Here is a 52,500-nt window from a genome sequence, read left to right on the forward strand (position 1 = left end):
AAATCAGTGACTCATATCATTGATTGATGTCTATCAATCACTTGATACCTTATATTTATATAAAAACAATTGTGCACCGTTCAGCAGCTGAGAGTTTGAGAAGCACCATGGAAGCTTGTGAAGCACCTTTTATATTAGTTTTATTTAAATTTAGTTTAGATATTTCTATCTAAGATTATTTATTAAATTGATTAGGATAAAAATAGGCCTAGGAACATCACACTAATTTTCATATGGTAAATATCTATGAATCCAACAACCGTACGAAGTAAGGTTTATAGATGTCCAGCCCATGGCTTCTATTGCCGTCCAAAGTAAAACTTTGGGCGCCAAGACAAAAGACACGTAACATTACACTTACTTGGGTGTTGGTGCTAATGGAATAAAGTTACCTCTGTTACGAAAAAGTATTTCTGTGAGCAGGCTTGACATTATAAATATTTCTTGTTATGGATATATTTGTGATTGCATACCTTAAGGGAAATTAAATCCATAGTGTGACGTTACAGATGGCTAAAAGTGGTAGGCTTGATCTTGCTCGTCGTACTAGGGACCAACGTTAAATGAACAAGCTTTGCAAGAAACAGAAGTTAGTAAACCAACCCTTGCCATTGATCATACTTCAATGTGAACTCATACATTAATAACACAATTTGATCTCTCTGTTGCAATTATTGTTTTCGTAGTAATTTGCCTCTGCACTATACTTTTGCTCTGGTTTATGCTTTTAGATGCTTGTTTAAGAAAGGAGATGCACTTATGACTTCTGGTGACTCGTAGTTCTGTTGAGTACACTTCCTGTAAGTCGCTTTGGATAAAAGCGTCTGCTAAATGACTGTAATGTAATCTCTGTTTACAGTTTTATCAATGACCAAGCATGTTATGGTTTGGGTTTTATTTTTTCTGTTTCTCTCTCTCTTATATAAATAATTGCAACTCTGATAAAGATAATCTTATACAAAAATTAGGAGCTAAAGTAGAAATAAGGAAATTACATCATAGACAAAAAATTAGTACCGTGTGGTACATCAGGTGTGTTCCAAAAGCAAGCTGAATGCAAGATAGGGAAATAATGCAAGAAAAGAGACTTCCAGGAAGACTGAAATTGAATGGCTTCATTTTATCAATAATGAATACCGTGAGTGAGGACCGAAAATGGCTGAGGAAAAAGACATGCAATGATTTTAAAAAGTACACTGTTGGATGACTTTACAGGAAACCAAACTGAAGCTAATTAGAATTTACATTTGCACAAAAGAAAAGGCACCTTCAACACATCAATTCTGATCTGAAATGAATCTATATATGCAGATGATTCAGTTATAGATCCACTTGAGTATGGACGGTCTGACAGTGACATTAGCGAACAGGTTTGAGGCAATAGGAAACATATTAGTTATAAATAATGACAGGAACAGGTGGAAAGAGCTGGGGCTTGAAGTTTTAACTTCAGGTAACAATTGAATCAAACAATAAGCCCATCTATTTCATAATACATCCATTGTCTGTCACCCTAGTGACAAAAACGTTTTATCTACATCTACATATATTCTCATTTCTGTCGGTTTGTCCTTAACCCAGCTTCAAGGATGAGCTTTATGTTGTGTTTTTGTTGCTAAGAAAGATCACAGAGCTTTCCATTGCTGGAAGAAGTGTTAATTAATTGTTAATGTTTAGGTTTTCAAGAGTCATACCTTTTTGACTTAAGGAAAACACAGTTTGAAAATAAATGTTCAAGATACCTCTGTGAGATCCTGTTTACAAAACTTACAAGTTGATGTAGATTGTTTCAAACACTAGCTTTTCAGGCAACATATATATAGGGCAATTATATGCCCCCATTTTCAGTTGGCCCTCAGAATGTATAGGCCATCAATAACTTCATGGCTTAGATACATTTTTTAAATAATGTGTGCATTTTGCCACTAAGTCACCTATAAATACTGTGCAATTTTTAATATTTAAATTTTCTCAATTAGTCTTAAATAAGTAGTTAAGTACCGTAAATTGTAATCACTTTTGCAGGTCAGGACTTCACAATGGATAACAATAGAGAATAACTATGAATACAAATATTTCCGCACTTGAAAAGTTTATGCTGTTATTTTCTACCCTCTGTTCCCTTACATGCTACCTAAGTTTGAAGTGCTTCGTCCTGAAAGTAGAAGACCTCCTATTAATGTTTTACTGAGACAATTCTTGTGTCACAGTTCTAAAAAGTGAGGAGTGAGGTGGACAATGATTATGGTGTCTACATTAAACTTTATACAACATTCAACAGCTTAAGTAAGTTAATTTTGAGATTCTAGGTCAGTTTCCGATTAATTCAGTTATTCAGAGCTTTAAATGGGACAGCAACTAAAAATTAGTTCCCAGAGCTCAACAGATACCATCCATTTTTATTTTTTTTGTCCGACCAACAGTTAAAAAAAACCAAAGATACTCATTACTACTTATTATTAAGATAAGACTTGGGGTAACTCTTGGGGTGACTCCATGTCTTATGACTCCACCTTTCTGGGTTTTATGAGCATTCACATTCCTGTGGACAAAGAAGAGCATCCAATTGTAATAAACAAGTTTAAGAAACCTTTACTTGATATTTTAGTTGCACCCGTCATTGCATCACGGCCTGGTTGGGAGCCAGAGGAAAAGAGAGAGAGAGAGAGCGCGCCGGCTTCTGAAGGTCCCATCTTAAAGCAGGTCGGATCAGTCCACAGTCCAATCACCTGCAACTCAACAGATAGACACACAGACCAAGGTAAACAGCACCACACTCAGGCAGGGGGGCAAATAGCATTCATGCATCATTCATGACACTCTGAGTCATAACAATCCCACAGGACACTAATGTGCTGGAATGTTGAGATTAATGTTATCCATTCATTTATTATGCATATAGTTACACATGCATGTATATCTACATAGCTCTGTCTGTGTCATGATAACAATGTCTATCTATGTTGTTTTATTCAGTGATTCACATCAACCTATTTGGTATCATTGTGCAGCTGAGATAGCACAGAGTTCAAATATGGAAGAGTTCAAATTACTAAGTAACTAGTATTCGATAAAGTAAGGTTAAAGGAAATAATCAAGATAGTTTTAAGATGGGAGGGGTGCAATGGAACTGCCCCCTTGCTCAAGAAGATAAAGCAAGGAGACGTCAGAGGAATCTTCTCTCTCTTGAGTCTTCCAAAACACACAACTCTGGACGTTGACGCTGAAGGGTGTCAACGTCCAGACAGCCTAATAATTCACAATTAGTTGGTTCATTATTCTGTTTACCCTTCATTCTATTCTTTCCCTTTATTCTCTTTATTTTATGTTTAGTAGTTTAGTAATGTAGTTTGTCTAATATCCATCCATCCATCTATCTTCCGTAACCGCTTATCCAGTTAAGGGTCGCGGGGGTGCTGGAGCCGATCCCAGCTGTCAATGGGCGAAGGCAGGGTACACCCTGGACAGGTCGCCAGCCTATCACGGGGCAGACATATATAGACAGACAACCACTCACGCTCACATTCACACCTATGGGCAATTTTCAGAGTCATCAATTAACCTAACCTGCATGTCTTTGGACTGTGGGAGGAAGCCGGAGAACCCGGAGAGAACCCACGCTGACACGGGGAGAACATGCAAACTCCACACAGAAGGTTGTCTGGCCCGGGAATTGAACCCGGGCTGTGAGGCGACAGTGCTAACCACTACACCACCGTGCAGCCCTTGTCTAATAAATATTTAATTTAAAAGGAACTTGATCATTTGATGTGTGTGTATAATAGGTCAATGTACACCTTGAGAAGAACTCCGTAGCAACCCTGAGATTAAGATGTAATTGATTAATATCACATTTTGAAGTTTTCCCTATTTTTCCAAAATAGGGTGGCGTCCAACTTAAGCTCTATGTCAAATTCTGTTAGGTAAACTAATGGTGGTAAGTTAGAGTACCATCGTTCTTTTATAGTAATTTAAGGATTTCTAAATCATAATTGAGTTATTTAAACTAGTTACATATCCTGATAATAATTACTTATTATTAATTAAATCTACTACCAGCAACAACACTACACTTACTATATACAGTAAGTAACAATACAACAAAAAGTAATGCTACTTTGGAGCATGAATTATACAAAGTGACACCCCATTATGAAACCGACTGGATGAAAGGTCACTGCTAGATGTAATGAGGATGCAAGTTTACGTGCAAAGCTACAGACTCTGGAGCTATATTCACGCATCACCAAGTACGCATCCTCTTCTCTGAGCAGATTTCTGCTTAACAGCTGCTGAGGTAGATGATAATGATGAGAAAGCAGAAACCAATTATGCAATGCATTGCAACTGAGAACAACATGTCTGTCATAAATATACCCTCCTTTAAACTTGCCATGATGTGGTGTTGTTGAAAAATATTAATTCAACTTTATGGCTGTGCTGAAAACAGCTGTGATGCTGTATTGGACAGCATAACAGCAACAGTAGTTTAAAATGTTCTGTCCAAGTCATATGCAGGGGGAAAGTACAAGAAAAAAACCTCATCAATACTTACTGTGTAATGTGTGCTTGCGCTGTATGACAAAAGAGGGCAGAAGAAGGAAAAAGGAGCAAAATTCCTTTCAAGGTTTTTAATTATGTCATTGTTTTTTTTTTTAGTTTTTGGCCAAGTCCTTTATTTAATGTGCCAAAATATAATGAATTAGTACACTGTTTATCCATGCCCTCTAGAATGAGACATAGAAGAGTTTTCTGATCTGATGAGACAGACATTTGTCTGTCCGATCAAAACTGACAAATAACTGGTTATAAGTTGGTTGGGTTTAGGCAGAAAAACAACTTGGTTAGGTTTGAGAAAAGATCTTGGTTTGACTTAAGGTAAGTTCTGGGTAGCCCATCTTCACAATACAAAAGGTTTAAGGTCAGTAAAGTGTTACGGCCACTGTCTTTACTCTGGCCTCTTTTTTGAAAGAGAGCTGTCTCTCTCTATGTCTCAGGTCTGCCATGCCCACTTACAGTGCCTGAAGCAGCCACACCTGAGAAGCATCAGTCCGTCAGTGGTGCTGGATATCAACCCCCATCCGGTGCTCCTGCTCTCATTCTCCTGGCCTTCAAGCTGTTTGTTGGCTGTTGCTGCTGCTGCTGCCGTAAGCATTACTACTGCTGAACCTCTGTTTTGATTGCTCCTTTCTACAGCTCTGTGTAGTTGTCCTCTGTCTTGGCTGACTAGTTGGTGTCGAGGTGTTTTGTGACCAGTCTGGGAAACTTTGGGGAAGCCATGAGGGTTCTTTGCAATTTACTTTACTTTACTTACTTCAAGGGAAACAAAAATCTTTCTTTTTAATGTATCCCTCTTGACCTCCTCCCAATGTGGACTTTGTCAGTCTACAATAACTTCACATGGTTTCCTCCTTTGCTCCTGTCATGTCAAATACTATTTGCTGAAACAACGCTGTTGTTCATCTTTGGAGGACAGCCTCTGTTTAGCTTGAGAAGAAATTACAAGACGCAGGTAAAGAAGAACAGTCGGTGTCAAGAAGCAAAATCACATGTAATTGTCCACATTTATGCATAAATCCAGGGGCCCTAGAATGACAGCTGTGATAGAAGTTTAAAGAAGGAGAATATGATCCTGGTAGTAGTAGAGCAGGGCCATCAGCTCTGGGGAACCTAGTCCAAGAACTGATTGAACTGTCACATTATATAAAGAAACCAAATCAACAACTACATGTCTCTGTTTGTCCACATTTATGTCTGAGCAGGTGAAGAACAGGGGCCCTGACATGACAGCTGTGATAGAAGTTTGTTAAATGCTGAGAAATGTCCTGTAGTATTGACTTGCCATCGACTATCTGCTGAAGTAACTGATTGAACTGCACACATATTGATCCAGTCCTCTCCAACTGTGACTGTGAAGGCTACCAATCTACGTCCCCACAGGGACTCGTGTCTTGGCCGGTTTGACATTCCTCAGTCTGTGCTATACTGACCAAGAAAGCAGAGTTCCCCTGCTAGTGGAGCTGTGCTCGCAATGCCTATATGTACCAGGATGCATTATGTGCAAGCTTCTAATGCTTCAAGGGCCCCCAGCTGCAGCCAAGGACACTGCATTTCTAAGGCCATATTCTATTTATAGGAAATATGTATCATCATCCCTAACAGCATCTGCATTTATGTTTTTGCCTTTTTGCTGCTTAAGACATAGCTTCATAACCATCAACACTGCTTGGACAGCCACATAAAGGGTGTTGAATTTTCCCCTTGAGTTACCTTTCAAAGGAATTAAATGGTCTTAAAGTGAATCCTGTGTATTTCTGTTGTGGTTGATGTTTAAGTATAGCTGAAGTTGTTCATAATTAAGCTTTTTTTCAGAAGGAAACATGTTTATCTACACGATAGTAATGCATGTTGTTTCAGCCAACTTTACTTTCTGCCTTTGTGTGTTTCCCTGCTGTTGCTATTATCTGCCCCGCCCCAGATTGAATCCACCTGTGTCTAATCACCCACACATCCCCAGTGTATTTAAACCCTCCGTTCTCCTGTCTCTGTGCCAGTTTGTTTTCGTCCTGTGTCAAACGTTTCAGCGATTTCATGTTCCTGGTGTTGACACCATGGCCTATTTTTCCTTGACCACGTTTGTTTTTGCCTCATCCCTGACTGATTCATTTGCCTGCACTTTGAACGAAACCTGATCTGATAAGTAGTTTTCTACACCTTCTCTCGCTGTCTGGGTTGTGCTATTGAATGCTGTTTTTCCTGTGTTTCTATGAGGCATAACAATATTCTTATCACTCAACCCTTTTGGCTTACTAGGGACATATTTCGGCTTTATTTATTTTTTATAATTTTGTCTGTTATTTGCATAACATATGGCAAGGTTCTAAGTTTTTGGGGAGGGGAAATTTTGGAAGTTCAACCTCATCTCCTATAGTAAGTCTATAATAAACTGTGTAGCCATTTAAGGACAACATTTTTCCCATTAATACCACTACATATTAACCCATTACAATGATACTATAACAGTATAATAATCTTCTAATCTAGAGCCCTGGCTTCAAAATTGTAGTTTTTATTATTTTCCACCACATTGAGCCAATTCATCTAACTCCTTGCACAGTGTTCAACGTATAAACTTTTCCGAACATAACGTTCAGCTCAATTAGAACATATGTTCCAATACTTTTCTTGTTCATACCTTTAAGAAATATTCAATGTTTTCTGCAACAATATCATGTATTTTCAACTGCTATCTACTCATTAAAGTAAATTACTAAACATAGAAACTTTGTTCCACATCTGCCACGCATTCTTGTTAATACTCAACATCAACTCACATTTATACTTTTTAAAATATTCAACCTTTTGAACTCAATAAAAATGGTAAATGGACTGTACTTGTATAGCTATTTTCTAGTCTTCACTCAAAGCGCTTTAATACCACATGCATTCAAACACTGATGGCAGAGGCCAGCATAGAAGGTGCCACCTGCCCATTAGGATCTTTCTAAGCATTCAGACCAATTTACAAGCCTGCGGGAGCAATTTGGGGTTAAGCGTCTTGCCCCACGGACACATCAACATGGACTAGAGGAGCCAGGGTTCGAACCACCGATTTTCTCATTGACGAAATACCCGCTCTACCTTCTGAGCCCCAGTCGGCCTTCGCAAATTTTCACATTGGTGTATATTGTAAGGAATGTTCAAAGCTAGAGTGGACGGGAGCTTAAGATCTTTCCAGCTTTCTGAGACAAGTTAATCAGTGCAGGTTGACACACACTCACATAATGGGGGAATGGTAAATGTAAAGCGCATTTCTAGTCTTCCAACCACTCAAAGCCATTCTATTCCTGGTAATCTTAATGTAGAAAGTCCATGATATGCCCAATTAAAAGGTACTGCATCAGGATAAATGGGGTCACTTTACCTTATGGCGTTCTTTGATACGATAAAATCGTACCTTTACCTTATGGTCTGTGCAACCTGTTTCTGTAAAAGGTCTTGGATCTCTGCTTGGAGGTGTCCATCTCCTTTTGAAAGAAGCCCAGGAACTGAGAAGGGACCTGGTAGAGCTGGAGAAAATAACCCAGTCTCAGTGTCCTGTCCATCCAACATTCAGTTGAGTCACCACTCCTCGTTAAACTGCGTTACAGGAAGAGTGACGGCTGGGGGCGAATGAATGAGTTTGAAGTTACTAGACCTAAATTAATTTAATGTCAGTTATTAAGTAATGTTTGTCAAAAAGTTAAAAACTTATTGAGGAAAAAATAAACGTTAGTCACTAAGCTTTAGACCTAAAGTAGGATCTCCCTTAAGTTAAAACTAGTAGGAAACTGGTTCACAAACTTCCCTGGTAGTGCTTCTCTCAACTGCTGAACGGTGCATTAATCTTTGAACAAAATTTAATAGATATAAGTCAAACAATGAATTAAATTGATAAACAAGCTTATGCTAACTGGTCATATGCAATTATTTTCATTCGTACATGATTAATTGTACTCATTGATTCATACTTTATTCTCGTTCCTACAAATTTTATTCATACTTTATTAATTTGTCTCTATAGTAGTCCATAAATATAACACATTAGTGAGAGGATTGGTGGGGGATGGAGGCATGAATGACAGCTGTGCAGAGTGCCGGCATCTCTAATGTTGAGTGTCACGCAGGGGCCTTCAGACTCTCACTCCTCCATGGCCTCCTATCTGTGTATGTGGCCTTTTAATATATCTGCGCCCCCTCTTCTTCATGCTGTACACCGATGACTGCAACCCCTAACATTGAGAGAACTCTCTTGTGAAGTTTGCGCGATATTGGCCAGATTACAAAGAACGATTAGACTTCATATAGAGGAAATCAACAATATTACAAAGTGGGGCTTAGAGAACAACCCACTGCTCAACATCAGCAAAATTAATTAGCTAATCATTGATTTTAGAAAAAATAAGCCAACATCAATGGAGCTTATGTGGAGCAAATTAACAGTTTTAGGCTCCTGGGAATCAGCATCATAAAGAACCTGACATGGTCATGGTCACATCTCAGGCTGTTCTCATATCCTGTTTGTGGACATAGACAGTAAAACATATGGACTTGGTCTCTGTGACGTCACCCACAGATGGAGAGCAGACAGGTAGTGTCAGTGAGCTCACCTGCGACCTGACCTGAGGAGACGCCCACCTGTCACTTAATGCAGCTACGCCCTTCATTTTCACATTAAGCTTCATTATAATTTAAACAGGTGAGTTAAATAAAAAAATATTCACGACCACACAGTTGTAATGAATGATTAAATTAGCTACAGAGTCTGAAAACTTTTTTTTGTTACCAAATTCCCTGCTGTGGACTAATAAGGGATTATGTTATCTAGATTTATTTGTAACATGAGTGTCTGTGGGGATTGTCATTTGGAGCATTTCCATTTTAGGAATTGCAATTTTTAAAAAACTTCCACGTCAGCCTAATTCTTTTATCATTGGAGGTTGCCACTTGTTTGTAGCTATGACTACAAAAAGTGATTGATTTTTTTTATGAACCTCATGAAATCAATCTGTATGTAGGCTACATATCGTGACCAAGGAAGTATAAAGAGTGACAAACACCACGTAGGGAGGAGGTTGACTTGAATTAAAAAGAAGGCAAGTTGGCTTTACTTTTAAGAAGTGGAGGTTGCCGCCTAATAAATTAACACTATTATCTCTCAAAGGTAAGTTCTGCCAATATAGCAAAAAACCTTGAACAATGAAAGCAACAATGTTGCAGGAATCACAAATAGGAATTGTCTAAAAATGTCAATTCATGCAACTGATGAATTATAGCAGGCTTGTGTGGAATGTTTGGACCGGGTGTAAGCCCATTTCAAAATTAGGGCATGTAAATTAAATAGCTGAGAATAGATTGTCACACGTTCTAAAATTTTTGCAGAGGCGAACGAGACTCCTCAGAGTGCGCTTTTGGCGCTTCAACCAATAGCAACACGCCGTATCTCATGGATACACCGTGTGGTCTCAACGGGATACATCGGTACATGATATATAGCAGAAATATAAAAGACATGGTATCAAAAATACACATTTTGCCTAGCGTAGGTAAATCTCTGTTTCTTCAATATATGTACTCTTGGGTCAATTTCTGAGTAAACTTCAATATATGTACTCTTTGGCAAAGCAAAACTTATAATGGTAAAATATAAAAACAAGATGACATGCTAATCTTAGCAGAGTCCCGTGTCTGTGAACCGAGACCTGTGCGAAGATGTGGAATATGTGTGTGAGTAGGGGTTCATCCGAAGGTCTTTGATAAAATTGATCATGCTTCGGGCCCATTAATCAGGCGTACGTGCAAAACATCTTGTACATCGTCCGGGTGGAAACCCCCTAAAACTGTGTGTGTGTGTGTATGTATGCGTGGGAGTGTGTGTGTGTCTAACTGCAGCCGGTTCATTCGTATCAGAGCCTCACCGGCCTTGGTTACATTTATTATTTGTTTTTGGTCTTTAAGTTCATTGTTTTCTCAATAAGGTGCCTATCGCACCTGATGACCAGGGCATTGCGTCATGGGATATTCGCATATCATACGGCCCTTCCAACAAGATCAATGAGCATATATACACAGGCATATAAAGATATAACAAAATATGTTGTTGAGCATACTTGACACAGCACTGTAGGTATTCAGACAGTTTTGTGTTAGTGCTGCGCTCCAGTTAATTGTATCTGAAATGTAACAATGACTAAGAAGGTAAAGAGCTGCCTATCAGCTTTAATTTGAGTGTTTGCATCCACATCTGGTAAACCTTCTAGCAATTGTAGCCTTTTTATTTTTATTCTCCCAAAGGGATAAAAAAGCACAACGAATATCAAACTGTTTGACCAATATGAACACCCTTACAGATAAAAGTGACCACTTTGTGTATCTAAAGATTCATAGTGCTGGGAAGAAGACACAATGTAACAAAACATCTCCAAGTATTTACAGACTACAGTTATGACTGTACCCACTATTGAGGACACCGAGGTCTGGACTGGTATTTTCTGACTAAAAATAAGTTGAATATGGTGCAGAAAAGATATTGAACATCGCCAAGAGTTCAACTTTTCTTGAGTGCTTTTTTGTGTGTGTGGTAGCATTGATGTGGTGAAGTGGGTGATCTTTTTGTGGTCACAGAATATTTACAAGAGCTTGAGAGAACTGGACATGCAGTAGAATCCATGCGAAGCCTGATTCAAATATTTAGATTGTCTGTACTTCTTGTAGTTCAATACTATTCATGCCCAGACAGACATCATCTCAGACATTATCGGACATATAGCTTCTGTGTGGCCACTCTATATAAGGCAGTGGCTACTGATGTCCAGTTATTAGTTTTACTTTCAGGAAGCAGAGAAAGCAAAGGTACTGAACATTGTGCCCAATACAGGATTAGCATTATTACCCTGTGCTGTTCAACACAAATAAAAGCTCACCTGATCCATCTCAAACTGTTATTGCCACAGACATATATATGTTCTTTGTGTTATACAGTGCAACCAAAAGGCTCAATTTAACAACACAAACACCTGGCATAATTTTAGTGAAATAACATACCATTATTGCATAGGCATAATTTTGTAAAAAAACACATTTTGCTTATGTTTATGTGCTGTTTGACACACACAAAAAATTGAATTAAATTAGGTGTTTTGTAAATTATTTTAATACACTTTGGCAAAAGAGAAAATTGAGGAGTCACAGAGAAACGGACAGGCAGTGGGTTAAGAGGGGGGAGACAGAACAGTAGTGTAGATTTACTTTTACTTTAACACTTGAAAGTAACACTATCAACATTCATTTGCAAATGTTTTGTGATGATTTTAGCCTTTTCTGCATGCAAAAATAAAATTCAATGGATATGCCCTGAAATCCCCCTAGTTAGTTCAGTTATTTGACCCATTGTATATCTAAAATCCTGCGTGCGCCCATGAATACTACTTCTCCATTCTTGCCTCAGGGTGCTCTTGATCTAAATCTGAACTTTAATGAGCCCTCTACACGCTTACTTTGGCCACATATGGCAAACTGTCATCAACATAGGCTACTTTTCAGCCAGGAATCACAAACACATGTGACTCTGCGATCCTGCCTAACAGAGCAGAATAACAGATGGAGAAAGAAACCGAAAAAATGAGAAGAATAAAGAAAAGAAAATGAGAAGGTTGACAGGATGCTGAGATACAGGGTCAAACACACAGAGAGAGCGGAGAATGCGTAATAATGCATGGGTGGGTGTTAAATTATATCCAGCTCGCTTGGCTTCTAATTTCAGATGGATTCAACTGGAAACATTAACAACATTGCAGATGATTGGCTGAGCTGTCTGCCAGTCTTGCCCATCCAGAGTGGCAGGCGGGTCTTTCTCCCCCCCATGCTTCATGAGGGCACTGGCCGAGCTCAGAGCTAGTCTGAACAGCTGTCGCACGCTTTTGTTTTTTCACTTTAACTGATTTTTCTGTAGCTCTCATGTTGTTTTTCGTTCTACTTCTGGAAATGAACCAAACGCACTGAGTTTTTCTGGAGTTCCTGTCACTACGGTATGCTTGTGATTTGCCCTTCTTTGGCTGGAGCTTGAGCGCTATTTGCGGTGCTGAAAGCCTGAAGAGCCGCGAGGAGAGCAGAGGTTCCTACAGAGGAGCTACTGGAGAGAGATGAGGAGGGAGAGGCTCTCTGTCGCGGGCTTTCTTCTCGCCTGGAAACTGATGCTGTTCCACGGGTAAGTGTGCGCTCCGCTTATACCACAACAGACCTAAGGCAGAAGGGAGCTCCTTGATAAAGCGGTTTTTTTTTTTTGGTCAAAACTGAGCAATTGCAATGACCTGCTCGGGCCAGTTGTATCAGGGAAAGGGCTCAGTAGCCTGACCGGTAGTGTCTTTGTAATGTGCCAAAATCAGTATTAGCAGAAATTTAGTTAAATATACAAAATCAAAATTCCTTGTATATATTGTTTTTAAAAAAAAATGCATTTTAATTTTAGTTTAAAACAAACATATTGATTCATCTGTAGGCCTATTCAATTACAAGGGAAATAACCATTCAATGTACTTTATCTTTTTTATCTTTTATCTTGTATGTTCTTATGATATTTTGTTTTTGAACTGTAAAACACTGTAATTATACTCCATATAAACATATATGGTTGTCAAATCATCCCTGCCAAAAACGCATATGTATGTATGTATGTATGTATGTGTGTGTGTGTGTGTGTGTGTGTGTGTGTGTGTGTGTGTGTGTGTGTGTGTTCATTTTGAAAATTTCAATATTTTGTGAAGCTCTAAAATTCCAAATGGCCGTACTCAAACGATGAGCAAGCAGGACGAGGTGAATCGTACAAATGGGGATAAGAGCTCACCCTCTCTCAATGCAGGCATTCATGTCCGAAACAGGGAACACCAGCTGCCTGCCAAACCCACATCCAACACCCCTTTACAGTCTCATCTCAACAAATACACACAGCTGCTTACATTAGGTCAACAACAACAGTTGTCTAATTACCAAGATGGTTATGTTTTTGGCTCTGTTTGTTTTTTGTTATACACCAGTATTTTTCACTTTTATTAACATTGTGTTAGAGGCTATTTGTGATGCATTAATGATGAAAAATTTGAGTTTGAGATTCGAAGTCGGAAGACTTCCAAACTTCTAGTTTTCTTATGATTTGCATCAAAGTTGTTCTGCTGTCAGTGTGTTTGTTCCCAGCACAGACCTGTGGGTTTTTTTTATCCGTGCAAGTATGTGAGGAGAACAATATGAAGCTGTAAAGGTTGGCGGAATAATACCGGCAATAACCCCCACTCAGATTATTTTTGTTGTTTTGTTTTATTATAGCAGCTGGTATTAGGGATGGGTATGGTTAGGATTTTATCAATTCTAGTTCTCCTATCGATTCTGGTTATCGGTTTGGTTCCTTAATGACACTCTTATCAGATATTTGTGATTATATTGTGAGAAAAAAGAAAATCATTAAGAAAATAATCGACAATGCTTAATTAATCTTGTATGTAGTCTTTCTTGAGCGGCAATACAATAAGTTCCAAAATCTTTAAAATACATTAGCAGCTCAACAATTAGCTAAGTGAGTAGATATTATTTATTTACCTTTTTTATTAGCAAACTCCCTATGGCATTGCTAACGTTACCTGCAGTGGACAAGACAGTAGAAAACTTAAAAAAAAAAAATCAGATAAATTGCAGGTATTACCTCCCTTACGTAAGGGTTTTCCTGCATTGTGACAACGAGAGCTAACAGCATCTACTCGAGTAAAATGTAACCACACTTTCTGTCTTTTTTTTTCTGTTATGACTTGTGAATGGATGGTAAAGATCCATTCGTTACTCTGCTTAATACTGTGAATGTCATATACATTGAATGTGTTGTATCTCTGTTATGCTGTTCATTCTGTACACATGACATCTATTGCATTCTGTCCATCCTGGGAGAAGGATCCCTCCTCTGTCGTTCTCCCATAGGTTTCTTCCTTTTTTCTCCCTGTTAAAGGGGTTTTTTTAGGGGAGTTTTTCCTGTGCCGATGTGAGGGAAGGACAGAGGATGTCTCATGTGTACAGATTGTAAAGCCCTCTGAGGCACATTTGTAATTTGTGATTTTGGTCTATACAAAATATACTGAATTGAATAGAATTGAAAGAGACTTGTACTTGTAGAGTCCTTTTCTAGTCTTCCGACTACTCAAAGTGTTTTGACACTTCAGGTTCCAGGCAGATCTTACTCTGTAACTTTAAAGTAAGGTGGTTTGTTTGTAGAGTAAAACATGGTAAAGCAAAACTCTGTCTCTCGTGGAAAGATAGGCACAGAGAGGATTGAGACGCTGCTATTTTCCGCGGAGATATCACTCCATAACTTCTAAAGAACCGATAACAGAACCATTAACTCCAGACCTCATCAATATTCCGGGTTTTTACTCATTTGGAAGCGAGTCCCTTTTTCGAACCAAGTTTCGGGGGGCATCCTTAGCTGGTATACAAGGTTCCAGACTAGTTAACCACTATCCGTAAAAAATATTTCAACCAACCTAAAGTCAGTACAAACCGTCAAAAATTCGAAATGTGGCTGTGGCTCAGTGGAGAGCAGGGTCGTCCTCCAATCAGAGGATCGGCGGTTCGATCCCTGGCTCCGGCAGTCCATGTCGATGTGTCCTTGGGCAAGACACTTAACCCTGAGTTGCTCCCGAAGGCTGTGCCATCGGTGTATGAATGGGTGTGAATGATTAGAGAGACCCTGATGGGCAGGTGGCACCTTGCATGGTAGCCCCTGTCATCAGTGTATGAATGGGTGTGAATGGGTGAATGATTAGTAATGTAAAAGCGCTTTGAGTGGTCAGAAGACTAGAAAAGTGCTATACAAGTACAGTCCATTTACCATTTACCATTTACTTATACTGCTGTTCTGTAAACCGACAAAAAAAACATGAAACAACAGAAATGAGCGTGTGTCGTATAATCTTTGATATGAAGTAGGCTGGTTGCCATTTGATTTTTGTATTGCAACCCTCAGGTTGCATAACATTACATAACAGCCTGGCTCCCAAAGTAACTAAAATGTTTAACAACTAATTTTACTGTTATCGAAAAGTCCATGTGCAAATGCCTTTGTTAAAAGTCCTTATGTAGAGAGAGAGACATAGACGGACAGACAGATAGACAGTAGATGGCAGAGAGATGAAAGAAAGGAACTGCAGCTGTGTGTGTGTGTGTGTGTGTGTGTGTGTGTGTGTGTGTGTGTGTGTGTGTGTGTGTGTGTGTGTGTGTGTGTGTGTGTGTGTGTGTGTGTGTGTGTGTGTGTGTGTGTGTGTGTGTGTGTGTGTGTGTGTGTGTGTGTGTGTGTGAAAGAAAACAATTTTAATAATTCAATAAACTAACTTTCACATACAGTGGTGAAAGAAGTACTCTGATCTCTACTTAGGGAAAAGTAGTAGAAGTACAGAGTGGAATGCTCTCTACCAAGTAAAAGTCCTGCATTCAAAATCTTACTCAAGGAAAAGTACAAAAGTGTTATCATCCCCCAACTGCTCCAACATCAAACAACCACCTACACCCCCTGCCATCTCCTCACCTCTCCAAACTAACCCCCCACCTGCACTGAGGATCTGCGAAGAGGATGTAGGTCTGCTCTTTCACAGACAGAAAATCAGTAAGGCACCCCAGGCCCAGACATATATATATATATATGCATTAATATTTATGTCTACATATTAGGAAAATGTTTCTGCTTGCATTTCATCTTCTTTGTTGTCCTTGTTTTATTTGTTTATTTGTCTATTTCTGTTTGTGTACATTGACAGCAACCAAAAAAGTCAAATTCCTTGTATGCATTATGGTTGCAAAACATAATGCATACATTATGATTATGATTCTGATCATTTATTATTTTTGTAACTAAATCAGATAAATGTGGTACAGTAAAAAGTGCAATATACTTGTTTGTATATACATAATATACAATGTTGTTTAATGGCGACCGCTTCACACTTGGCTGTGAACCGCCCCAGTGCGTGCTGAAGGTCACGTTCTGAAGAAGCCAACAGAACCACATCATCTGCAAAAAGCAGGGATGTGATTCTGAGGTCCCCAAACCGGAAACTCTCCTCCCCCCGGCTGCGCCTTGAGATCCTGTCCATGAAAATCACAAACAGGATTGGTGACAATGGGCAGCCCTGGCGGAGGCCAACACGCACTGGGAACAAGCTCCACTTTGTGCCGAGTATCCGGACACAGCTCTCACTTTGGTCATACAAGGACCGAATGGCTCGTAGTAACGAACCAGGTACCCCATATTCCCGCAGTACCCCCCACAGGACTCCCCGAGGGACTCGGTTGAAGGCCTTCTCCAAGTCCACAAAACACATGTAGACTGGATGAGCAAACTCCCATGCCCCCTCCAACAGACCTGCAAGGGTAAAGAGTTGGTCCGCTGTTCCACGTCCAGGACGGAATCCGCATTGCTCCTCCTGAATCCGAGGTTCGACAATCGGACGGAGCCTCCTTTCCAGCACCCTGGAGTAAACTTTCTCGGGGAGGCTGAGCCGTGTGATACCCCTATAATTAGAGCACACTCTCCGGTCCCCCTTTTGTGATGCCCGGGGTCAGCACGCCCAGGTTCCTGTCCCAGCCTGCCGCCCAGCTCACACCCGACCCCAATGCCTATCCCTGCGGGTGGTGGGCCCACAGGGTGGCGGCACGATGTACCCCCCCTCCCAGGTCTGGCTCCAGGAGGGTGCCCCGGTTTCCCTTTTCCGGGCGAGGTGCCACAACCTTGCATCGTCCGATTCATTGAGATTTTGTGAATCGCTCTTAGTCTGACCCCTCCCCCGAGACCACTTTGCCTTGGGAGGCCCTACCAGGAGCTATTGCCCCCGACAACACAGCTCTCAGGATCACTGGGGCACACAAACCCCTCCACCACGATAAGGTGGCGATTCGTTGGAGGAGTCTTTAGATAGTACTGACCTAATTTGGTGTTGATGAAATCTGTTGGAGGAGTTCTTTAAAGTAGGTCTGTGAAAACTGGAAATAGGTCTAAATGCCTTAAAATTGCACAAATTGGCTGACTACCTGTTTTTCCCCAAGAGGTCAATTCGAATGAAACTTGCAGTCTATGTGTCAATTCTTATTGTGAATAAATCTGCAAATTTACTGATGGTTGGCACAATAGGTGTGGGTTTAGGTCCATCGATGTGCTGAGCCACGTCACTTTTGAAGTTCAATATCTTCAAAACTCAAAGAGATATCAAAGAATCACGCCTAACTTGGCCAGAGCTACGGTTCAGGAAGAGATGTCGTTAACCTGCTCTCATCTGTGAAAAGAACAGGGCGACTGTGATGAGCCTGCCAATTGTGAAGTTCTCAGGCAAATGGGCGCCATCCTGTAGGATCTGGACTACCTGTGCAGCCTGAATGGACTGCAGGCATCACCTCATGCCAACAGGAGCGACAAGGGCACTAGCAGATGCAAAACTAGAAAGAAAATCATCCAGGAAGGATAAGGAGAGAGAAACAGTCTGTGGCCACCAACTAAAAAAACATTCCACTTTTTGGGGTTGTCTTGCTTTTGCCTCTCATGTCCTCCTGTTGCTGCTTTCATTTGCACAAAGCAGGTGATATCGATTCACAATCGCTTACGCCTCCTTACTGGACCGATCAATATCCCAGAAGTTGAATTGACTTGGTGTTAGACTGTGGTGATGATGAAACTGCGAAGTGTTCCCTTAATTTTTTTGAGCAGTGCATGTTCAGATGAATGCGTATGCTGAATCCTCTAGGATATAGGAGTCTGATAATATTGTGTCACCTTATCACAATATAGCTTGGAATTTATTTTGTGGTGTTCCCTAGAAGGGAAAGATCTACATACTTTGCTCACTCAACCCTATAGAGCCAGTTAGAGGGCAAAGGCTGTGCAAAATACAATAAAACTAAATGTAACAGCTGTGGTCCAATGAACATATAGAATCCACGAAGTTAGTAACTTTAGATGCCACCTTCACACCTAAAGTTACTTACTTTGTCAATGCTGTACAGGGCCACTGCCACCCTTAAAGGAAACTGGCGAAATGTGTCCCCATTGGACAAGGGGACTGCACAATCCCAATTATTTATTTTATTCAGATCAATATTATTATCTCCGCCAAGCATGAGATTGAAAGGAGATTATATTGTGTGTTAATGTGTGTGTGTCTGTGCGTCCGCCACGACTTATCTCACATACTACATTACATTACATTACATTACAGTCATTTAGCAGACGCCTTTATCCAAAGCGACTTACAGGAAGTGTATTCAACATAGGTATTCAAGAGAACTACTAGTCACCAGAAGTCATAAGTGCATCTCCTTTCTTAAACAAGCATCTAAGAGCATAAACCAGAGCAAAAGTATAGTGCAGAAGCAAATTACTACGAAAACAATAATTGCAACAGACTAATAAGAATATAATAAGTGCTACAAACTACTACGAATAGGATAAGTGCAGTAAACAAATACGAATTCAATAAGTGCAGCGAACTGATACGAATACAGTAAGTGCAACAACTAATACGAATGCAATAAGTGCTACGAGGAAGGCTCCGGGTAGTACTTCTTGAAGAGGTGAGGTTAAAGATGGGCAGTGACTCTGCTGTCCTGACGTCAGTGGGGAGTTCATTCCACCACTGAGGGGCCAGGACAGAAAAAAGCTGTGACCGGGTGGATCGGCCGCAGGGACCTCTGAGCGACGGGGCCACCAATCGCCCCGAGGCAGCAGAGCGAATGGGAGATTAGTGAGACACTGCGACCAAGTTGCAGAATAGAGTCACCGCAACTTGATTGTTACTTTTTAGTTATAAGGTTTTTATCTTCTTATCACTGGCGTCTGCCTATGATGACCCAGATTATGTCAAACCTAAAATAAATAACAAACTCAGATAATGTAAACTTTTAAACTTGACCGTATATTTATTACCTATTCATTTATTCTCTGTTGCAGATGTTATTTAGCATGTTTCTTTCTGAATTCATGGCCACAACCAGCCACATTTTTGACATTAAGAGGCATTACTTGGCCTTCAAAATTGCAATGTCATTTAAACTATTTTACTATTATTGTTATCATGAGATCTTGATGACACCTGTATCATTTCTTTGTGAGAGAGACAGCAGTTCTAGGTCAAAAGCTCATCCATTATTGATCAGATGTTATGCTGCGTCTCCCTACATTACTTGACAATTGCTCGCTGATGTGTTAGAGGAGGAGAGCACAGAAGAGGAAAGGGGGCAGGAAGAAGAGAAGGAGAAGAAATTGCAGGGGAGGAGAGAGAGCATAAGAAGTCATGGGGAGAGGTAGCGCAGCAAGATTAGCAACGTAGCAGCTGAATTCAAGATGCTCTAAGCTGACAATTATGTATGAGTGTGACTGTTAACTGTGCTCTCCAAAGAAACTGTTCAAGGGAGAGGCGAAACAAAATGAATAGCATGGAAAGACCCGACATATTAACCAGTGAGAGTAAGGCCTCTAGTTTGATGGAGGTGTTTCTGAGTGTTTTCAGTAGGCATAAACAACAGCACCAGTAAGGGTCAAGCCAGCAGTAACTGAAAATGTGGGGCTAATTAATTGTAATATGTTGCATGGTTGTCTATGTGCTGTTTGTATACACTATTGATATTGTAATGTATACCATTCACAGTTGCATCCACGGCTCGACCATGCACTGGCCTCTTTCGTTGAGCAAGACATTAAGCCCGCAAAGGTTTTATAGGAAATGGTGTTTGTTAAAGGCCACTAAAAACTGAGAGATTATTTAAACAATGATATTAAACACCACTGTTGACAAAGGCTCTGTTCCTGTTATTATGGGATTTTGAGTGAGGATTTCTTACTTCTGGAACAGAACTTGGACATCAGGTTTCTCTTTGGCTCTGTATAATAAGAACTTTTAGCTGAAACTCCTCATATTTTGTATAGAGAAAGGTATCTCTTTGTTTTGATATTTTTGACTGAAGGAACCAGGGTTTATATGTTGTTTCAGGATCACAACTTCCGGCCCCACAAAAGTTACTACTTACATGCTTATGTCACTGCCAGAAATAAGCGTTGGTCAAACACAAGTCTTCATTCTGTACACATTACATCTATTGCAACCCTGGACACAACCAGCTTCTTTCCCATGGCCATCACTCTAATGAACAATTAATCATTCATCCTCTGTCAGGAACAAATCCATGTGCAATAACCCGGTAACTTTAAATTCAGATTTTTAATTCTAAATTATATTCATACATCTCACCTTCCTCATGTACATAAAATATCCTGTTACAACATTCCCATATTATTTTACGCAGCATTGCACTTTCAATCTACATTTTACATTAATTTCCTTTTATGTTCATATGTATACTTTTGCATTTTATATTTAATTTGTACAAAATAGTTAAATGTCCATCCTTTGTTCTTCTTGGATCTCCTTGTTATTTGTTTATTTGCCTGTTTCTGTGTACTACTGAGCAGAAGAAACCAGAGTCAAATTCCTTGTATGCATACTCATACATGGCCATTAAATCAGATTCTGATTCTGTCCATCTTGGGACAGGGATCCCTCCTCTGTTGCTCTCCCTAGGGTTTCTTCCTTTATCTCCTCATTAAAGGGGTGTTTTTGGGGAACTTTTTCCTGTACCGATGTGAGGGTCCGGGGACACAGGATGTTGCATGGGTATCGATTGTAAAGCCCTCGTAGGCAAATTTGTGATTTTTGGGTAGACAAAATGAAATTGAATTGAATTAAATTAAATTGGCTGCTACAACATTTGTACAGCTTCATTCACATAGTAAACAAGCACTGGTTCAGACTAGTTATTTTGTAATTTGTATTGATTTCAAAAAACAAAGTTGTGTAGTCGTCTTCTCAACAAGTCTCGGAATTTTGAAAAAAACAACTCTGTCTCAAACTCAGTCAAAACACAAAAAGGAATGCACAAAATGTTTTTTTTAATCACAAATGTTTTAGAATATGACAATAGGCAATAGATTATTTAAAAAAATATATGGTGTTAATTGGCTGTAATGAGCATGACGTGTGGCAGAGACACATTAAAGGAGTTGTGAGAAGGGTCAACAAAATCATTAAGAATCGAATCAATTGGATTTTTTTCATTTATTGGGTAGTTGTCACAGAGAGACAATACATACACACCTGGGCACATATGTTTAATCAGCATTTGAGCACCTGGCAAATCCTGGCTCTTGAATGCTGCACTGGTCTTGCCAAGAGGAGCAGTGGGATTCATTATAAAGGTTCACACATACACTCCTCGCACACGCATCCAAGTCCATGGAGAGTAGACAACAAGTGAGCGTGGTGATGCATCAACCAGGAAGCAGCTCTGAACTCTGCTCCCAGTTGCTTGACTCTGGGTTAGAGCTATGAGTTTATATTTGATTATCCCCCCCCCCTCATTGTCTAATATTTTTTTCTTGGTTTTATGAACAGCAGTGCCAGTGTCCTGAGATTTAAGGGCATATGAGATATCAAGTTTGACTTTTGTATTTGATGGGAACTGACCAAGTAAAAGTGGCTAAAGTGAAAGGGCATTTTTTTAAGCAGAACTCATTTAACTCTTTATTTTTCATAGATTGTATATAAACTCTGCTTGACTTATCCTGTCTTCAAGTCACTAGATCCCTCCTCCAGCTGCGTCTCTGCCCTCTGTTACTCATCTTCTCCCAAAGCTCAATGCATATTAATGAGAACCGGTGCACTTGTCTGTTGTTGTCACCCCCAGTGTATGTTTAGAAAGGGTTAAATGAAAAGGGGTGTGTGTCTCTGCATGCTTGTTTATGTGTGTTCCTGTTAAGCAGTATGATCTTTGCAGAGAGAAGAGCTATTTTGGGACGTTTTATTCAAACTGACGCACGCACGCACAGCACTTTCAAGATAATATAATATTGGTCAGAGTGGAAATTATGTGTGGTCAAATTTACCAAAGGCCCTTTTTTTTTTTTTTTTTTTTTTAAATGTTAATTCAATTGAAATTGAATTTTGCCGATTCCAATTTTATTTCGAAGAACTACAATTGACAGCAGGGCTCCAGACTTTTTTCCACCAAAGTCCCCGTGCCGTGCCAAAAAATTATTTCAGCCATCCCAAAGTCAGTGTAAACCCTCAAAAGTTCTAAATGTTATCCTTTTACTTTGTTATTGTAATCTACAAGTGATGGTTTAAGAAAAACAACAAATTCAAATTATTAGGAAATTCATTTTTATTAAACTATTTGCTTTGATAAAAGAAAATTGACATTCACATTTGAATTATATTATAAGCCGCTTAGAGCTAATGTCATTGTGAGGAAGATTATAATTCCCTCTCTCTTATTTATTTTATATTGGTGTGAAAATCTCTCCTTATCTCTGCTATGTTGTAGCATCTATTCAGTTACTGAATTCAGTTACTGAATAGATGCTATGCACATCAATGCAACCTCTGTTAACGTAAGTTGTTTAGCTCTGTGCTGGGAAAATATTGCTGATAATTACTCGCATTATCTGTGTTTTGTTTCTATCACAGTGTCGGTCAGTGTAAGGAGGTGGACAATGTTGCAAGGACAAGGCAGGCCCCAATGTCTCCTTCGGATTTTCTGGACAAATTGATGGGCAGGACGTCAGGATATGATGCCAGGATACGACCGAACTTCAAAGGTATCTAGCTATCTATGACTGTCTGTATTTTTCCAATGAAGAAGAACAAAGATGAAATTAAGAAGGAAGAACCTTTTTTTCATACAAGGAATTTTATTAAAATGTATGCCTGTGAATCTTGACATAAAACCTTTGTCAATGTGCATTGTTATCTTAATACAAGAGCCTGTCAAAGTCATCCTCCATGTTCCTGCAACAAAACAGAAGCCATACATCCTTGTCTCTCGTAAACAGTCTGTGTGAATAATTTAGTCGGGTCCAGTACGCCTAAAATCGGAGTTAACTGTAAAGCTATCAGCTGGTTAAATTACTATTCTGCCTCTTCTGTCCAAGTCACTTTACTGTGTGTGATTTGCCGACAAGCACAGCGTAGTTAGGAACGAATGAACTGCAGTAAGATCGCATTCCTAACAATGACATCACTGGCAACAGGTTTTGGAATATTTTGAATAGCCTCAATACGTTTGTTTGAGAGGGATTTTCCCTCTGCAGGGATCACATGACCCATAAATGTGACTAAACTGTAATTTAGACACATTAGTTTTATGGTCATTTTCTGCTAGGTGTTAAATCTTGGAATGCAAATGAGAAGATCGTCCACATTGAGAAAGTGTAAAAGTGCACTTCCTGGTGTTTTATTTACGAATTGTAGATTTTTCAGAGGCACCTGTTGAGCGTATGTATATCTGCCACTCATTTTTGGAGGTGTTTGGAACTCTAATGGTGTAATAACTGACTGTGTTGCCCTTGAGTCTGCTAAGCAAGTGAGGAATTGTGTGTGTGTGTGTGGGCATTCGTAGACACACTTCTGTGGTGTATTTAAAATATGGGCCTGTTTCGAGTTTGTCATCTTATTCCTGTTTTTATTCTAACTGCTCTATTGCTTAACTCAATAGTGTGTGTTTGTGAGGGTGTAGAATGTGGTGCAATTACCACCTTGATGTGTTGTCTCATCAAACAGACTTCGTTTGTCATCTGCTGCTGGCATCCTCCCTCTCGCCGACTCCTCCTGGCTTCAATCAGCCTTATGTTTCTTTTCTGGACAGTCTTTCGCCCAATGTCCATTTATGTCATATACATTGGATGTGTTGTATCTCTGTTATGCTGTTCATTCTGTACACATGACATCTATTGCATTCTGTCCATCCTGGGAGAAGGATCCCTCCTCTGTCGTTCTCCCAGAGGTTTCTTCCTTTTTTCTCCCTGTTAAAGGGTTTTTTAGGGGAGTTTTTCCTGTGCCGATGTGAGGGAAGGACAGAGGATGTCGCATGTGCACAGATTGTAAAGCCCTCTGAGGCAAATTTGTAATTCTGGGCTATACAAAATAAACTGAATTTAATTTAATTTAATTCTCCAAAGACAAAGCATGCGTTGGATTGTTCTCCATGGCCCCACCTCCTCTGCATAGTCCCTGCCAACGACCTCGTTCTCTTTACTGCCCCTTGGTGCATGGTCAGCTGTGCCATCTGGACCTCGGAGTTAATTTTCTCCTTTCTCTTTCTTTTGTTATCAGCTTGTGATTTGATCACGTGCAATTTGTATCCCAAGCGATGCATTTGTGCTTGATCTCATCAGCAATGTCCTGTTTTATGATAATGGTCTGGGGTCTCAGGCCTCACCTCTCAACCCGTCTTTGTGGGGAGGTTAAGCCAGAAGAGTCACTGACGCCTCCGAATCCAGAACCCTTCACTTGATTTATCCTGCCAACAAGAACGTAGTGGAAATCTGAAAATAAGATTGAGAACCAAGTTGATTTTCAAGCATTTATTGTAGCATTTGCAATTGGGCTCAGATCATACAGCGACCAATGGTCTCCTCAGAACAAGAGTGCAGTATTAAAGTTACATCTGGCTTTTATACCTTTGCTCTAAAGAATGTATGCGTCATCTGAATTGGCATCATCTGCTCAGCAACAGACAGTTAGGAAGGGAAGTGAATGGTTTGTGAAAAGTTAAAGATAAGTGAGAGTTGCAGGGGAAGTGAGAGTTAAGAAAAGCAAATTTATATTAATATATCCTTAAGTTAGCAGACTCGCAGACTTGCAAAAGGCCACGGGTAATGGTGTAAGAGTGCATAGGGTATACAGAGAGAAAAAAACAATTACCATTTCCTTCACATCTCATTAGAGAAACGATGAGCTGTACACTACCTATAGTAGAGGGTACAGTTTAAATCAATGAAAACAAACTTCCCCAAAGATTAATGAAAACAACAAATTTGCCTCCAGGCCTGCTGTTTTCTGTTCAGAACATTATAACTGCAGTTGGTAAAGTCATACGGCCTCGAGTATCCAACAATAGCCTCCAGACCTGCTGTTTTCTGTAAAGGTCATGGTAGCTAAGGTTGATATAGTCATATAGTTCCAGGTATCAAGTAAAAGTCACCACAATATTATAATAATGTTTTAGTCCATATTATTTTTAAATTCCTGCATTTAATATCTTTAATTGATTCAATATATTCCAGTACACCAGTACCACTAAGTGTGGCCTGAATAAATTGTGTTTCAAGACACCTGAGGTTTATGTAGAATTTATCTGTGCAGAATGGTTTACTTGTCACAGAAGTTGATGCAGTTTCTTTGGCCAGAGCCAAGTGGTGTGATTTAAGATCAGAGGCAAAACATGTACTGTATGTAAATGTGCTGTTCATCCCCAAATATGTCACAGCCCAGGATGTGCAAGAAAACTATGAGAGATGGCCCTGTTAACCCAGGAAACCAATAACAAAGGGACCTACAGTGGATATAAAAAGATATAAAAAATGAGACAAAAATAAATCATGTCCAAACTTTTTCCACCTTTAATGTGACCTGTAACGTGAACAATTCAATTGAAAAACAAACAAATAAAATTGACTGGTATTTGGAACTGTTCATAATTCCCTCCACCTTGACTAAGGCCCCGGTTCCAGCTGAAGAAAAACCGCCCCAAAGCATGATGCTGCCACCACCATGCTTCACTGTGGGTATGGTGTTCTTTGGGTGATGTGCAGTGTTGTTTTAGCGCCAAACATACCTTTAGGAATTATGGCCAAAAAGTTCAACCTTAGTTTCATCAGACCATAACACATATTCCCACATGCTTTTGGGAGACTTCATGTATGTTTTTGCAAAATTTAGCCGGGCTTGGATGTTTTTCTTGGTAAGAAAAGGCTTCCGTCTTGCCACCCTACCACATAGCCCAAACATATGAAGAATACGGGAGATTGTTGTCACATGTAGTACACAGCCAGTACTTGCCAGAAACTCCTGCAGCTCCTTTAATGTTGCTGTAGGCGTCTTGGAAGCCTCCCTGACCAGTTTTCTTCTCGTCTTTTCATCAGTTTTGGAGGGACGTCCAGTTCTTGGTAATGTCACTATTGTGCCATATTTTCTCCACTTGATGATGACTTTCTTCACTGTGTTCCATGGTATATCTAATGCCTTGGAAATTATTTTGTACCCTTCTCCTGACTGATACCTTTCAACAATGAGGTACCTCTGATGCTTTGGAAGCTCTCTGTGGACCATGGCTTTTGCTGTAAGATGCAACTAAGAAAATGTCAGGAAAATCCTACTAGAACAGCTGAACTTTATTTGGGATTAATCAGAGTCACTTTAAATGATGGCAGGTGTGTACTGACTACTATTTAACATGAGTTTGAATGTGATTGGTTAATTCTGAACACACCCACATCCCCAGTTATAAGAGGGTGTGCACACTTATGCAACCACATTATTTTAATTTTTAATTTTTCCCCCTAAAAGATTTCAGTTTGTTTTTCAATTGAATTGTTCATGTTATAGGTCACATTAATGGTGGAAAAAGTTGTGACATGATTTATCTTGGTCTCATGTTTTTTACATCACAAAAACCTGGCATTTTAACAGGGGTGTGTAGACCATTTATATCCACTGTACTTAAATGCAGAATGCAGAAATGAATGTACACTTATGGATATGTTATGTTTAGTTAACAATATAGGTAAATAGGAAATATTGATTCAACCTGCTTATTTGGTGCACGACCAATAGACACTGAACTTTCAGTAATGGTCTACACATATTCACGAATCCCGAAAATGAAAGATAGAATGTCATTTAATAGATAAAAGCAGGATAAATGTGAATGGCGCCGGTAGCTCCCTCAAACTTCACAATATTATTATTTGTCAGAAGGCGGGTCTTCCAGTTCCGGCATTTTCATTTGTGCCCCCATTCTCCATACTTGGCGATATTTCGAGAAAATTATTATATGAAAGTTAAACGTTTTTAGAAGAAGTTTTAGGGCTCCCGCCCTCTTGTGAAACTTTCAGTGCCACATACCTCTCCCACTGTGCTGCATGCTTTCGTGACTCAGGGAAGCAGTGGCGGTTTCGTATTGTAAATGACCCAAGTTAAAATGAGAATTGATTTACATTTTTAAGCTTTGTCCTAAACTATGAATTAAAATGATTAATAACATTGATTTTGGCCCAGCTATAGTTATTGAATTTGATGAGTAAGTATCCAGTGAGTCTTGGGGAGGCGGTCGCTGTGTTTACATTAATGATGCTTGGGGATCAAACATCATTTATTGTTGATGGACATGTTTCTGTGAAGTTGTTTTAATGTTAAAATGTCAACCAGATTATCGGGCCAGGGATTTCAATCAAGTTCAATTTTGTTGCAGCTGTTTAAATCCTTCTTGATGCAAGTTCAAATATTGCACTACAGGAATTGTATGAGGACATTAGTACTTTTAGCACCGCCCCACCAGGGGAAATAATATTCACATACTTGCTCCACCATTGGAGCCCCCGAGGGCTGTGTGATTAGCCCTCTCTTGTTCACGCTGTACACCCACGACTGCAATCCCCCACATAAAGAGAACTTTGTTATGAAGTTTGCACATGACAATGGATTACAAACAACCATGAGACTTTATATAGAGAGGAAATCAACAGTCTTGCTTAGTGGTGCTCAGAGAACAACCTACTGCTCAATGTCAGCAAAATGAAGGAGCTGATTGCTGATTTTAGGAAAAAGAAAGAAATTACACACACCTGTCTACATCAGTGGAGCTGAGGTGGATCAAGTGAACAGTTTTAAGTTCCTGGGAATCAGCATCACGGAGAACTTGACATGGTCATCACACATCTACAGCCTGGGGAAAAGAGCTCAGAAACATTGTTGGGTCACTGTTTACAAGTCAAGAACTTAATATAAACCTCCCGAACTAAGAATAAATTAATTAGTTGACTTAAATTGTCCCTTTTCGAAGGGTGGTTTCCTGAGGTAAACTTAATACAAGTTAAATTATGTTCCTTAGTATTAATATTGTGTGTTTCTGATAGCCCAAAAGTTGAGTGAAATCACTTTTCAAACACTACTTCATTTTTCTGTACCAATTAATGTGTTTACAAAGCATATTCTTCCCCCTCGTGGGGCCCAGTACTGTACCTCATATTCACTACAAATATTTAGAGAGGCCAATCGTGCTACAATTGTATTATTTATATTATATCCATCTACTGTAATCATGTATCTATCACTCACTCTGCAGGTCCTCCGGTCAACGTTTCCTGTAACATTTTCATCAACAGCTTTGGTTCCATTGCTGAAACCACCATGGTAAGTAAAATAGATTCTGCATGAAACTAAATTCAATTAGCATAAAGGTTCAATTTGCATGAAGTCACAGACAAAGTTTACACAAATGTTTTACAAATTGTCCCCTTTATATGTATGTCCAATCAGTGCTGATGGAAAATGTAGTCCGGCAATGAATTCCTTGTGCATGATAAATTGGCCGAGAAAGCTGAGTTGTCCTGCTCCTGATGCATTGCGTGCAAGCTACCGACGCCCGGCCAAATCATAGTGTATCAGAGTTGCACCTATACTCAGGTGTTAGGTAACAAAATAATCATCACTCAACAGTCATCTGTCCTCTCAACCCTGCAGGACTTGGTTGTCTTTTTCAGTTTATTTTCATGATCCTGAAGGAGGTCTTCAGCACACCACTGTCCATGTGAGGAATAAAGCGTTCATGCATAGTAACGCACACACAACTCTCTCTCATGGGTTATTGATGACAGCATCCATTGAAAACTGCTTACATTGACATTCATTACAGCAGAATGAATCTGTTTCTGCTGGCATCAGAGAGCAACTTATTTATACTCTGGCCTTCCTGGGTGGAGCATCAGTCACGATATCTCTTGAGCAGTTACCATGGTAGTATCTATACTTACAACCTGTATCCTATGATCTGACAATGATCAGGCCAAGATTATCTTATTTAACTATCTTTACCATTCAGTGAGTAAAGAAGCACATAGGGTTACACATTGATAAATGAAGAAAAATCACTAAATCATCATTAAATGAACACACTGTAATGATGAAATTTAAAGAATGATAAATAACATTCTGTCAGATTCCAAATTGCTCTTAGCTCAATTAACAAGTTAAGAAATCATTTGTCCCTTATTAATCAGAATCAAAATTAAATGCAGACTAAATTAGTCTAAAATAGATTCAAAGTAAATACTTTGAAATACTGCTTATTAGGCTCTGTGGCCAATCCCAAGGTTTGGGTATTTATTTATTTATTATTATATCAATTTGAGTTCCTTAATAATCCAGAACTGGTTGACACGATCGATTGAAAGGAAGATAGAACTATTCAGTCTATAAGTTTCTGTGTGTCTGAAATGACAGACAGAAACTTTTGCGACACACTTGCAACTGCAGAGTAGCTTCACTACTCTCAAACACCACTTCACTTTCTGTCGTAGTCTGTCTGTTGCATAATTAGCTAGCAGAGCAGAACTGGTTGTGATCAGTGAAGCCTTCTCTAAAGATGGTTGGATGGACAAGTGGATGGATGATTGAAGCGACAAGGTCTAAGTGCTGTCTGCACCACTGAGAGTTGTTCAGATGGATATGTCCTTTGTATTTGTGTGTGTGTTTGCCTGCCAAGCAGGAACTGTCATGGCACATTTCAGAATGTACAATATTTCAGTAGGCCTATTTGTTTGTTAGAGCCAACTTTATGCGATTATTATTTTTTATTATTTTTTTGGGGGGCTGTTTGTATGATATAACTTGGGGAATTATGCTTTCTCAATTTTATTTGTTATTTATTTTATTTTTTTGTATCTTAAACATTCCCATATGTGCTGTCTTTTACACTGTATTTAGGTTTGATAGCATATGATAGGCGGAGGTTCGGGTTGTAGTGGAAAACTTTATCCAAATAGTTTGTGACTTGTAACTCGCAACTTGACTCTTAACCCCAAATTGCTCGAGTAGGCTGGGCCTGCAGTGTTTGTATGGGTATGATGTTAGATAGTTCTGATGGATAGGTAGCCCCTGCCATCAGTGTATGAATGGGTGTGAACTGGCGCTTTGAGTGGTCGGAAGACTAGAAGCACTATATAAGCACTATATAAGTATAAGTCTATTACCAATCGTTACTTGTTTATCCTATTGAGTAAAGTGCGCGTAGATATCAAGCATTCAGTTTCCTCACTTGTGTCAGGCTGTTCAAGAAGACCAAAGACGATTAGGCTGCTTGTGCACAGTTCTTATTCCTGGCCCAGGGAACAGCTAACAGCTTGTGTTGGAGTAAGGGAAGGCTCTGTCATACCTTACAAGCATATCAGGCGTGTGATAATGGTCCTATTCTGAGAGCTGTAGAGAGCGTAGAGCACTTAGAGATGTGTCTATACGCAGCCATATGTCACATAAGGATTAAGACCTTTCTCTCTTCTCACCATCTGTCTTTTCATCTACACACTCCTCACTTCCTTTTAAGAGACAATAGACTGCCATGAATTAAACCTAAACATAAACAACACATTTCAAATATAATATTTAAGTGCATTGACAGGAAGTATAACTGTATCTGGATATAATTTCACACATATTATTAATAAGTAGGATAAAGATAATGGATCGATAGAAAGACTGATAAAAGGTGTCTTTTATTTCCTAGACAGTTTGAATTGTTGCTGTCAGTATGGATAATTATAATAACTACATTACATTTACATTACATTACAGTCATTTAGCAGACGCTTTTATCCAAAGCGACTTACAGGAAGTGTATTCAACATAGGTATTCAAGAGAACTACTAGTCACCAGAAGTCATAAGTGCATCTCCTTTCTTAAACAAGCATCTAAAAGCATAAACCAGAGCAAAAGTATAGTGCAGAAGCAAATTACTACGAAAACAATAATTGCAACAGACTAATACGAATATAATAAGTGCTACAAACTACTACGAATAGGATAAGTGCAGTAAACGAATACGAATTCAGTAAGTGCAGCGAACTGATACGAATACAGTAAGTGCAACAACTAATACGAATACAATAAGTGCTACGAGGAAGGCTCAGGGTAGTACTTCTTGAAGAGGTGAGTTTAAAGATGGGCAGTGACTCTGCTGTCCTGACGTCAGTGGGGAGTTCATTCCACCACTGAGGGGCCAGGACAGAAAAAAGCTGTGACCGGGTGGATCGGCCGCAGGGACCTCTGAGCGACGGGGCAACTAATCGCCCCGAGGCAGCAGAGAGGAGTGGTCGGGCGGGGGTGTAGGGCTTGACCAAGGCCTGGAGATAGGAAGGAGCTGTTCCTCTCACTGCCCTATAGGCTAGCACCAGAGTCTTAAACTGGATGCTCTTACAGGGAGCCAGTGTAGAGAACGGAGAAGGGAAGTTGTGTGAGAGAACTTGGGGCGATTGAACACCAGACGTGCTGCAGCTTTCTGGACAAGCTCCAGAGGTCTGATGGCCGACGCCGGGGCTCCGGCAAGTAGTGAGTTGCAGTAGTCCAGGCGGGAGATGACCAGAGCCTGTAGAGCACCTGCGCCGTCTCCTCAGTGAGGAAGGGGAGAACTACAAGGGTGGAGTCAGTAGAGGACAGTGTCTCTTGGTCAGAAGCACTCACTACCTTGTTGGAAACTAAGTTATGTTTAGTTAGGTTGTGCTTAGGCTCAAGAGCAGTTATGCTGAGTTTATTAACTTATTCTAATTTGTCACTTTTGATGATTTTGTTACCCATCTTATTTTTTTTAATACTTTGGGTAAGTAAAATCCCTATTTAATCCACATATACCTGCTCTCTCGGTCCTTTACACTTGGTTATACTCCTTCTACACTTGCGCTACGCTTCTGCTTGTAGAGCAGCAAAGCGGTCACAACAAACTGTAGATACACAAATGTAGGCACAGAACATACGCGTACACCCTCAGGCTGCTTTTTCAAGTACAGAAACAAAACAGTGGAATGTTAACATTAGAATTGTTGGAGTGTATTAGTTTTAGTCAGTACATTTTTTTTAAATGCTCATGTTGTCTCAACAAGTATATCCCTGCCCTGTCAGAGAGGCGGGTCTTTCCCTTGCCACTATCTGTTTTTCACTAGCCTGTCTATGAGCATGACTGGCTGGCTGGCAAGTGAGCTACGCCCACGGAAACTAGGGAAGCTTTTCAGCGGCAAAAAGGTAGATAACCACAGGTTCCTATTCATTTTGGATATGATCATTCGTGTTGTGATAATTAAACAAACCATCTGTCATTTGGGAAATAAAAGCTTCTTGTCTATGAAAATGGTCTCTTGAGAGAGCTCCGCTAGCTAGCGAACGCCGGCAGGCACTAGCTTGCAGTCATACCAGTTTCTGGAGCTTCTGAACTCCAGAAAATGCTGCCGCTGATTTTCCATTCACCAGTTGATTTCTAGCCTCAAGAATTCTCAGAATTACCTAACTGAAAATTGTGAAAAAATAACTTTTTGGGCCACAGTTGTTATGAATGTTCATAACAACTGTGGCCCAAAAAGTTATTTTTTCACAAAAAAACTGGATGTCATACTAATTTGGACATCCAGTTTTTTTGACATACAGCAGATTTTGCTTATGGTTGTGTAATACATACTACATGCCACGTTTTGGCCAAATCAGTAAGTACTACTTTTGTGTTGGCTAAGGCGAACCCTGATTAACTGAACCCTGTTTGACTTCTCGAATTCTGATTTCTGCCTTGTTAGTTTAACTTTCTCTGTTTGGCTCTTGTTGATTGACCTCCTGCCTGTATTTGGAATTAAACTTTGGGTATTTGACCATACTTGTTTGTCCCGAGTTGTGGAATCATTCCTGTTCTGTGCCCAGATATCATTACACAGGTGGTAATGGGAGAGATGGGGGTCTCTGAAGCTGTATTTGTAGGAAATAACATTGGGTGAATGGATGTTGGGATGTCATGCAGTTTAGTCAAATAGATTCACTCTAATCCCTCTTGTTTTCAGAGCTTATCTCAACCATACATACGTAGGCACATTTATTATTTATTATTTAAATATTTAATATGTATAAAGATATTAAAGATTATTGGAGGAAATCATGCCCAGTGTCACACGTACAGTTCACATGCACAAACTCTAACACAGACATGCACAAATACAGGGCTTTAAGCCAGGTCGGTTTATTCTGGTCTGTACACGCTTTCTATGTTAAACAGATTAAATACTGTAAAACCTTTTTTTTCATTTGTTCACTCAATCTCTCCATTGCTCTTAATCCATTCTCCATCTGTGCTAACTAAATCCTGCCAGCAGGGTTTAGTTTATATGGCTGCACAGGGAGACATGACAATGCCTAAGGTTTGTCCTCATAAAAACTGTTCAAATGTGTGCTATAACAATTTAGCTGTTTTCTTGTTAGCAGAGCACTTGTATCCTTTTGGTTGTGATGGTTCGTTAAAGTTGCATTCTTTTTTCTTTTTTTTTGACTTTGTGGTAATGGGCCAGGCTTTGAATACAACATTGACATATTGGCATCTTATAAAGTTTGTATTTCCCATTTACAATTTTCAGCAGGAACGGAGCAAAAAGGCATTCATTATTTTTTACCTCTACTTCAGTCTCACCTAACTCCTAAATAATAAAACTTTATTCACTCTCCTTTTACTAAAATAAGTGACTTAATGTCTTCTATAAGGTGCAAATCCATTTGACTGACATTCACTACCTCCAAATATTCTCTTGTCTACTTGTCCAGATGTTAATGTATCACAACATATATTTGAAAACATGGATGAAATTTATCATCGTATGACGTTTTATTAGGAATTAGGATAGTTCTCCGCTGGAATGGAGGTTAAAGACACCAGAAAAAAAAGGATTGTGTATTTAATGCTTGGTACCTGGACACTATGGTCATTCAGAAAGCACCAGAAATGACTGATGGCTGAGTTGTATATCCTCATACAACGGTTCGTATGACATCCTATGTAAATGTACTCCTCATTGTGCGTATTCCTATGAAAAGCCAGCAACAAGTTCAAAATAAACTTTCAGGGAACTCAGTTAAAGTTTAGTAAAACCAAACTGCTTGGTTAGGTTTGGGCAGCAGAACTACGTAGTGATGTTTAGGAATAGATTGTGAAATAAGTAGGTTTAGGCACAAAACCACTTAGTTAGGTTTAGGAATAGATGGTGGGTTAAAATTACCACGGTAATGCCGTTAATGAAGTACGCAAGTTACGTGACAAAAACATCAGCAATGACTTATTGTTTCACATGGGGAATTGCAGTCTCCTGGCTGAAAGATTGCCATTTGTTGGACCAATCCAGCTCAACTCCCACCCGCCAAGTGTTCGATTTAGCGATCTTTATACATCCTTGTTCAACATTAAATAGATAACATTTACATGGCATTATTTTTCTAGGTAATGCTACGAATGCTGGATGAGAAAAAATGAAATGAAGGCCTCTTTTCCTGCCAACAGAAATCATATCTTTAAGTATAGACATTCAGGGTAACCCCAGGCAGGCAGTGAATCACTGTGCAATGAATTGCATTTCCAGCTCAGATAAGGTTTCAAGTTGTTAGGAAAATCAGTTCATTCCTTTCAACTGCAGACCTGGAGAGAGTCATTCATGCTTTTATCTACTCCGGACTCGACTACTGCAATGCACTTTATTCTGGTATCAGCAGGCGAAACATTAAAAGACTACAATTGATACAGAGCGCTGCCACCAGGCTTTTAACTTGTATGAAGAGAAGTGACCACATCACACCAATCCTTGCTTCCCTTTATTGGTTACCTGTGTGTTTTAGAATTGATTTTAAGATTTCACTGCTTGTTTTTAAAGCCTTGAACAGCATGGCTCCTTCCTATATCTATGATCTGCTGATTCCTTATGAGCCTGACTGCTGCCTGAGATCTTTGAGCAGGGCCAATCTAACAGTTCCAAATTCACGACTGGTGAACGTTGTGTGGCTTATCATTACATCTAACAGATTCTACTCTATTCTTACCTGTTTGATTGTGTTTCTTATTTGCTTTTATGTTTTATTGTAAAGCAATTTGTGACTTTGCTTTGAAAGGTGTTTCAAAGCAAAGAATAAATAAAGTTATTCTGTGTGGCTGTGTAGCAACAAGGCTGTTGGCGCGTATCTCCTCCTACAGCGTTGCCAACACATGCGTCAAAATACATGAAATCGTGCGGCCTGATGGGGAATCGTGTGCTATGACTTTTCTCTGAGATTTGTCTAGCGGTTTCCATGGAAACCACGAAAAGCGGAGAGCAATTTCCCCATAGAGATGAATGCATTTTGGGAGTGAAGAGAGTTAAAAAACACTCAACTTTGGGCCCAGACTGACTCACCATACTTTAACATAGAAAAATTATTCGAAGTTTAAAACTTTAACAAAACTCTGGACTATATTGGTCCAAATGGGCATTTTGATAACTTGCACAGATTTCATGACATCAGAGTTTAAGTTTCAGGAAAATGTAAGCCTTTTTCAGATTTTATAATGGGTGTGTATTGGATGGAATGTTCAGACCTAGAGTGCGTGATGTCATCGCCAGAGTGGAGATGACTTGTAAAATCTTCTGTTCTTCTCTTCATAAACCATTTGGTGGTTTAAAAAAAAGTAGGAAATAATGTGCTGGTCGTAGACATGTGTCTATGAAATCAATCAGACTTACACATTTGACTCCATCTGCCTGAAAGCAAAATGAACTCCAACCAACTGCTCCATTAGACTCAATGTTAAATCTGACGTCAATTTCTCAAAGAAAGCATATAGTAACAATTTTTCTAATCTGCTCTGAAGCTCACATTTTTTTAAACAACAAACATAAAAAGTACATCTCTGAGTCTTATCTCTGTGGTGATATCAATATGTTGTCTATTGGAATCATGGTTTTACGATTAGGGGAAGGAGTTTGACAGCTAGTTTTGTGCTAAATCAATGTCTACTCTCTTAATTACTCTGCTTCTCCACCCAGGTGCTCCAATCACCATGGCAACCAGTGACACACACGCACAGAAGCATGTGTGCACGCATGCAGGGTGTGTGTGTGTGTGTGTGTGTGTGTGTGTGTGTGTGTGTGTGTGTGTGTGTGTGTGTGTGTGTGTGTGTGTGTGTGTGTGTGTGTGTGTGTGTGTGTGTGTGTGTGTGTGTGTGTGTGTGTGTGTGTGTGTGTGTGTGTGTGTGTGTGTGTGTGTGTGTGTGTGTGTGTGTGTGAACTATGAATCTCAAATACAGAGATGAGAGGAGTGATAGCTCTTCATTCTCAAGTGCCCTAATGGTCACATTAAAACACAACAAACATAAAAATTACATCAACGCGTTTGGCAGAGTCTTTTCTCTCTGTTGATAATATTATTAATGCAATTGGACTCACTTTTCAAATGAACCTCAAATGTACCTCAAATGAACCCCAATCAACTCTAAATGAACATCATTGATACAGCTGTCTCAGAACTGTTAATATATGCAACGTCTTCGGGCAGTAGCAGCCACACTGTCAAAATTTCTTGCGAAATTTTCTAGTTATTATTATAACCGAACAGCAGTATTTGGTGAAACACAATATTATCTTGTTGTTTCAAAGCCACTGCAACTTGAAAGTATGCACCTTTAAGTCAATAGTGGTGAAACGTCCAGCTGAACCCGTTTCTGCAACCGTTTGATAGTTAACACACAGAACATCTGGCTGGCAACGCACTAGCTTAGGATGTTAAGAAGTCAGGCTGGTATTTATTTGGACCTGTTAACCTTACAACCTGTATCACTTGAATTTATTGATTTCATAAAGCTTAAAGCTTCCATTTTTAAAGAATTTAATTTTGACTGTTTTGAGTTTTTTTGTTTTAATCTCAAGTGTTATTTTAGTTTGTATTGAAGTTCCAAATAGAAGAATTAATCAAATGTGATGAAGTATGGTATGGTTATTTCAAACGATTATTTCTTAATTAAATTTACAGAACAATTTCTGTATCGTGATATCTATTGTTAGATAAAATGTTCCCTTATAGAAGATTATGGCCGTGAGTATAGATCTCTGCTTCTCCGTTGAAAAATGCAAAGCTAAATTTCTCAAATTCACCCATATATTTGGAATTGATCGTTTAACCTTCATTTGATACAGAATACAATGGGGGGGAAAAATGAAGCACTGTAACTACACACAATTATCAAAAAGTGTGGTTTGGATTTTTCTCTGTAATTTTTTTTTTTTAAAGAGCATTAATTCTCATCTCTTTTCCTCATGTAATGAACTGCACATGTATATGTGTTTATATTTAATGTTACATACAACATGGTATATATTTACAGTCGTTGTCATCCATATATAGAAAATCTTCCATGATACCTGCAAGGAGCTGCTCGTAATGCAAATTTTGCTTGGGGGTGTCAACCAGTTACTGCAGGTTCCTCTAAATGTCCCTGTGAGTAATGCATGCATGTTATTCTCTGTGTTTGTAGGACTACCGTGTAAATATCTTCCTCCGTCAGCAGTGGAACGACCCAAGACTCGCCTATGCTGAATACCCAGATGATTCTTTGGACTTGGACCCCTCAATGTTAGACTCCATATGGAAACCAGACCTGTTCTTTGCCAATGAGAAGGGGGCCCACTTTCACGAAGTCACTACAGATAACAAACTGCTCAGGATATTTAAGAATGGGAATGTTTTGTACTCTATAAGGTAGGTGTGGGAAATACCCTGTTTAGGAAAATACTTTTTCATGCAACACAGTGCACCCAAAGTACAGTTGGAAATAAGATGTAATTTGGAAGAGTACTCTATTTCTCTATGATAGTGCAACATTCAGTTTTTTCATTTTACAATTAAGAATGCATTTGTTTTGTAATATTATGCATCTTCTGATATTATTATATTTTGATTTCCAGTGCCTGAACCAACAGAATGCTTACATACAATATTAATGCACACTGATCAATACAACCCAAAATAATGTAGAGTGAACTAATAAAATAAAATAAAATATAATTAACAAATAAAAAGTAATTTAATTAAAGCGCAGAGCAAAAAATGTTTTATGAAAATCCTCCATTTAAGTTCTGTCACTTTCAACATGAGATGCTAATAAAAGTTCTGTATTGCTGCATGCAAGTTTCTATGTATGTCTAATAAATTTGCCAACCTTTTATTTGTACAGTGGATGTGATAGACAGCAAGATAAATAATGGTAGTGGTGTATCCTTGATATTGCGGAGAGGTCATGCTATTTTGGAGCCATAAAGATATCCGACTTAGTGCCGCATTAATATTGCATAAGCAAAGATAAAAGTGCTTTGATACTGTACATATGTACGACATTAATGGATGACATCAAACCATGTCACTCTCTTTGACTCCCTAGTCAATTGTTCTCTCTCTTTGCTTTCAGATTAACATTAACTCTCTCATGTCCCATGGATCTTAAAAACTTCCCTATGGATGTTCAGACCTGCATCATGCAGCTGGAGAGCTGTAAGTACAGTATAAACAAACATGCACATACACACATAACAGTTTGTAGTTCTATACTTGTGAGGACTCTTGTTGACATTATACATTCCCTAACCCCTTGCTCAACCTTAACATCAAAGATAAATTCCCAACCTTTTCACTCAACAGAACCTAAACCTAGTTCTGATCATAAGCTTGAAACCAACTAAATGCTATAGTTTGAAATCAAGGAAATGCTTTCCTAATTTGCTCACATTGGTGTAGCTGAACACAATGTAATGGCAGGGGGATTTATTGTATACCTACCTAAAATATCTATGGATACATATCAGTGCACATCTTGCTGAGTACTATTTATGGGCCTCTTTCAACAAAAGTTCTTAAGAAAGAATTTCTTCTTGCGTAGTTTCCACAAAGATTCTGACATTCACCAATGTTTTCTGAGTTGACAGAATTATATCTTCACAATGCTCCGGGCTAGGAGGCTGAAACTTTTGAATGGGAATACCTGGGGAGAGCCATCTCAAATTGCCAAGTTTGAAGAAAATTCACCCCCCCTACTCGGTCCAAACACCGAACCCTGGGGGGGAAGGGCCTTCTCCATTGCTGCCCCCTCACTCTGGAACTCTCTCCCCCAGCACCTCAGACATTTCCCATCACTCGCCACTTTCAAAACTGCACTTAAAAGTTATCTATTTAAATCTGCTTTCAACCTGTGTTGTTTTGTTTATTGCTGTTATAACGTCCTCTCTTTGCCTTGATTCCATTGTTATTTATTTTATTGTTTCTGTCTTTACCATGTAAAGTGTCGTATAGTACCTCTTAAAGCGCTATACAAATAAAATGTATTATTATTATCTAAATATCAGCTTCTTAGCTGAAGGTATTGTGGGGATATGGCACTGGATAATTCTGTAGCAACATATGCAGCAAGGAATCAGAAATTTGGAATACTTTAGAATAGGGTGAAATGTAAGTAAAATGTCTTATCCCCTGTGGCAGAAGTTTTTCGCTTTTGTCCCCCAAATGTCAGAAAGTACCCCTGTTGGTCCTGGGACATTTGGGACTATATCTGCCATTTTAGGGGTTGTCCCGAATGTCAGAAAAAGTTTGGAGTTCTGTTGCGTTTTCAAACTCCTTCTTTTAGGTGCTCTAAAACTCTGGAGTAGTGTTGACGCTAGGCATGAACTTACAAAAGATATGCATTTCAAAATGTAAACTCAGTAGTGTGGATGTAGCCTAAGGCTGAGTCCAGCTACTTTACGAAGGAAGTTCATTTTGGACGCCTGATCCGTGATATCGATCTTTCAATCACTACCCAAAGCTCATGACCATAGGTAAGGCTCAGCTTTGTCTTCACTACAACGGCCCGTTGCAATGCCCACATCAGTACCGACGCCACACCGGACCGCCTTTCTGTCTCACACTCCATTTTAATCTCACCTGTGAAGAAGACCCCAAGATACTTGAACCTCACTTTAGACAGTGACTTACTCCCAACCCAGAGTGAGCAATCCTCTGGTCTTGGTCACAGAACCGTGGCCTCAGACTTGGAGGTACGGACTCTCATCTTGACCACTTCCCCCTCGGCTGCAAATCTTCCCAGTGTGTGCTGATGGTCACAGTCTGATGTAACAAAAAGAACCACAGCGTCTGCAAAGAGCAGGGACAAAATGCTGTTGCCCCCAAACCACACACTCTCCTCCACCCCAGCTGCGTCTTTAGTTCCTGTCCATGTAAATCACAAAGAGAATAGATTATTTTTAAGGGACAACCCTGGCAGGGAATTGAGGAACACCCACTGGAAACATGTTTGATACAACATGTAAATGAGAATATTATTGAATGATCGGATAATATTGTTCTTCTAAAAAAAAAAATCCATGATGGAATTATTATTATTATCATAGTAAGCATAATAGTAAAGATAGTTTGTGTCAAGGTTAACGCATCCAGCTTCCTGGCCCATCCAGCTGTAACTGCATTGACTGTGTATCAGTCTGTGAGCCCTGTCGAAATGGTTCTCAGTGCAGCAGTACGGTCAGAGGACTCTACATTTACTCAAGTGCTGTACTTGAATACATTGTTATTGTACTTGTACTTATCTTGAGCTTTTCCATTTGTTGGTACTTTATACTGTAGTTATCTCATCTGTTCTCCATAACCTTTATTTTGCAAAATGTTTTATTAATTGAGATTATCAAATTATCCTGTGGTTTGTTTTTTTCAGTTGGCTACACCATGAATGACCTGATCTTTGAGTGGCAAGAAAATGGATCAGTCCAAGTGGCCGAAGGCCTCACGCTGCCACAGTTTATCCTAAAAGATGAATCAGATCTCAGATACTGCACCAAGCACTACAACACAGGTAACACAAACCGTAAGCATCGTGACACAGGCACTGTAACATGCACGCTGGTTGAAACGGTTGCCCTATTCATCAATCATGTGCTGCTGGAATCAAGTCAAGTAAAAAAAAAAGCTGGAAGATGGGAGAAACAAACAATAACAATTAACACTAGAAAATTTCACTAGAAATTTTGACTGTATGGCTGCTACTGCCCAAAGACATCGCATATATTAACAGTTCGGAGACAGCTGTATCAATGAGGTTCATTTAGGGTTAGTTTGGGGTTCATTTGAGGTACATTTGAGGTTCATTTGAAAAAAAAGTAATCGCATAAATAATATTATCAACAGAGAGAAAAGACTCTGCCGAACGTGTTGATGTAATTTTTATATTTGTTGTGTTTTAATGTGACCATTAGGGCACTTGAGAATGAGGAGCTATTGCTCCTCTCATCTCTGTATTTGAGATTCATTGGTCACACGCACACTGCGTGCGTGTGCTTGTGCTTGTGCTTCTGTACGTGTGTGTCACTGGTTGCCATGGTGATTGGAGAACCTGGGTGGAGAGGCAGACTAATTACTAAAGGATTTTGACCAAAACTAGCTGTCAAACTTCTTCCCCCAATCGTAAAACCATGATTCCAATTGACAACATATTGATATCATCAGAGAGATAAGACTCTGACGAACGCAGAGATGTACTTTTTATGTTTGTTGTTTAAATAAATGAGAGTGAAAATTGTTTGGAAAAATTACAGAAGATTTTAGAGCTCATCTGCACTCTGGCGATGACCATGTGTGCTTTAAGTGCATTTTCGTACATGTAAGCATGCTCCACTGGCTAGCTTGAAGCCTGGGTGAATCGGGGTTGAAGCACAGGTAAATACAGCCAACAGTGCCTTTTAAAATCAGAACTGTGACCCCCCCTCCCTTTGTTGCTGATTACCGCGCTTCAGAAATGTACCTTGTAATTATAAATATGCAAATATTATTTTAAGCGTGTCTCTGCTTTGTTGCAGGTAAATTTACTTGTATTGAAGTGCGGTTCCACCTGGAGCGTCAGATGGGCTACTACCTGATCCAGATGTACATCCCTTCTCTGCTCATTGTCATTCTGTCCTGGGTCTCCTTCTGGATCAACATGGATGCTGCCCCAGCCAGAGTGGCACTGGGCATCACCACTGTCCTCACAATGACAACACAGAGTTCAGGTTCCCGCACTTCACTGCCTAAGGTCTTTTTTTATTATTTTTAATATTTGTATCTTTTAAATGTAACATATATTTAATCAGGAAGTCTTTTGATATAGAAAACTCTTTTCCGAGGGAGACCTGTCCAAGATAGCACACCAGTTACAATTTAAATAGTAACTGGTATAATAATAATAAACAGTCCGTGTTGACTGTAACATAGTGGGTTTTATTTTCCATCTGACTCAGTGTACTGTTATCTTTTAGGTGCCCCAATCCACACACAAGTTGCAAGTTAGTTGAACTAGAGGTTCTAACTTGCAATGTGAATGTGGCAATGAATGGTTGTCTGTCTGTATTTGTCAGTCCTGTGATAGCAATTTTTTTCAGCAAACTTGTACAGGGTTGCTCTACCTCTAGCACAGGATAAGATAAGATGGATATTATTTGGCATTGGATGGTATAAACATGTTCAAGGGACAATGGAACGTATTGTTATAGAACGTATTGGATTTTTTTTTTTAAAACGCTAGTTTATCGTTTTCACAGTGTCTTTGCCCTCTCTACAGAGGGGGAGAGGAGAAGGACAAGGTGACAAAACGTCAGCTGCTGCTTTCAAATGCGAGCCGGTGATTCCTTCACAGACCTCATCTCTGGCACAACCATTTCCATGTTCTCCCTCCACATAGGAAATGGGAAGGATTGGAGCAAATTTGGCCAGCTTTCCATTTATGGAAGGTCTGGCAGCCTCGAGGTCTGAGACATGATACCACGGCTTTTTCGTTGCCAACCTACAGCACTTCCCTCGTCCTCTTCTGCAGTTTTATGACGGGTGGCGCATGACAACTCCCATGCCTTTGGGGCAGCACATATATACCTAAAAAATGTTTTCGAGTTGGTGGATTTTTTGTTCCAGACCAACTTCTTGTTCTTTTTTTCCTTTTTTTTATAAACGACATATTGATTATGCCTCTTAAAACTGCCTTCCCTGTTTCCCACAAAAGGGTTGGTGATGACTTTGGGAATAATTTATTTCATATTTGTGTGCGTGTGTGTGTGTGTGTGTGTGTGTGTGTGTATCAGAATTGCTTAATTCCCTCGCCTGAGACCTGAAATCTTTCTCTATTTTTATTGGTGCATGTTTTCAGTGGCAAGCACAAGTATGTGTTGATTACAGACATCATGTATCTGCTACTGTAAGTGTAAGAAAGAGTCCCTTAGCCATGTACTGATATGTTGTATGCATGAGAAAAATATCACAGATGGAGCACTAATTTACATAACCCTTATTAGCTCATCCACCTCGATCACACATACTGTGTTTGTGTGTGCATGTGCGTGTGTTTAGATGTTAGGAGGTTTCTCATGTTTACTGCGCTGAACAGAACATTGCACTCCAGTATGTAGCACATGTTTAAATAAATCATTATTTCATAAAGAAATGTTGCATCATTTCGACACCGCAAGCCTCAGTGTCACAGCGAGTGTTTGTCTGTTTGTCTGTGTGTGTGTGTGTGTGTGTGTGTGTGTGTGTGTGTGTGTGTGTGTGTGTGTGTGTGTGTGTGTGTGTGTGTGTGTGTGTGTGTGTGTGTGTGTGTGTGTGTGTGTGTGTGTGTGTGTGCATGCGCATGTTTTTCCAGTCATGTGGTGACATAAATCTGATTACACAGTCACATTGTGGGGACTTGCCTACCTTTTGGGAAAAAAATAGGGACGATTGCACTACCCCATAATGTAAACCAATACATGTGTGTGTTTGTGTGTGTATGTGTGTGCGCATGTTTGTATGTGTGTGCCTGTGTGTGTGCAAAGAGCAGCAGCTACAACCCTAAAACAATGTCAGTAATGATGAAAAGGATGAGGGATATATGAATACACACATATACATTAAGAGTTGTGAAATTAACTTTTTTGATCAAAAATGTAAAAAAGATAAAACTAGGCTTGAGACTTGGTTGAATAAATTCCCACATAAAACAAAAATGTAGAAGTGGTCTGACTAACAGAATGAGCAACATTACCATCCCTAAAGCTCTATTCTAGCACAGCTAAATCCTAAAATGTACGAGTGGTCAACAAACACATGTACCTTGAACCAAATATAATTTGCATTGCAGGATCAACCATACCAAGTCTACAAGAAGCCTCTGATAGGTGAATGTCCGCTGATTGACACTTTACCTATTGTGTTTGCGTGTTTAAAGGTCTCTTACGTCAAGGCCATAGACATCTGGATGGCAGTGTGTCTTCTCTTCGTCTTCTCTGCACTGTTGGAGTATGCTGCCGTCAACTTTGTGTCGAGGCAACATAAAGACCTGCTGCGTTTCAGACGGCATCCCAAGAGCAAAAGCAAGGTACTCAAAATTCCTTAACATGCTACTATCCTATACCTGCACAAAGATACTACTGTTTGTTGTTCTCTCAACACTAGTTTGAGGCTTCCACCTCGTGATGGCATGCTTTACGAGTAATAGCATTAGATGAGAGAGAGGGTGGAGGGGGTGAAAAAGAAAATCATGATGCCATTCCCAATGTGCGACAGTAGATACAAAATGGCAGTGCATCCTACTGTGCATGTTTGAGACTCCCAAAACACCGAATCTCCCTAACTGTATTAGTGCATGATACAGAGTGGCCGTAACTTAATCTATGTGGTTCACAGTTATGTTATTTCTGACAGAAGGCCATCCGAACAGAGTATAAGTCTGATGTAAATGCATGATTAGAATCTCTGTGGCAGAGGAAAGGAATCAACTCGGCATTCATTCAACTCACAAACACAAACAGCATTTACTTGTAAGGAAGCCAGAAATCAGAAATAATATGTCTCATCAAATCAGTAAAATTTTCAATTAGTGGACAGTATTTTTATCTGGCCGAAAACTGTGTATTTCCTCAGTTTAAATGGTTTTGAAACAAATTACCAATAGAATATCGCAGTTATCAAAAACGTTATAAAAACATGAGAAAACTGTTATTCTTTTGATGAAAGAAAAAGCTAAAATAATGAATATTTGAGGTATGAATGAATAGTAGAATGGAACACCTGGGGATGCGACATAGCAACACATAAAAGGCCATTTTTATCTTATAACATTTTCACTTGAGAAAGTTTCAATATTGAAGTTTGTGCTTTCAAATTTCATATTATTTGGTGTTCTCAGAAGGTAACTGCTCAGGCAATTATTCAGAAGTTAAAGGAAAACCCCCAATTTGGAAGCTTTAAACAGTTAACACTTTTAACATTTAGATTGACTGAATGAATGTGTGTCCAAACCCTTGTTTTCAGACGCTATTTATTTTTTTTGTTGTTGATTACTGGTGTGCATGCTGTCAACGTGTGGTAGATCAGTGGAGGTGCTGTTGATCCAGAGGAGCTAGCTTGTTCCCTCCGCCGTGTTAATGTTGACAACGGCCTCAACCCAACAGACCCTCCTTACGGATCTATGACCAACATCTACACCAGCAACCACAGGGTAATGGCACAGTACATGCGTGTGTGTGTGTGGGTGCATGTTTGCATGTATTTGTGCATGTTTCACTTGCATGTTCCAACCACCTCCCCATCAGTCTGTTGGTTTAACAAAGACATGGACAGGAATACAGGGTGGGAGCCACTGGAATATAGGTCATATTGATACCCCAAACTAGCATCATATGCTTGATTTTTAGATTGAGAAAATATTTCATGAGAACAATGTCTCTTAGAAACCTTTAACATCTTGAGCAAGCATAGGAAATGTTCCATAATGGCCATTTATTAACCTATTTAATTTGCAGAGATGCACAGGAAATAAGTGTTCAAATCTATTAAGGCAAATTGAAACTTCTGAGTATGCTTTGGTATGAAATCAAGACATCAGGTGTGAAATTAATCTTTTCTGCACCAACCAATACATTTCAAAGCCAATAAAATATATACAGCGGGTAAAATAAGTATTGAACACGTCACCATTTTTCTCAGTAAATATATTTCTAAAGGTGCTATTGACATGATATTTTCATCAGATGTCGGTAACAACCCAAGTAATCCATACATACAAAGAAAACCAAACAAATAAGAAATGAGAAATGAAGTTATGTGAAATAAAACAGAATTGAAAAGTATTGAACACATGAAGAAAGGGTGGTGCAAAAAGGCATGGAAAGCCAAGACACCAGCTGAAATCTATCAGTAATTAGAAAGCAATCCTGCCCCTTGTCAGTGCAAATGAATATCAGCTGGTTCAGTCCCAACTGATGGCCTATAAAAAGGTGTCTCATTACCAAGGTGTCACACAAGAAACATCTCATGATGGGTAAAAGCAAAGAGCTCTCTCAAGACCTTCGCAACCTTATTGTTGCAAAACATACTAATGGCATTGGTTACAGAAGGATTTCTAAACTTCTGAATGTTCCAGTGAGCACTGTTGGGGCCATAATCCGGAAGTGGAAAGAACATCATTTCACCATAAACCGGCCACGACCAGGTGCTCCTCGCAAGATTTCTGACAGAGGAGTGAAAAGAATTATCAGAAGAGTTGTCCAAGAGCCAAGGAGCACTTGTGGAGAGCTTTGTATGTATGCATTACTTGGGTTGTTACCGACATCTGGTGAAAATTTCATGTCAATAGCACCTTTAGAAATATATTTACTGAGAATAATGGTGACGTGTTCAATACTTATTTTACCCGCTGTGTATATATATATATATATATATATATATATATATATATATATAAAAAAAAGCAGTCAATCCATTAAACCCTCATTCAGTGCCATGCTCAAGGGCCCATCAGCGACATGTGCAGTCGTGAAATAATAAATTAGCACTTTCATCTGATCTGTGAGCCCTTCCTCTCCTTCATTGTCTCTCCAACAGGAAGGAGAAGTACATGAGAACAGACAGACCTCAACAGCTGCTGTAGCCTCCACTCCAAGCAACAGCAAGGACATGAAGGGCAGCGCCAACAATACCGTTACTGTTGTGAACACCCCAGGAGCCACAGCAAACACTACCCAGAAACCATCTGGGGTGGCAGCAGCAGCAGGTGGAGGGGTTAAAAGCGTGGAAGAAATGAGGAAGTTATTTATTGAGAGAGCCAAAAAGATTGACACTGTTTCGAGGGCCGGCTTCCCTCTTGCCTTCCTCTTCTTTAATATATTCTACTGGGTTCTTTATAAAATACTTCGACGTGAAGATGTACATATGTGATAAGTAAAGAAAGAACAGAGATTATTTATGTACAGTATGTGCGCACAAACACGCATCCTTGTACCGCTATTCATATGAGGACATTTCATTAACTACTTTCATTTCCCTTTTCCTTAATCCCTGAACAATTTTCAAAAATGCCATGATTCTGAAAGCATAAAGCTCATATCAGTTCTTACAAATAATGAACAAAACCAGAAAAGCATCGGGGATAGCAAATCAAAGAATACAACTTCTGCAGTTGCTGAACGATGAGACTATTAAATACACAGAAGGGTGCTCTATTAAAGATACTGACTGTTGAGAATATCTGAGGAGTTGTTGATGACACATATTGACAGGGTCTAGAATAATATATATATATATATATATATATATATATATATATATATATATATATATATGCATAACCAAATCCAGCATATAGATATGTCCTAGAAATTTCAAAATGTAAAAATAATCTCCCACTAATGAGTGAGGTTGTCCATCTGACTCAAAATCTATTACTTAAATATCAACATAATCAATGTGATGAGTAATGGAAGAAGTTAAGAAATGAAGTATTATTTCAATCACAATCACACTTTTTAATAGCTGTATCATTTATAAAGTGTAAGTCAATGATCAAGAAATAATTTTGATATACATTTATGCATGCATTTATACATAACATGATTTAGACATGCACTAATGGTTAGGGAGTGTGTTAGTAGATGTTTTAGAAACACAATTTAATACTGCAATTCATGGAGTTACCAGTCATTGGTTGAGTATTTTGTTTGACCTCATTTAAAGTGAGGACTATATGCCTTACAAAGTATTTGCAAATGACATTGAAAGGCCAGAAGTATCTCAAATCTCACAAATGTCTCAGTTATCTTCTATCTACTTCAGTAATCTACAGATAATGCAAATAAACACAACAAAAAGTGATAAAGAACATATAAATATGTTACTAGATGAAAACAATGTACTTGTCTCTACCTCTCAGCCTTTCATTAATTTATAAAAAAAACAACATCCACAGATTCTCCTTGAGGACAATATGACTGGATATTAAACGTTTGTAGCTGTACAACTGTATTGATAGATATTGATATAAAAGGGAATCTGCAATCTCATATGAAATGAATTCTGTCAATGTCAACAGGGCTGATAAATTCAGTAACGCCAGCAGTGGATCACAGTGCCAAAATACCGCGAATAAAATCTTTTTTCATAATGATATAAGAAAGGATCTTTCACAGCATCAAAATTCAACAACTAAAATCCTATCTTTCAAACATTTGAGAGTACCATTTACTGATCTAGGCCAAGTTTTAATTTTCCCTTTTCTACAACATCATAGTAGATGTGAAAGCCTTCCTAGTTCCTAGGTCAGCTCTCATACTCTCCTACCCCAGTGTCACAGCTACCTTTTTGTATTACTGGGTCCTCAGATAGCAGTGACCCATTGTGTGGCAAATACGCTGAGTTTCACCTGACTGTTGTGGTTTTTAAAGGAGTTCATTAAACTTGCCAGGCATGCGCAATCTGAGCATTGACCACCACACTGTTCTGGTACACCCGTTCATGATGGAAAGCAGTAGCACTGTCTACCAAACTGCCTCAGAATTTTTTGGACCGGGGCACCAGCTGTTCCGTTTTTTGGGCTGCAATTAAACGAACACACACACTACACGGAACATAGGCTTGCCAGTCACACACTTACACTCAGTTTCAATCTACAGCGAGATCAGAATGCTTGCAACTAAGAGATTAACATGTAGATGATTTACAGTGTCATTCCTTTCTATCCAGAATTGATTTGTTTTGGTAAAACTGGTTAGTTAGTGGCATTAACAATTGCACGCAATGCCACGTCATGTGGGGAGAACCAGCCAGGGGAGGAACAATTTGACAGCAGACAGACATAGTATCAGAGGAAGATTCCGCTGAGCTTATACAAGAGGAATTTGAAGACAAGTGGATTGCCTGGGTGGAACTCAAGTCCTCTTTTTTAAGAGCTGTTCAAACAGATGCAAATACAAACATTATGCTCACAGCACACAGGCACAAAGGAACACGTGTGCATGCATAGCCTACTAGAATCCAGAGATAAACTAAAATTTTAAGACCCGACTGTACTATAATTTGACTTCATACTGTGTGTTCGGAGACTTACCTGATGCAAACTGCTCTTCCAGATAGTCTCTCTCTTTGTTACTTCATCCATCTTCTCCTTTTGCCACTTTTTTAAAATAAACTCATGGGATTATTTATTTCTTCTGCCGACTGTCAAGTGGGGGCTACAGACACAATTTATTGAAAGAACTTGTGTGTAATGGAATAAATCTACCATGTTCTATTTTCCTTATTTGATGTCTTGAGTATGCTTTCAGCCTAAAATCTATAACCACTTCAATCATATAAACAAATAAATGTTTATCTTCCCTTAACATGCTGTGACTGAGAAATGTGCATACCTCTACATTTAACATATTTTAGCTACTTCTAAAGTGATAATTGTATATCTCAGTGAATTAATGCGCACAAAAATGCTGTGAGGTTTATGTCAATGCCGAGGTTTGAGCCGAGAATTTAGACAAAATTGACAAAAGATGTTCTCAGTTTGGCCAATGATGCAATTGTCCCCCAGGGGGCTAAAAATAGATTTATTCTCTCTGATATCAAAAGGCATACAGTAATATTACATTGTATTGCTAGCCAACTGTCACCTGGATTGCTCTATTTACAACTAGTTGACACTGTTGCGTGTGCCTTTCTCAGGACCTCCAGCTAGTGACGAGCTTGCTAGATGGCTACCCATCATACATAATGTGTATGTGCCAGCGAACAAAAATACATACTCACCATTAGTGCCACTGACAGGCATCTCCTCCAATGCACCATCACCACGCTGGCATTTTTTCTGGCCGGGTCAACACCCCCTTTCAACTTTGGTCGTAGTTTTCCTTTGTCCCACATTTATGATGTATTGAAAGCGAGATTGTGACTTTTTACTTCCAGGATGAGATTATAACCTCATTGGTGTGTCTTCATAAAAACACCATCGTCCAAAGCAAACTAATATGCAACGCTGCTGGCTGGTGTGTGTGGTGGTGCAGGGCGTTGGGGCATATAGAATTGCATGAAGCCCATTTCTAAAAACAGTATTTTATGTCAATATTCTATTTAAAAAGGATCTATGGACAAGCAGCACATATGGTAAGGGTAAAACTAATATCTGTCAGGCACAAGGCAAACTTTAGTCTGTCAAAGTTCTGTCTGAGTAACTTAATGCAATTCATGTACAGGTAGGAAAGCAATAACAATAATAACATAAGCACATATATCACAAGCTCACCACATTCCAGTCATTGTAATTTGTAATTTAAATATGCAAAATATTGTATATGACTTTTTGTGAATGATTTGAGAGACACCTAACCATGACTTTTTATTATAATTTCCTTATTTTTATTTGCCTCTGAAGATTTTCTCAGGGTTTACGATTATGGCATAGTGACATGATGGATAACAGCATTGCAGCCAGTTCAGCAACTTTTTAGTAAAATGGTTCGAAAAAATAAGAGGGATCTTTGTAACAGCAGCCGGAAGGTTGAGAAGGCGTACAGGCGAGCAGATAGGTAGAAGAAGGGAGTTTGTTGTGATTGATGAAAGACACTTTCGGCTCAAAAGAAAGGTGTGTAATAATACTAATCACTTAAATAAAATGTGAAATATAGTTAACCAGGTTGTAGTTAAGATAAAGTATCTGTTTACGTCTTTGTTTGTTTTGTTTCTGCGTCCGTATGGGAGAGGACGAATGGCTGGTGGGTGAAAAAGAAAGAAATGGGTCTTTGGGATATTAGATGTGAGGCATTACCAAGGGCAACAATCTGGAAAGCCTAGTTTAAGTCTTGTGGGGAGAAGATCTAGTCTCCTTAATAACCCATCATGTGAGGCTTGGATCATGCCTATCACATACTCCCAGCACTAGGGTACAACCATCACACTCTCAACACCAGCAGGTGGTATACAGAAAGGAGCAGACCTGGAGGCTTAGTGAGAATCGCACTGAGGCTACATCCACACTACTAGGTGTCTGTTTTAAAAAGCATATCTTTTACTACGTTCACACCTGGCGTCCACACTATTCCGGAGTTTTAGAACACCAAAGACGGATTTGAAAACACCACAGACGTTGTTTGGTTTGAAAACGAGGTTGTGTCGTAGTGTGGATGTACTACCAGTGGATAATAAATAACATATATATAATATATATATTTAATCACTGTTACTAGTGTAAAAGAGATGAGAGGGCAAGAATAAGTGTCTTTCTGTGTCATCGGAGATGGCTGAGACAAAATCAGTATAGCTTGTTTTTGTAGTGTCATGAAAATGTATATTTCATGTATTATTTGATTATGTGTTGAGAAAATTTCTTTTTTTGTCTCAAATGAATAAATATGTAATAAATGTTTTTTGAACATCGGTTGAGGAAATGTTTTGATGCTTGTGAGTCTTAGGCTGCTACTGGAATCAAGTTTTTCCCAAAATACAAAATACTTAACTAAGAACTAGTAACTACCTGAATTAATCATTAATTGCAGTATTACTACATGTTTATAAAACATCTATTGACACACTCACTAACAAGTAGTGCACATCTAAATCATTATATGTACAAATGCATATGAATAAATGCATGCATAAATGTACAATTTTTTAAAATGTACTTAAATTTTATATATTGTCTTATGAACTGTTGACAACTCCTAAATAATTGTTTTTTTATATATATATTACTTCATTTTGAATCTATCATTCTTAAAG

The 52,500-nt window shown here is 39.1% G+C and overlaps 1 protein-coding gene across 1 annotated transcript; it reads left to right on the forward strand.

Moving 5' to 3' along the window:
* Window positions 1–13,332: 13,332 nt before the first annotated feature.
* On the forward strand, window positions 13,333–47,682 carry LOC129095737 (glycine receptor subunit alpha-1-like). Its single transcript, XM_054604296.1, has 11 exons — window positions 13,333–13,460; window positions 14,897–14,967; window positions 23,069–23,209; window positions 28,735–28,802; window positions 37,958–38,181; window positions 38,888–38,970; window positions 41,180–41,317; window positions 42,318–42,532; window positions 44,693–44,842; window positions 45,836–45,964; window positions 47,350–47,682. The coding sequence occupies exons 1-11, from the start codon at window positions 13,333–13,335 to the stop codon at window positions 47,680–47,682; spliced, it is 1,680 nt and encodes a 559-aa protein (XP_054460271.1).
* The last annotated feature ends 4,818 nt before the right edge of the window (window positions 47,683–52,500 follow it).

Source organism: Anoplopoma fimbria, chromosome 9 (assembly GCF_027596085.1).
Source record: "Anoplopoma fimbria isolate UVic2021 breed Golden Eagle Sablefish chromosome 9, Afim_UVic_2022, whole genome shotgun sequence".
Taxonomy (NCBI): Eukaryota; Metazoa; Chordata; class Actinopteri; order Perciformes; family Anoplopomatidae; genus Anoplopoma; species Anoplopoma fimbria.

What these genes read in the sequence shown, in the direction of transcription:
- LOC129095737 (XM_054604296.1), top strand. Translation starts at nt 13,333, where the DNA reads ATGAGCAAGCAGGACGAGGTGAATCGTACAAATGGGGATAAGAGCTCA. An exon ending in GATACGACCGAACTTCAAAG is followed by an intron (nt 23,210 to 28,734) that starts GTATCTAGCTAT and finishes CTCACTCTGCAG; the next exon opens with GTCCTCCGGTCAACGTTTCC. An exon ending in AATGTTTTGTACTCTATAAG is followed by an intron (nt 38,182 to 38,887) that starts GTAGGTGTGGGA and finishes CTTTGCTTTCAG; the next exon opens with ATTAACATTAACTCTCTCAT.